The sequence below is a fragment of the Gossypium raimondii genome, chromosome 9, assembly GCF_025698545.1.
Source record: "Gossypium raimondii isolate GPD5lz chromosome 9, ASM2569854v1, whole genome shotgun sequence".
NCBI lineage: Eukaryota > Viridiplantae > Streptophyta > Magnoliopsida > Malvales > Malvaceae > Gossypium > Gossypium raimondii.
The window spans coordinates 28,980,366-29,052,454 of NC_068573.1; the positions used below are offsets into that span (position 1 = coordinate 28,980,366).

At 31.9% G+C, this 72,089-nt stretch overlaps 4 protein-coding genes across 9 annotated transcripts; 2 read left to right on the forward strand and 2 right to left on the reverse strand.

Annotated features, from left to right (window-relative positions):
* Positions 1 to 3,903: 3,903 nt before the first annotated feature.
* Positions 3,904 to 10,529, forward strand: LOC105798870 (uncharacterized). Its single transcript, XM_012629092.2, has 14 exons — positions 3,904 to 4,018; positions 4,467 to 4,559; positions 4,695 to 4,838; positions 4,944 to 5,059; positions 5,447 to 5,601; positions 5,945 to 6,033; positions 6,162 to 6,693; positions 7,123 to 7,293; positions 7,663 to 7,805; positions 7,923 to 8,002; positions 8,268 to 8,376; positions 8,867 to 8,941; positions 9,016 to 9,195; positions 10,148 to 10,529. Exons 2-13 carry the CDS (start codon positions 4,470 to 4,472, stop codon positions 9,175 to 9,177), a joined length of 1,866 nt encoding a protein of 621 aa, XP_012484546.1. The 5' UTR covers positions 3,904 to 4,018; positions 4,467 to 4,469; the 3' UTR covers positions 9,178 to 9,195; positions 10,148 to 10,529.
* Positions 10,530 to 11,140: 611 nt separating this feature from the next.
* Positions 11,141 to 13,023, reverse strand: LOC105798871 (tRNA (guanine-N(7)-)-methyltransferase). Its single transcript, XM_012629094.2, has 2 exons — positions 12,865 to 13,023; positions 11,141 to 12,093 (listed from the first exon to the last, which is right to left on the reverse strand). The coding sequence occupies exon 2, from the start codon at positions 12,073 to 12,075 to the stop codon at positions 11,305 to 11,307; it is 771 nt and encodes a 256-aa protein (XP_012484548.1). The 5' UTR covers positions 12,076 to 12,093; positions 12,865 to 13,023; the 3' UTR covers positions 11,141 to 11,304.
* A 5,276-nt stretch (positions 13,024 to 18,299) lies between these two features.
* Positions 18,300 to 21,009, reverse strand: LOC105798873 (uncharacterized). Of its 6 annotated transcripts, none has more exons than XM_052620513.1 (5): positions 20,870 to 21,008; positions 20,241 to 20,362; positions 18,903 to 19,020; positions 18,659 to 18,813; positions 18,300 to 18,562 (listed from the first exon to the last, which is right to left on the reverse strand). In XM_052620513.1, the coding sequence occupies exons 3-4, from the start codon at positions 18,983 to 18,985 to the stop codon at positions 18,690 to 18,692; spliced, it is 207 nt and encodes a 68-aa protein (XP_052476473.1). In that variant the 5' UTR covers positions 18,986 to 19,020; positions 20,241 to 20,362; positions 20,870 to 21,008; the 3' UTR covers positions 18,300 to 18,562; positions 18,659 to 18,689. The 6 variants fall into 6 exon arrangements, with proteins under 6 accessions (XP_052476473.1, XP_012484550.1, XP_012484554.1 ...); XM_012629096.2 differs by having other exon boundaries at positions 18,903 to 19,024; XM_012629100.2 differs by having other exon boundaries at positions 20,241 to 20,356; positions 20,870 to 21,007.
* A 33,343-nt stretch (positions 21,010 to 54,352) lies between these two features.
* On the forward strand, positions 54,353 to 57,623 carry LOC105798874 (uncharacterized). Its single transcript, XM_012629105.2, has 6 exons — positions 54,353 to 54,899; positions 55,589 to 55,806; positions 56,184 to 56,472; positions 56,547 to 56,632; positions 56,741 to 56,832; positions 56,925 to 57,623. Exons 1-6 carry the CDS (start codon positions 54,555 to 54,557, stop codon positions 57,182 to 57,184), a joined length of 1,290 nt encoding a protein of 429 aa, XP_012484559.1. The 5' UTR covers positions 54,353 to 54,554; the 3' UTR covers positions 57,185 to 57,623.
* Positions 57,624 to 72,089: the final 14,466 nt, after the last annotated feature.

The window sequence follows — 72,089 nt, forward strand, 5'->3', positions numbered from 1 at the left end:
GATGCTGAGTTTATGGTTAAACACTCAAGATAATTCCAGTTAAGTAATTTCTCATGAAGCTCTATTTAAGTTAGAATGATGGCCAAACGTGAAACAATTATTATTACATGTGAATAATTAAGGAATTAGGTTCACGTATTAATTGGATGAAAATCTATGTTCCTACGAACTGATTAAAATTGCCTCAAGGTGACTTAATTCAATGGGTGTAGAAATTATCGTTGCAACGACTTACAAATATTTTCAAGGTTTAATGTAAGACGCATGCATCATCTTAATACATACTGTTTGTTGTAAAAGTTTTTTTTTCAAATATTTGCTTAATACAAAGATATTAATGAATGAATATTTTATTTTTAGTTCGAAAAATGACACCTACTCCCTTAATAAACATGCTCACTAAGAAAAATTGAACGAAAATAACTATAAGGAATAGAAAAAGAACCTCATGATTGTCCTAAGTTGTGAGAAATTCAAGACAGCTCTTGATAATGATTTCCCTCAGACCAATCAAGCTGAGGCTGATGAGATAGCTTGTTGCTATAAGTTGACAAGCATGACCAATATCGTTTATAAGCAACTAGAGAGTCGTAACTCTACCAAAGCGATTTTAGACAAACTAGAGGACATGTTCAGGGGTCAAGTTGCCTTGGCTCGACACTTGGTTATAACTAGCTTGATGAATGCCCAATAGAAAATCGGTACTCTGGTCAAAGGCGATATGATTACTCTTATGGGTTACTTTGTCAACAGAAAATCTCCAAATAGAATGCTATCATCAGCAAAGAATAAATGCATCACCGTCAAGCCCCGCCTCTCCACTCTTTCTCCTCTAATTGTGCCTTCCTGTTTTGCCAAATGGAGAAAACTTGAGAGCCCTTTTGCGGAAATTAAAAATAAATATGGGCTCAAAGGATCCCCTTGTCTCAGACCCCTAGAAGGCCAAAATTGTTCCCTTCACCTACCATTTAGAATAACTGAATAAGAGATCGTAGTCATACATTTCATCACCAAATCAATCTAGCCTGTGTTAAAGCTCATACGCTCCATCACCTTTGCCAAGAACCCCCACTCCACCCTATCATAAGCTTTACTCATATCTAATTTCAACGCAAATGACCTAGTTGATGCGGATTGCCTCGTCTTAAATGCATGCAATAATTCATAAGTAATGAAGACATTGTCTGAAATTTGCCTCCCCCAAATAAACGCCCATTGAACTTCATCAATACAGACATCTAAAACATTTCTTAATCTGTTGGCTATTGTCTTAGCAATAATTTTGTAGATAACGTTGCAAAGACTAATAGGTTGAAATTGTGACATTGCTTTCGGATTGGAAACTTTAGGAATAAGGACTATATTCGTTCTATTTATAACCCCAATCTTTCTTGATCCATTCAGAACCTGAATACAAAATTGAGATATCTCATTTCCAGCAATATGCCAATATTTTTGAAAAAATAAAGCTGGGAAACCATCCATACTTGATGCTTTTAGTGGAGCCATACTTTTAACTACTTCCCACACTTCATTTTCTATTAAAGGAACTGACAATTCTTCATTCATACTCTCCAAGATGCTAAGCATGATCCCTGACAGTACAAGTTCACAATATATAATTGAAAAAGTCGTGAATAACTCCTTAAAATAATCAGATGCCACCTTGGTCATTTGCCTTTCCCCTGACACCCATGCTCCGTCTTTATCTCTCAATCCTCTTATGTTATTCTTCTTCCTACGATAGAAACAAAATTATGGAAAAAAGTCAGATTTCAATCACCAAATTTAAGCCAATTAACTCTCGCCATTATTCCCATAACTGTTCTTCTTTATCAGCCTTCATGTTCAAAGCGAGTTTAACTTCAATCAAATGCTTCAGATTATCCTCATCAGGGTCAGTTGAAACCAACACTTCCAATCTAGAATTCAACTCATCCACTTTCTATTTCTTGTTTCTTTTATCTTCCCTTGCCCATTTGCTTAACTCCATTCCTAATTCTTCTAACTTCATCGGTACACCCAACCTAGGTGACTCCCAAAATCCGTTAATGCACATTTCAAAAGATTCCTCAAAAACCCAATTCGCATTGAACTGAAACTATGAATTATCCCTTCCCCTCTGTCTACTTCCAGTATCCACAGTATCAACTAATACCGGACAATGACCTCGGAAAGCATGCGTCAAATTCTTAATAGAATACCCGAGATATAGATCCCACCAAGCTGAACTAGCCACCCCCTATCCAGACGTTCGCACACATTATTATCTAGCATCCACCCTCTTTTCCAAGTAAAACATTGACCGGGGAATCCCAAGTCACTCAGATCGCATTCTTCCAGTGCTTCCCGAAACCTCATCATTTTCCTTTCATCTCGCAACCGTCCCCCTAAAGTGAAGTTAATTCTAGTTGTATTTAAGTGTTAAGCAAAGTATTATAAACCTAAAATTATAACTATTTAAAATTTCATTAACATCAAATATCAAATATGATTTTTTTTATGCGTTGAGAATATAAAGAAATCAATTTCTTACCAATATCATTTGTACCGGTCATAACATCTCATTTCCATCATAAATGGAAACAATAAATTTTAGTTTCTGTTCTACTATAAATTCTGCTCCGTACTCATCGTACTAATTCATATTAGGACGTACCGATTGGTGCAAAATTTTAATATTTTATCATGATTTTTTTATTTTTATAACTATATTTAAAAATATGGATAAATCTCAGTTAAATTACTAATAATAAGATAATTGGTAGCTTTTAAAATTGATATAATAGCATCTCTAACCCTCAACATTTATACATTATGTCAATTTAGTCTTGATTCTTAAAAATCAACCCTTAACATTTACACATCATGTAATTTGGTCTATTTTTTGTGTTAATTATAAAAAATGCTAAAATATGAAAATTAGTATCTTAGATGTTTGGGTGTTACTATTTTTGTATATTTTTTATCAAATTTAATTAATAAAATTATTATTTTTAGCTTTTAGGTGAAAATGTTATAAAAAATTAAATTACAAAAAAAAATTAAATTATACAATATATAAATGTTGAGGGTTAAATTTTTAGAATTAAGGTTAAATTGACACAATGCATAAATGTTAAAAGTTAAAGTTACAATTATGACATATTTAAAAGTTAACACATCATCAATTTAATGATTGGTAATAAAAAAAGAAAATTAAATAGTTGAACGATTATTTTGTAACTTTTCATAATAATGTAATCGGAAAATAACTTACTAATAATTAGTTAACTACTAATATAATTTATATCCGACAAAAGAAAATGGTGAATTTTGGATTATTAGTAAAGCCAATTTTTCGTCGGCTGATAGGCTTGAATGATTTGAACCGAATTTCAACATAGTAAATTTCAATTTGAATCACTTGAATTAAAATTTTAATAATAAAATTAATACTTTTATTTAAATTTAAATGAAAATATAAATCTAAACTACTAAAATATATTATTGAAATTAATTAATAAACGATATTAAAATAAGAAAAATATTAAAATAAAATAAAATTTTAATTGAGTGACAAATTTAATATTTTACTAACATAATTAGCGTGAATTTAAATCCCATCATATCTAGATTTTTATTTTTTAAATTAAAAAATTAGAATATCTTCAAATAGTATAAGTTATTGTAAATATAAAAGATATTTTAATAATTTTATTAACCGAATTGATACTCGGTTAACTCATGACACTAATTTAATTAAAGAATTAAATAATAATATAGATAGATACATAAATATTTTTAATATTTCATTAATTTTTTTTAGAAAGTAAACTGTTACTCCAACTTGTTGCTTGGGCAAAGCTCAATTTGGGCTTAGTGATCCAAAGAGATTTCAAATTATTTAACACAGAAGCAAAAGCCCAATCTTAAATCAAAACTCAAAAATCGCCCTAAGCCGCCACCTTTTTCAGCTACCGGCGGTTGCTCCTTCTCTCTTTGCCTTTCTCCATTGTTTCTCCATAGCTGCTATCTTGTAAGTCTCATATCTGCTGTTTTTCTTTTTGTTTGAAAATTATGGTGTTTTAGGCTTAATAGAACAACAAATGAAGCTCTTTGCGAAAGAACTTAAACCTCCTTTTAAACAATCATTGTTTCTATCTTTCCTCTTAGTTTATCTTTGGTTCTTTTGTTTACCCTTTTTTAAGCTTATTTAGTTACGTTAACTATGAGAAACTCTTGTTGAAAATTTAGTTTGAAAAAGCACCATTGGGGGGGGGGGGGTTAAAAAATCTTAATTTTAATTCATGAATTGGCTTTTTCGGTTAAGCTCTTGTTTGGGCTTTCCTTATGTTTCTCTTTGGTTGTGTCTTCAGCTAAAGCTTTTTTATTCTGGGTTTTCTTTATTTTGAGCTTTGAATTTAGAAACTTGTGTTTTTGCTTAATTGCTTATGCTAACGTAGTTTACCTTCTGATTTTTTCAGGATATGGGATCCTTGAATATTAGAGATGTCTTGACAGCATTTAGTCCTTCTTTGGACTACTTTGCTATTAGTTCTGGAGATGGTCGTATTAAGGTAGCTAAAGTCATTTCAAGTTTGCAATTGATTGATGACGATTTTGAGAACTAGTAGTGGTTGCAGCAGTTTATGGTTCAATGTGTATAAGGATGCATGTTTTTCTAAAAGAAATATTTTTATATCTTCTGTTAGATTTGGGACACTTTGAAGGGTCAAATTCAAACTGAATTTGCGGACATTGTATCAAGTGAGGCAACAAACATATATGCTAAGGCAGAAAGAGGGCATCTTTCAATTGATTACAAATGTATGAAGTGGTTGTCTTTTGACAAAAAGGTTTGTCATTTTGTATGTTAATAAAATGATTTTGCGGAATTAAGATGATGGGCCTTTTCTTCAATGATGAACTAACTTTTGGACCACAAACTGTTAAATTTGCAGAAGAAAAGGAAACTTGGAAGTTCTTTGCTCATATTGGGAACAGGAAGTGGTGATGTCTTAGCACTCGATGTGTCTGCTGGTCAGCTGAAGTGGAAAGTTAGTGATTGCCATCCCGGGTACGCACTTCTTGTTGGATTCATTTTTAATCCCCTAATTTACCTTTGAAACCTAATGCATATATTTATGTTAATGCAATTATCAGAATGGAAGTGGAAACTCAGGACAAAGTAAAGTCATTACAAATAATAAATGAAATTCTATTACTACTGTACACAAATATAAATTATGTCTGAATTTTCACCTTCCTTGATGAGATCCCAGGAATTTATGCAATTTATATCTCAGTTCTTTAGATATTCATTTTGGGTTCTCGCAGAACGACAGAAAATTCTGATTGTATTATAATGAGCTCATGATGATTTTGGACGGATGCATTAGCCATTAAGTTCGGATATTGATTAGTATTGTTGTCTCTGCTCATTTTGTCTCCTAATGACTTACAGGGGTGTCAGTGCCATTGCATTTGCTACAAATGGCTCTTGCATTTATAGTTCTGGGGCTGATGGGATGATTTGCAAAATCGATTCATTGACTGGAAATCTATTAGGGAAGTTCAGAGCTTCTACGAAGTCAATATCCTGTATGGCTGTCTCATGCGGTAGGTGTTTCTGCTTTTGACTTCTACTCTATGAGATACTTATGCTGAATCCATCATCTCAAGATGGACTTTATCTTTGATGATGGTATTTGTTTTACCAGGCATTTATGGTTTAGTATACCAGACATATATCACCAATTTAGTGGTTGAAGAACAATAGTGGGACTCTGCCACATGAAATCAACTTTATCGCATATTCCTAAACATCAAATGTGATAAAACATATGAGATGGCATATAGGAGCTTCCCTTGCTTGTGTTAGATTGAAAGCATTCTTTTTCCAGGTTTTGCTGTTTGTTTCTTGTTGCTGATGTTATAACTTGGATTCGGACCCTTCTTTTAGATGGAAAGACGCTAGTCAGAGCAGCTGGGCAGTTGAAGTCTTTTGATTGTTCTAATCACAAAAAGATACAGAAGTTTACTGGACATCCTGTAAGTGTTTTCAAGTTATGCGCCTTTTGCAATCATAACATTGTCTAATTAAGTGGACATGTATTTTGAAACTTGTAATATTGTTCCCTTTGCCATTAGTTAATCAGTTGTTTTCAATAAATTCATAGGGATCTGTTCGGTGCATGATATTTACCGAAGATGGAAAATTTATCCTATCATCTGCTGCTGCTGAAAGATATATTGCTGTATGGAGAACAGATGGAGGCAAAAAGCAGTCCGCTAGTTGTGTTTTAGCAATGGAGCACCCTGCTGTCTTTGTAGATAGCAAATGTGTTAATGGTGATATCTATGTTCTTGCGATTTCGGAAACTGGTGTTTGTTATTTTTGGTATGGTCAGGATGTTGAGGCACTGTGCAATGCCAAGCCCACGAAGCTTTCAATATCTTTAGAAGATGGTTTGTCTAAACCTCACAAAGGTGCATTACCTAAGATATTCGCTGCAAAATTGCAAGGCGTTGCCAAGCAAGCATCTGTGCATGCATTTCTTGCCCATGGTTTGTTGGTAAAGCCATTGTTTCAGAAAATGGTCGTGCAGTATGGTGCAGACATGTTATTGAGTAGCTCTCAGGATGGAGTCCTTTTACCAAGGAGTCAATCCCTTAACAAATCAAAGAAAGGGCTCGATTCACAGAATAGAGGTACATGTGATCGTAATTTGTAATTATGCCGGAATAGTAACTTCAGTATCATTGGCAATAGCTACACGTGTTAGTTTCAATGCATTGTGAGCCCCACTTTCTTGGAGGTCCCCTCGATACAAAAATTTTGGACCTATATGTTTGTTCTTGATTTCTTGGATTCATCAAGTTGAACATTACAGTTATTCATATTATTATTTGTTGGGTGTGCAAAAAAAGTAATGCTCTTTTACCTGGTTGGCTATTTTAATGTAGTCTTCAATTCCCAAAATGACTGCTATTTATCTTTTATTGCTGTTCAGTTCTTAATTTGTTTTTAACTTTTTGCAGTCCTAGACTTCTAATTCTAGTTTCTTGTCAGTATTTAGGATTATATATGTTGTCTTTGTTCAATTTTGCATGATAGCTAATTTCTTATTATGTAAACAGTAATTGCATTGGATCGTGCAAATGCCGAGGATGCCGCACTTCCAATCCCGAAGATTTTTTATCTTCACGAGGAAAAAGAGGATAGACATAGAAGTTTGAGTGTTGGTACTGACGATGTGATGACTGATTCCATTGACCACGGGAGCCAACCAAAATTTGTGGATGGAAAAGGTAAATGTAGCTTTCAAATATTTAGGTGTTCAGAGCATAATCATTAACTTTATTAGCTTCCAATTTTGTCAGTCTGCCTTGGTTAATAGTTCTTCTAAAATGCTTGTGAATCCCATCAAAGTGGTTGCTATTGCAACTCGAGTATACCGGGCTTCCTTTAATCTTGTGTGCCATAAGCTGGAAAATAAATGCTCTCTCAACAGTTCAAGAATAGAACCATTGCTTCCACCGATGAATAACAAATTGAAACAAGGACTGGATGGAAGCAATATGAATCTTTCTTGTTAGATTTCTTGATGTTATTCGTATATTTTGTTTCCAATATTAGTGCCACTACTGATTTTTTATTGGTTATTTTGGCTTATGCAGATGCTTCAATAAAATTAGATGCCGATTCGAAAGCACTTTGCATGGAGGATCAGTTAAGATCACTAGGAATACTTGATACATGTAACTCTGATTCTATCGTATTTGATGGTATTAATCTTGAAGCTAATTTGCCACCAAAGAAGGTTCGTTTTTTGTTGATCGAGAACACAAAATCTAATATTTTAAGATTCCAAATATCTTGATTTTATTTGTAAGATTTAATTTCTTTTATTTAGCTAATTTTTGTATTACATTATCAGATGAGAGCAGCTATTTCTTCTATGGAGCCTGGTGACGCTCATAAGTTGCTTGAAGACTTGGTGAAATTGTGGCAATCAAGGTTTGCTTAAGTTTCCATTACTTGCATTCTCTGCCTTAACATTTTGTATACCAATAAATTATGCTACTTGGACTTGAGTGTGAATGTCAGCCACATACCCATTTTTGACATTTACCCGTGTCCAGGTAACATGGTGCTCGAGTGAGTTTTTGTTCTCAATTTAAAGCTCATTTCATTTTGTCTAACAATACTGCATTTCTTTTGGCATGAAAATAGCTACAAACATGATATGCTTGAAAATTCTTTCTTTTATTGTTTTCTACAGGTCTTGTAGTGGAAAGTATGTTCTTCCGTGGATATATAGTTTATTGCTGACTCACGGTCATCTTATGTCTCAAGAATCCATAACCCAGATGCTTAATTCCTTATTGAAGGTAAATGTTGTGGACGGAAAAATTAGTACCCTTTGTTTCTACTAGCAAGCATTCTGTCATGACTGGGTTCCAGGACATCCCTGCCCTGTCACCCTATGCATCCGGATATGACCGTCACCCACGTGCAATTTTACTTCAAAGGTAGTGCCCCCTTTGGGGACCCATCAGCCTCTCAAGGATTTTTCCTACACGTGTGCGCCTCCTTTGGTTCAGACAAAGGTACTTGTGTTGCAAAAAGAACCGTCTTATACAGATCCTTGAGGGGCCGGTAGGTGCTCAAAGAGGACAATGGTTTTTATTTAAGCACACTAAGGGGCGGAATTCATACCCCAGTGTGTAGTGCAACATGGAAGAGATATTTAGGAACCCAATCATTACACATTTGCCTTCCTGATTTCTCTCTTCCTGAACAAAATTACCCTTTTGTGATTAAAGAAATGATATCAATAATGTAATTGTACTTAATATTCATGATGTCCCTTTTTCCCAGAATACCAAATCAAGAGGGTTGGCCCTTCAGCCTTTGCTACAATTATCTGGGCGGTTACAGCTAGTAACAACACAGGTTGGTAACCTAATGTCACAACTTAAATTAAATATTTATTCTGTTTGATTGTATTTCTTATGTTCTTGAAACAGATTGACAAGGCGGCTCAGAGCAGAAGTCAATACTCCACAAGTGATCACAAAATGGATGAAAGTGAAGATGATGATGATGATGATGATGATGACGACGATGTAGATGATGTTCTTTATGGGGAAGAAGATGAATCCCAAATAAGTAGTGATGATGATAATTAACTGCCTTCAGTGCAAGAGGTAATACTAAAACCATGTTTTGTTATTAATCTACGGGAATGAATTTGATTGTTGATGATATTCTCATTTTGTGGTGGACAATTCTGTTAGTCTCGAGTCAGGTCGCTTTAGGTTGTCAAGATTGCCATAAAGCTGCTAGTAAAAATTGACTTATTCAGTGGTTGAAAATCTGTTGGACCTAATAGGTTAAACTCGTGATTCGGGTAGTTGATACTTTTTAGTTTTCTGGTCAGTGTTCTGCTAGTAAAAATTGACTTATTCAGTGGTTGAAAATCTGTTGGACCTAATAGGTAAAACTCGTGATTGAGGTAGTTGATACTTTTTAGTTTTCTGGTCAGTGTTGCAAATCTGATCAAACTGGTTTATTTTGTTGAAAATTTTGTCTAATAGGAAAACTTGTGATTTAGGCTGTTGATACTTTTAGGCTTGTGGTCATTGTGGTCCAGTTTGGTATATGTTAGAGTACTAGTGAAAACTGGTTGAACCAGTAAAAACCAGCTTTAAGCTTATTTAAAAAAATTTAAGAACCAACTAGTGGTTGGAAAACGTGGAATGACCTTTTTCCATAGGTATTTGGATCAAATTTGAATCCTTGAGTCGTCATTAACTCATTGTTGGGGGATTTAGTTGAATAACGAGGACTCTTGTGTTTATAGAAAAAGGTTTGAAAAATTGTATTTTTTGTAATGGGATCTCAACCTTTAATCCAATTAGCTAATTGTATACTGTTATCAAGTATTTACTATTTACTACCTCTAGTATCGAATTTTTAAATAAACCATCTGATTCAATCGGTCAACTGGCCGGACCGGTGAAACTAATGATTCGGAAGTCTAACCAGTTTATCCTTTAGTCCAGCCTTTTAAACCATTACAGTTCTTTGCCAGTGTATACCTTCTAGGGGTTTTCTTTTAATTAATAATTAATTGTTATTGTTGTGTATCCATTGCAGATCCAAAGTTGGAGAATTGTGTGTTTTCAACCAAAAGGGGGGCATTGTCCAAATTATTTTGTGCTGCTGCCTACTCTTAAGATGTTTACATGGTCTAGTTTTTCATAGTTGTCCACAATTTTGTCCCTCCCATTTGTTTACCATGTTACCCGCGCTTGGGGTGAGTTATGGATGCCGATGCAGGTTTTTTTTTTTTTTAAGCTTTTGAAAGATGTAACTTTAAACTTGGATACCCAATTTGAGTTCGAATCTATATGTTTAAATCCTGAATCTTGATTCCATAAAAAGTTAGATATATTATTGAAATATTTGTTGAATATGAGTATGACTTGAATTAAACTTCTAGCAATACGAAACGAAAGTTCTTAATTTAGGACATCAATATGAGGATTGAAATATCGAATTAAGTGCTGGCTAACTGTATTATTACTTTTCTTTTTTAAAATAAGGATATGAGAACATAATTATTACTTTGCTCCAAAGCAATGGCTAGAAACACATGGAACAGGTTACTGTCATGGACCGCATGACTTTCTCCACAAATTCGAGTGGCCTTGGTTATGAAGGTGAAAATAGAAAAACTATTTAAGTGACTATTCGAGGGCCAATACGTTAGATTAGTACCTATCAATGAATAGAAAAACATACTTTATATCCAAATTGGTAAGAACTGTTTAAATTTTAATTAATGAATTCGTGACATCTAAAACTGTTTCGTAAAAAGAAAATTTGAACCGTAAAAAAGAGAAAGTTCAGTGAACAGAGAGTCATATAACATTGATTTTAATAATTTACAATTTTGAATGAAAATTTTTGAATAATTTAATGATCAAATTGTAATTTTTTTAATTAAATAACTAAAACGAAAGCTTATGATTAAAGTTGATTGTAATGCAACTCTCAATTGCTTGTTAACACTTTATCCATCCGGTCCGATAAATTTGGTTTCAGCCGGACAAATATAATTAAATCCAAGCTGGCAAACAATCAATATAATAAGAACCTTTTTTTAAAATAACTTTCGAATAAATAGCATATCAACTAACAAGTAGTTCAAAAACCTGTTGATTCATGATGTTCTAGTGAAGTAACTTTAGAGAGAAAAAAACCCTATTCTCTGACCAGAAAAATTGTGCATTGGCTAATGCTTGAACAGGTTAACTGTTTTCTTGTGAAGCCGGTTTAATTCGTCGGTAAACTGCTTGAAAAGTCTGCCCGCCATTCCGAGCTACCTTTTGTCCTTCTTCAGTCGCAGTACTCAACAGTTTTACAACAGGATCAGCATCGAGCTCCGTCTCTGAGAGGGGTTCGAACATCAGATGATTTTGCAAACAAGATTTCATCCATTCTCCAAGTTCTTCCACATCTGTAATTGTGTATATAATCCCACCAACTTTAAGAACATAAGCATACTCATCTAACAAGTGAGGACTGATTACCCTACGTCGATGGTTTTTCTCTTTGAAGTGCGGATCTGGGAACAAGAAAAACATCTTCGACAGCTGCCATTTCTCGAAGTAATTCGGGATGTATTTCATTGAATTAGTTCGAACAACGGAAACATTCTGGTATTGACCGGGATTTGCCACCCTTAAACCTAAAATCCTTTCCTTCACATACTCTGTAACTTTATCCCTAAGCTCCATCCCAATCATTAGTGTTTCAGGGAAAAGAGTTGAAAGACTAATTAGAAGCCCACCAAAACCACAACCAATATCCGCAAACTCAATCTTTTTGGAACCATCAGAACGATCGGATGAGGGGAATAATTGAGGGTAATGAAGTGAGTAGTCAACATGGCTAGGGGAAAGCGGAACCGGGAAGTGCGAGTCACTTAGAGGATTGCTGTGTGCTCGTGCTCGATAGAATCTCTTCCGAGGCAAGCCAGTTGACTTGTTTATAGTCGGGTTTGCCTTGTTTTGCAACATAATTTCCCTTTGCAAGCTCTGCAACAAGTTAAAAATTCAGAAAAACATAAGCGAGAAACTAAAAACAAACATTCAAATAAAAAGAATGATAGCAAATCGATTCTTCCTGAAGCCATTCACCATCAAACAGAAAGTTAGAAATATATAAAGTAAAAGACTATGTTAATCCGACTCTTCATTTTTTTTTTCCTTGAAGTACTAACATCTGATATCCACGTCTAACTTATATCTAGTAACCCTTCAAATACATGAAAATCTTGATAAAAATTGAACATACTTGTGTTCGATATTCACACCCGAGTCCAAGTAACATAGGTAAAAACAACACAAATTTTATATCCTTAAATCCAAACAATAGGAACCTTAAACCCTATTTCAAAAAACCTACTTAAACATACAAAACCAAAATCCCTAACCCAGTAATGATAATTCATAATCAGATAAAAAAAACCTTTGCTAAGGTCAAAACCCAACTAGCATCATGTTGGCCTTAGGTAGTACATTGTTCCGACATAGTCATGTCAGACATGAAAATGAGTGAGAGTAAAGCAATCAAATGCTGGGTTTTTATGTTATTAATCCCAATAGAAGAAAAGCTTGAGCATAGGCATTTCATAGACTTTCAAGTTTTCTCAACAACCAAACAGGGAATAAATCAAAAACACTTATGAAAATGAGAACTGTCTCAGGAGATATGCAAATTACTAGTTAAACATCAAACAAACAAAAGAAACCCAAATCAATAAATCCAAAATTATATTGAAAACTAAATTATTTCAATGGAATTACCGGAATCAGAGAAGCAAGAAAACAAAAATCTTTGGCTTCTTCGTGTAGGGCGGCGCTGTGTTTCAATGGGGTTTGTTTCGCCTTGTTCTGTTTCAAACTCTTTTAAGTTTCATAGATGATCGAAACGCTGTCGTTTCAAGTAATGTTATGGCATGGGGGGCTTAACACCTCTTTTGCCCCCTGGACTATAGCTAAATTATCACTTTGATCCCTGTACTTTTTATAGGCGTATACTTTTTGGACAGAATCTATCAAATTTGGCTCAACCTCATTAGAAGCCTAGTCTTAGCCTTGTCAAGTGCTATGTCACATAAAGTGGGCATATGCAATTCCCAAAAGATTTATAGGGAAGAACACTCATCATCACCTTCTCAAGCTTAACGTCGCTCCACCTTATCTCCTCAGTTGGCTCCAATAACCATTTTACCATCTGAACATGTGGAGTAGAATACTTAATGATTGAGGTCCACATCAAGTCATCCTTCCTTTATAAAATACCTTTCTCCAACATCAAAGTAGGCGATTCTCCTAACTTCTCTATATCCTAAACTTCTATCATCAACGATTCTCTGCATCATATGTAACGTGACTATATAGCTTAACTATTATGGCAATATTAAATAACTTATGGAGCTTGATTAATTTGTTTAAATAAAATTTTAATTTTTATTACATTTAAACAAGCACTTAACTTTATCCAATTAAGCCATCCTGTCATTATGTAGAAGTAGACTATTGTTTGTTATTTTGTGTGAAACTGAAATTGTTGTCCTTTTTTTTCATAATTTCCTTTAGATTTTGTCTGTAAAACATTATTTTTCAATTGAAATTAAAATAACTAAAAATAATAATAAAGAACCATTTAAAATATAAAAGAAAAATAAGAGGAAAAGAAATTAAAAAGAGACTAAACGTAATAAATTGCAAATTAATGCGTTGTTTGTTTATTTAGTGCATTATTATTATACTTCCTTTGCTTATTCAGTGTATTACTATAACAAAAGTTAATTGGTATAACTTCAAAAATATGAGTAAGTCTTTTATCAAAATAACAAGTTATGTAAATAGTTAATAATTACTAAATTGTTAATTTATATATTAAAATGTTTTCAACAAATAATATTCCTACCCAACATGGTTAAGTAATATTAAAATATAAATTTTAACACAAACAATTGATCTTATATAATTGAATAAATTTGAAAAGCTACCAACGATTAAATTTGGAGTGTAATTGCTTGCAATTATACATAAGTAACATGTTTGGATAACCGTTATAATCGGTGAGTCTCATGAATTGAATGTAATTGAAGCACCCAATTACACCTCTAACTCTTAAGGAGAGATTGAAAATTATGATAACTACACATATATTTACAAGCAATTGTTGATTATATTATGCCTTTTAAACACACATACATTATTTAAGTTTAAGAAATTATTTTTACACAAATTTATCAAAAAATTTATATAATAATAAAATTTTAATTTTAATGCATATATTTTACTTTTTAAAATGTAATTTTATATTTATTATTGGATCAAAATGTGTTACTATTGGACACATCATGTCCGATATTTCACCATATATTCTATATTATTCTTGCAACCACACATATCTGAACACCCTATTATAAATGCTATAAAAACTTTTTATTAAAGATATATTGTAATACTCGAAAATTACTATAGTAAGAAAGTAAGATAATATTCCCGATACAAGTAAAATAAGGAAATAAAGTGATAAAAGGGTAATTTTGAGTTATGTCAACATTAAGAAGTAAATTATGACATATTAATTCAAGAAAGGATTAAATTGTAAAAGTGAGAAAAGCTTTGTTGCCCAAGGGTAAATACTCAAAATTTGAGGGGTTAAAGTGCAAATAAGAAAAAAGTTGAAGGACCAATAGTGAAAATATTTTAAGGTTGGAATAATCTAGAAACTAAGAAAAATGGATGAATTAGGACCAAATTGAATAGGTGAAGAATTATGAGGGACTAAATCGTAATTTTATCAAACTAAGTAATGACTCAAGGATGAAATTTTAAAAGATCATGAAAGGTAAAATGATCATTTAGAAGAGAGAGAAATCTAGAAGATAATGATGATGTTGGAGATATTTTAGATTAATTAAATAAATATTAGTTTATTAATATTTTAATTTGATTTTAAATGATATTATATTATTTTATTATTTTATTATTTAGTATATATAAGTGGAAAGAAAGATGAAAAGGAACCAACCCACCATCTTTTCCATGCAATTCACGTTAGAAGAGAAGAGAAGAAAGAAAGTTTTGCTTTCTTTACAATTTGGTCCTTCCACTAAAAAAATTCACCATTTTCAATTAGAAATCAAAAGAATTTCCATAGCCATCAAGAGAGAAAGATAACAAGGAGACTATGGGGAGCTAGAATATCAAGTTGGATTCAAGAAATTGAAGCTAGAGGAGAGAGAAAATCAAGTTAAAGGTTGAAATCAATAGGACAAGGTAAGAACATTGAGATTTCAATAGATTTTTAAGTTTGATATTATTGAAATAGCATGAAAAAGATGTTATAGTAGAGTTTTCTTATATAAATTCTTATGTTCTTGATATATTAGTGAAGAGAAATAAGTGAAAGTGATGGGAAATATTATAGAGAAAGGGAATAAGGAAGTTATAAACTTAGTAATTAACATTTTGCACTAAAACAGTTTTGGACAGCAGCAGTAGGTTAACTTTGAAAAATCACCATAAATTGTAGAAATAAATTTAGAGGATGGAAAAATATGTAATTAAATCTTACTGAGTCTAGTTTCTCATAGTAGAAATGGTGTAAGTAATGGAATTGTAAATCATGAGATATAATAGATTTTGTGAGACAAGATCAGAATGATTTCGGGTTCCCTGTTCTGACTTTTGAAAATAATAAAAATTGTAAAAAAATAATTATGGGTTATAATTTATATTTTTAAAATCATTAAAGAGTCTATTTTCAATAGAAACAAAAGGGGATATCATACGAATTATGTACAAGGAGATAATTAAGTTTTAGTGAAGAAGGGTCGGAACTGTCAGACAGTAGAACAGAGGTGACTTTAAAGAATAAACTGTACTTATTGGCTAAACCAAAAATTCTAAAACTTTTATGGTAAGAAGATATGTGAGTCTAGTTTCAGGGAAAATTAGCGGATCCTAATTTGGAGTTCTGTAGCTCAAGATAAAAATGATTTAGTGGCTATGACTCAAATGGACAGTTTTGAATAAATTTACAAGTAAATAGTAAAATCATAGATAATATTACTTATAAGCATATTATATAAATTAAGGATGTGGAATGGAGAGGAGGAGGAGGAAAATATATATATATATATATATATATATATATATATATATATGAATATTCAGCTAGCATGGATAATTTGCACGTTTTAGGCTCGGGGATTAAATTGAATAAAAGTAAAACTTTAAGGGTAAATTTGTAAAATGTCAAAAGTGACCAAATTGCATGAAATGAATTGTTTTATTATTTAAATTAGTAAATTGAATAAAATATTAATTTAGATCAAGATTGGGTGGAAATTTGAGAAAATAGAAAATTTCTAAAATGCCCTCAATTTTGGTATTTCTGCAATTTAGCCTGGTAAGTTCGTATGAACTATATTCTGTATAATTTTAATTGAAGTGAATGCTATTTGGTAATGAATATTATATATGTGTGTGTGTGTTTTATTATTGGAATTGAATTATTATTGGTAATATGTATAATTATTTGATGCATTGAAATGATTATCGGAAGCTTGATTGAGTTGAAAGCTTGTTGGAGATATATCACATTATCCATTGATTCTATCGATAATTTTGGATGATTTGATTCTGGTTATAATGGCATGTACAAGTGAAATTGGTAATGTTTTGATTTTGATTGGTTAAAAATATGAATGCTTGATGAAAAGAAAAGTCGAAAATTAATTAATAAACTCGTAATGTTCTATAACTCTATTTTAGCGATAGATACAGGTTAGGGTGTTACATATATTATAAATTTTATATCATTTTTGACCAATTTGCTTGGAATAATAATCAAAATATTATAAAAATAAGTTATATAGTTGGGACTCTAGTATAAATCAACTCGAAATTAGGTAAATAAAAGCTATTATAATTGAAAACTACAAAGTCGATTTTTGCCTTAAGAAACGGTGTTTGGGAAAATTTCTAAAATAAGTTAAAATTGCATTTGGTAGTTTTCAAATTTGATTAAGTATATACAAAAGTACAATTTAATTTGAGAGAATAAAATTAAACACAATTACTAAAAATGATTTGTGAGCTTTTTAATCTAAGACATAAGCTTCGAACATTTATTATTCTTAAAAAAAAACCACCAACTCAATATAGTCAAATAATTTCAATAATACAAATTTAAATTTGATTAGTGAATTGGTTAAATACCAACATATTAATAATTACATGTTAAATGTTAGAAAAGAATAACTCAACAATATAAAATGTTTGAACAATTAGATAAAATTGCATAAGACATTTATTTTTCTTGTCATTTTTTTGTAATCACATTGTTGACTACTTTCTTGAACTAATATATTACATAAAATGATTTAACTTTAATTTTAATTCTATTACTTATTTATGGTAATTAATATTTTTACAAAATTTTAGATTATGTAGCTATATAATTATAATTTGTACTATCAAAGACATAATGAATTACAATGTTATTACACTATGTCAACCAAACAAATTTAAGAAATTTCAATTCTTGGTAATTACAAGTGGGTATAATTACTACCTTAATAATTACATTTTCATCCAATTATTCCACTATCCAAACAAACCCTAAAATTTATTTTATTTGAATATCAATTAAAGTTTAAATGCTTATTTGAAGCCAATTAAAGTATAAATGTATAATTGGTAGTAATAAAAGTATAAGGATTTGTTTGGATAAAGTAACCAAGTTCAAGATTTATTCAATATATTAGGCAAAATTTTATTAGATGTCAGTTGATGTCCAAAAGTTTCCCTCAAACAGCTGGTTCATGACTCTACTTCTATACTCAGTAGAAGAATGACATCAGTGTTTCAACACCCACAAAATTTTCTCTTCAAGAAAATGGGTAAAGATGCAAGAAAAGCAGGCAGCCGACCCACAAAGCAATTAATTGATAAATGAGCAAGCTTTATATGTTTGTGTGTGTGTATAAATATAAGGAGAGGGATACATGCATTGCTGAAACATCTACAATGGACATCAGCACAAAGTATTATACACCCCTATAGGGCTTGCAACGAAATCTTAAGATTTATAAAGAAATTCAAAAGAAAGCTTTTATGGCCACAGATTTGAAAAGAATACCACAACAACTAGCTAAGCACATACTACCCTTGAACACAACTATAGCATCTACCAAACAGGCAACTATAGCATCTACCAAACGGCCATAATATATTGAACACAACTATAGCATCTACCAAACGGGCAAACTACCCTTGATTACTATTTCCAACCCAATATTTAGACAGTTGCATGGCAGCTGTCAACTATCAGCATAGGAAATCTTACCAAGTGTATTGGAACAAAGATGATGATAGTGTATGTCATATTTTTCTTATCAAAGTTCTTACAAAAGAATATTTACGTATTCACTTGTCCTTTTCCATGAGAGTACCAAACAGTGTGTCACTCATCATGCTGCACGAAGCATAGTGAATTTCTAGGTCAGCCTCCACAAACACACTGAATAGTTGCCAATTCATGTAGTGCAGAAAGGAGTATATGTTAACTTACAGCTAACAGGAGTTAAATCAACAAAAAAGGATCATTTCTTCGAGTAAGTCTGGTGATCAGGTCCGACATCACGTGAACCAGTATTTATGTAAGGCCCTCGAAAAGTTGCCTGTGGAGGAAGTGGCTTAGATGAATCCACAGGTCTCCTAGATGTCCTGGATGATACAAATCATTATTCAACTTTTTCAAGTCGATAAACATAGCTCTTGACAACACATTGCTGTGGAAAAAGAATTATACTTACGCCATATAAAATGGAAACGCTAAGCCTGCAGCTGCAAAAACTAGTAAGCCGGAAGCAACCATGACATTCCGTGCTCGTGTCATTGTGATTCTAAACCAACCTCAACAATGAAAGATCTCTACCTAACAAATCAAAGAAATTGTTATTATTTCCATTATCAATATTCTACATGTTAATCCATGCATTTTTACAACAAATAAAATAAATAGTATTCTAGAATAGCAGAATGCAGCTCAAACAAATATAAATCAGAGAATGAGGGTCAAAAAGAGAACTAGAATTGCCCAAGTTCGTTCTTAATAGCAGCTTTCACATCCACCTACCACAACAGGCATGTAAAGCACAAAACTTTCCACTGTCAACATGGGAATTTTTGTTTTTTTTTCTTGCTCGGCCAAAATAAAATTTTTATTAAAAACCCAATAACGCGAGACTAGCCAAAAGGTTAGTACACTATGAGTAGCAGAGAACAAACACCTCTGAAAACATCAACAACAGTGCTACTACAAGAATACAATCACGCATCTTGATCAAAACAGCTAACAACTTGCAGCAAAGACAAACACCTAAACTTACAATAAGAATAATAAAAGAAACACCAACCAAGCACTCATGACACACTAGCCATCAATTCAAAATTGCAGCAAAGAACTTTCTAAGTCACCAAAATTCATTTGCAAAGAGAATTCCCTTAAAAGAGCATCAGCAACAGTTTCCAAATCACTCCTTGAATCGCAATTCATCAGCTTCATGTAACTCCATAACCACCACCAATACCAGCACTCCAAAATAAGTGCTTCTGAATAATAGAAAATGAAAATTAACACGAGGCATAAACCTCAAAACAGGCACCTAAAACACCCACAAATCTCCACAATCAACTGAGAAAAGGAACTCCCTAATGAATGCATATATCAAAATAATCACCAAAACCCCTCTATTGGCCACATAAACCTGTTACTTGATGCGACTAGAGTTCCAAATAGCAAGAACTCCACTTGAATTACCATCAGCAGCAAAGAAACAAAATCAAAATCATCATTGTACCGGATACCTCTTACGTTTCTCACAAGGACAACCTAAAACTTTGTCTCCCGGATGAGAAGCATATCAACACGGTACTTCTGAACAATCATTCAAACCGCCCTCACTTTTAAACCAAACCTAATCCTCTAACAATCTAAGTATAAAATCCTCTTCACTCAAAGAGCCCAACAACAAGCCAAGCACACCACACAAACTGAATCTAGAAATCACTTCAAAGAGACTCAACACCAACGCCAAAAATATAACTCAAGGGGATTCAACACAATCAGAAAATAATGAGAAATTACTTACAATTTTCTTGCTCAATACGCATGAGCTCAGCGATGATTATTTTGTTGCTTCAAGAAGCCTTTAACCCGAGAACTTTACCCATTCGCCAAGCATCTTCAGCTTCTCTACTAAGGACTCTGTTTCTATTCAAAAGGTCCGAATCTATCAAACTCTCATTCGCAATTTTAAACGAATCCAACTCAGCGATAGAAATCTTCTGATTTTTACGATTTTTTACCACCCTTTTTACGATTATTTACAGAAGAAGCATCAGAAATTTTCCGAAACTCGTCTTCAACACATATTCGCAAGGGAATATGACTCATCTTTGTAAACATATAGAAAAACTAAAAAAATTGAGCATAGTCATGTCAGACATGAAAATGAGTGAGAGTAAAGCAATCAAATGCTGGGTTTTCATTTATTAATCCCAATAGAAGAAAAGCATGAATACAGGCATTTCAAAGACTTCCAAGTTTTCTCAACAACCACACAGAGAATAAATCAAAAACACTTAAGAAAATGAGAACTGCCTCAGGAGATATGCAAATTTCTAGTTAAACATCAAATAAACAAAAGAAATCCAAATCAATAAATCCCATAGAAAATTATTTAAAACATTGAAAAGTGAATGATTTCAATGGAATTACCGGAATCAAGAAGCGAGAAAACAAAAATCTTTGGTTTCTTCGTGTGGGGCGGCGCTGTGCGTTTCAATGGGGTTTGCTTGGCCTTGTTCTGTTAGTTTCATAGATGATTGAAACGATATCGTTTTAGATAATGTTGTGGTTCTTTTTTAGGCTTAATACCTCTTTTGACCCCTATAGCTTAATTATCACTTTGGTATCATACTATTTTTTTATTGATTTGACCCTTGTATTTTCATTCTACTAAAAAGAAGTTAAGCCAACCAAACATGTTGCCACATGTCGAAGAAAGAAAAACATTGGTATCACAAAAAATTATTAAAATTCAAAAAAACTTAAAACTTAGAAAATTATTATAAAAACTAAAAGAATTTATAATCTATTTTTGAAAAATTTTAAAATATATTTTTAAAAATTATAAGCATGCAAAACTTCAAAAGAATTAAAAAATTAAAATTCGTTTATTAGACTTTTGGGATTTTATAAAATTTTAGAATTTTGTGAGTTTTTTTTTAACAACTTCATGAAATTTTTGAAAACTTTAAGATTTTTTTATTTTCAATAAATTTTCATTTTTACATGTGGCATATATTTAACTAAAAATATAAATAAGGTAACAGGATTATACAGAATGATAGTACAAGGGCTAAACTAATAAAAAAATTAATACAAATATCAAAGTGATAATTTATAGCATAAGGGCAAAAGAGTTATTAAGTTTTTTGCAAAAATATATTCTATCTTTAGCAACTTAAAAGGCTTTATATTTGACATCTAATTTATACATATATATTTTTTCATTTTAGTACTATTTTTTTGATTTTGGTAACTAAATTATTAATATGTTATAATTTTTAATTAAAAATTTAACTGTGTTAAAAAAATGGCACATTCAAACTACGAAAACGCGACACGGGCTTTTTTCCATGCCATCTACGACATGACCACTAATTAATGATATGACTATTGGCTAACTATTGTTTGATCATTGACCATTTAAATATATATTTTTAAAAAATTTAATTTTAATTTTTTTCGTTTTACATGTTTTTTATTGGGTTTTTTACCCAAATAATATTTTTTTAAAAATACCTAAATGGGTTGTTGCAAGAATTATGTACCAAAATGGTACATTTAAATGGGTGGAGGGTGGTGCATAGGCGGCACCACCTTAATTTTCTGACACAAATCAGCATGAAATAAAATAAATAAAATAATGGTGGAGGCATGTAGATAGGCGGCACCCAAGGTAAAATATGGGCCAAATACGGGTCGTATACGGTAAAAATCAGACTCGAAAATTGACCGCTGCCACGATGGGACAGCGCACACGCCTAGGGAAGAGGCGACACCCAGTGATGGAGGACAAGGCACAAGCGGCACTAGTGACTCCTCTGGCAGAGGCGGCACCACGGTGGCAGGCGTAGGCGATGGGACAACTCATGCGGGTTATTTGTTGTTATTGTGTGTTTGGGGACCTTATAATGGTCCCCAAGGTTAATTTTTGGCCGGTGAGTGAAGGAGAATAAAAGAAGAGAAGAAGACGGAGAAGGAGAAGGAGAGGGCGGGAAGGGAAGGGAAAAAGAAAGAAAAAAAGAGAATGAAAATAGAGAGAGGGAAGGAGAAAGAGAAGGAAAAAATAAATAGAAAAGGAAAGGAGAATTTGTTTTGTTGTTTAGGGAAGATTAGGTGTTTAAGAAAAGGGAATTTCTTTTTGTTATAAATTAATGGATTAATGTTAATTTAATTTGTTATTGTTGTTATTATTGTTGATTTAATTCGGATTTAATTTTTTATTTTATTTTTATAATGTATTATTTGGTTAAAAAGAGCTATTAAGGTATGTTTGTATTTATTTTATATTTTCATTCATTCATAATTTATTTTTAATGTTTATTGAAGTAAAAAGCCTATTTATGTTATGTACAAAAATGTTTTATTTTTTATGTAATTTATTTGTTATGTATGTTTTAGGTTGATTAGATTTATTTTTATGAAATTTATTTGGCATGTTATTTTGATTATTTTAATTTTAATTTTTTTATTTTTATGTAGGTAAAAGATGAGACCATTGATATGGAATTTGGAATTTATGAAATAAATTAGGAATTAATTTATATGTTCTAATTTTTAAGATTTTATAATTGAGAATAAGAGTTTATGTTTTTAAATTTTATTTTTGTTATATATAAATATTATAAATGAAATTTCTTTTGAAGTTTTATGCAAAAAATTATATTTTTTGACAATAATTAAATTGGCATGTTATTATATATATATATATATATATATATATATATATATATATATATTATATTTTAAACCAATACATTTTACTTATTATCATCTTAAAATAATAATAAAAATATTCGCATTTATTATGTACCGTTTATGTTATGTTTTTGTTATATTTTTTATTAGCATGTTATTTTTATTATTTTAATATAATTTTTTGTTTTTATGTAGGTAAAAGATTAAACCATTGAGTGGAGTTTGAGTTGAAATTTATAAGATATATTTATTTTGTTAATGTAGTATAGCAAAAAATATGATGTGGACAAAACTATTTGGTATTTTTTTGTAATTAAAAACAATATATAAAATTTAGGTATTTTGATAAATATTTAAAATCCATCAAACTTTGAAATTAATAGCCGAAATTTGTTTTGAAATTGCAGGTATTGCAATAGGTTTATTGATTAAGAATGATGGTCACATATCAAACACAGTTAATAATATGGTAATATATTGTTATTTGTTAATCATGGGTTCCCTTAAAAAAAATCTACGTAATTTATGGAAATAAATTATGTTATTATAACTATTTTCTGTAATTTAATACTGTCAGGGCCTGTACTGAGCATTAAGGGGTCGGGTGAATAGTTTAAGATATTCCCCGAATGAACGACTGGTGCCATACTTGGAGTTAGCTGGATTCGGGTCAGCAGCATTAATCCGAACGTTTGATTTGCGGTACGATTTAATATCCGCATTAGTCGAGTGTTGGCGCCCGGAGACTCACACTTTTCATTTGCCGTGTGGGGAGTGCACTGCCACTCTAGAGGATGTTGCATTGCAACTTGGGCTTCCAATCGACGGGAGTGCCATAACGGGCGTAAGTGCGATAGCTGAGCCGGTTGCCCTTTATTATAGCCTACTAGAAGTCTCGCCCGCCAATGCTGAGTCCAATTTTACGAGTTTGAAATTTTCATGGCTGAAAGTCAATTTTGAACATTTATCAATTAATGCCACTGAGCATGAGGTGATGCGCGTAGCTCGAGAATATATTATGCATATTATAGGGAGTGTACTAATGTCGGATGCGAATAACAACAGGGTTCATTTGATGTATTTACCCTATTAGCTGATTTGCAGAATGTTCGCTCCTATAGTTGGGGTTTCGCAGTTTTAGCTATATTGTATCGTGAGCTTTGTCAGGGGACAAAGCCTGATGCCGTAAGCATAGGCGGATGCCTTCTATTACTGCAGTCATGGGCTCTTTATCAGATACCATTCTTGGCATCGGTTAGGCACCAACCATACGTATTTCCACTAGTGAACAGGTGATAAAATTTAAATTGTTATTAATTGACATTTTATTTTTTCTAATGATACTATTCTAACGATACTATTCTAACATGTAATTTGTTTTCGTAGATAGAGTTTTTATCCGGGTATCGGGAGGTCGTACACTGTCTCGATATATCGTCTAATGATTGAACAACATGCTAGGGAAAGAGTAAGTTATTCCAATATTCGTGACATGTAATTACTTTGTATATCTTACTCGAACCGTGTTAAATTTTAACCATGTTATTAATTGTGCAGTTTATCTGGATGCTGTATCGGAGACTAAAAATTACGGCTGTTATACCCTCGTCTGTCCACATTCATTCTCACTTGTGGTGCATTAGCACACCAATTATCAATTTCCAGATAGTCGAGTGATATAACGGGGATCGAGTACTCCGCCAGTTTGGTTGCATCCAGTATATCCCGGATCCGCCAATGCAGTTGGGGAAGATTCACTTGATCAACAAGAGAGGAAAACATGGAAATAATTGAGGGGTTGTGCACAGAACATTTATTACAGTGTGGGATAATCGGATGGCGCGGAGACCTCAGATGGATATTTCTTCCAATTTGCAACCATCGTTAGAGTACATACAATGGTATTCTACTACGGGAAAACTATATTTACTTGGTGGGCAGTCGACTGTAGTCCCCCTGCACATGCATCGACTTGGGGCATACGAGCCAGTGCCTGATACAGAGGCCAAGCTAGAGCTAGAGCCCGAGCTCGAGCCATAGCCGGAGCCCGAGTGATCGCATGCACATTCGGCTGATAGTTATTATCATCTGGACTTGCGGGTCAATGACTATTTCCCGGGCTCGTTAAGACATGGATATCATTCCGGGTTTGATATCTTTGGGTCATATCCACCGTAGTATGGCGCTCCTCCTGGCCCGTATCCACCGCATTACTCCACTTCTCTTGGGTCGTATCCACCGCAGTATGGCACTCCTCTCGACTCAAGTTCATCGATGATGTTCGAGGCATATGATTTTTCTTCCATGTTTTGCATACCTCCACCTGCGACTGAAGAGGATGTTGATGGCCGCGATCACCCACAACATGAACGTCGACCCCCGCAGAAATATACCCCTAGGACCACACCATCAAACCATCAATTTTAGGGGTTTCTTGCAATTTAAATATTACAAAGTTTGTACTTTTTTATTCTAAAAAAATATAAATCAAGAAAAAGACAATCTTTGCATTTATTTAATTAGATTAATTGCAACATTAAAACTTGGAACAAAATTTGTGGTCATAAATTAGATTAATTGCAACATTACAACATTAAAACACTAAAACTTGTAACAAAGTTTGTAATATAAATTTTGTTATATAAATTAAATACATTACAACATTAAAAATTAGAACAAACTTTGTAATATAAATTTTGTTATATAAATTAAATACATTACAATATTAAAAATTGGAACAAACTTTGTAATATAAATTAGGTACATTGGATTACATAAGCTCAACTCCTACCTGATCGTGACAATTGTCCAACATGGTAGTTTCGTTGCGGGCATTTACTCCGATTATGACCAGCTATCTGCATAATCCACAACGCTTACCGTCGGGTTTCTCCATAATGTCCATTTCATTACGGATTCTAGATGGTTGCGGATGACCTTTCGAATTCCTACGCAACCTTTTGTTTGGGACAAGCTCGAAAGTCGTCAGAGTCACCTCCCACGTAGACAGGTTAGGCAGGACGAGGAACTATTCTCCCAGACACGCAACGTGCGCTCGAGTGTGTACACATCATCGACAAATGATTTAAAATTGAGTGAGACTTTAGCACACGCTGCCACGACATGCGCACATGGATAATGAAGTGTTTGGAACCTCTTGCAATCACACCGTCTGTTTCAAAGATCAACTCCATAGGACCTAGGTCGTATACCAGGTCGACGATCAATGGTTTCGGTAACTCGAAACATTTCAAGATGTCGTGAATATACTTCTACATTCATCGACCTCGCCATCCGATGATTTGCAACCATTGCATCCTTAACATCTTCGACAAACACGTGTCCCGCCTCCATCTGGTTGACTTGTTGCTGACCCATTCTTGGCATCAAGGTATCCAACCTATAGAATGTAGCCGAGAAGACTAATAAAATCAGAAGATGTCATGTTTCCAACAACACAGCATTGATCCCCTCCATCAAGTTTGTGGTTATTTGACCATAACGAAAGCCCTCGTCAAAACTTTGAGCCTATTTCCACGGCTCTATGGTACCCAACCACTATCGAAAAGAGGTATTCGTTTGACCCTCCATGTTACTCTCAAGTTGAGTCATTCTATGACGAAAAATACGTGGCTCTAACTCGTGCACTGTATATGTATTAAGAAAAGATAACTTACAGTATTGCCCTAAAACATTAAAACTTATATTGAAAAGATAAGGTTATCCTTTACCCATTCTCGCAACTTTTCTCCGCTAGTCTGCATTCTTATAATCTCGATGGAAGTTAGTCGCGATGTACCGGATGTAGTAAACGGATCTCTATGGCACACTGGAACGCCTAATGACTGCAATTAATCCTTTCCCTCTATCGGAGATGATGCAAATATTATCGTTGTTAATAACATACCTCTGCAGGTAGGTAAGGATGAATTCCCACGATTCCATGTTCACCTTATCTACTATGGCAAATGCTATCGGGAGCACGTTCTTGTTGCCGTCTTGAGCAACCGCAAGAAGTAGGATCTGTATATATTTTCCGTATAGCCAAGTCACATCTACTTACACAAACAGCTTGCGGTGGGGAAATACGCGCACACATGAATCAAACGTCTAGAACATCCAATGGAAAATTCTTTTTCCCGGTTGTAGTTGGTCATCCAGGCCGTAATAAGGTCATGTCTGTAACTCAATGACAGTTCCTGGTACGTACTCCCACATAACGGCTATCTATCCATGTAGCTCATTATACGATGCATCGAAATCTCTGTACAATTACTCCATTGCCATATGTTTAGCAAACTACACCTTTCGGTATGATACTCGATACTGGAATCATGCCTGCATTTCGGCAATCAATACTGAAACTTTAATAGTAGGCATGTCCTTCACCATTGACATGATACATGTACAGATAGTTTTGGAATCAAGTTTTCGATGATATTCTATTATATGTGTTGATGTACATGTGTGAAGCCCAACAAATTTTCGTATCTCCCACATCTACGAATTTTGAATAAATGCAGCTCGTACCCACCAGTTGCAGCCTTCCGCCGACTTCCAACACTCCCTAATATATAATGTCGGTTTAGGCATTGCGACTTTATAGTCCACTGATATATTCATGCTATACCACTTAATAGCAAATATGCACTCTTTCTTACTTTTAAATCTCTGGCCTACGAACAACTCCTTAGAATCAAAATTTACAGCCAGCCGGTGAGCATGTAGTATTCTAGAGTACTCCGAGAACTCGGCTATGTGCGCTGCGTCGGGGTCTATGAGCGATATGTGTGGCCCAGGATTATTGTGTATCACAATACGTCGAATCTGGTTCCCGACTGAAGACGAGTTAATGTTTCCATCGTCATTCACGTCTTCATCGTCAATATCATCGGGGACCTTGTCCACATCGGGATCACTATCACTATCGACCTCTTGATCACAAGGATCGCTACTATCTTATCCATTATCACACCACATCAATATTGGGTGCAACACTAAGATCGATATCGATCCCGCGTATAGTCGATTCACTATCAACGTACGATATTAGAGCCACCATGCACGATTCTTAAGCTCCATGTTCTTCACCATATGCAGTGAGATCTTCATTTGGCTCCACGCCGGCTAACTCAGGAAATAAGTGAATCGGTTCATTTTGGTTACTCTGATTCCCACAATAAAGAACGATCATTGTCTCCATATCTTCATCGTCTACAAGTTCCATTTCGGTGAATTTGATGGGATCTATTGAAATTGGAAACTTGTAGAAAAGTTTCGAGATCCTTCTCCCATAACGTCTAACAATTTTTGTGCTAATCATTTCCTTCATATCATCGAACGAGACATTTCTATTAAATCTCATTGCTATTTGTTGCCGACATTCAAATATACATCCAACGGTTGTTGTCAAGATGATTCCATCGAAATAAACGCATACGAAAAACTGATTATCCATCTTCAATACTCAATCTGTTAAAAAATAAACAAAAATTCTCAAAACAATTTTGAACAACATAAAAATACTTACATAAAAAATTTAATGAATGAAAAGAGACCATTTCTAATAATATCAAATTTATTGTTATTTCTAACAATATCTATGACAAAAATATTTTCAGTATTTATCTATTTTTTCCTGTTGTTATCACTAACTAACAATTATTTTATAATAGCTACTAGCATAAAAACTTTAAAATATATTAAAAATTTAAAACATAACATTCTCAATAATCTAAACACAAAACTTACTAACAAATCACAATAAACAAAATAACTTTAAAACAAAACATAAAAATAACACTAAACAAACTATATAATACTAACAAAATAATTTTTTCTTATCATAATCTATTATATTTGAAAATAACAATAAAAATAATAATACATTTTCTTTCTTCTCTTCTCCCTTTCTTGTTCTGCTAATTTTTTTTTAGACTGATACGAGCCGGATGGGGGAGTGGGGGGAAATATACTAGGTGTGCCGCCTATCAGATAGGCACCACCAGTGCCGCCTATCATATAGGGGTCACTAGTGCCGCCTATCGGATAGGCACCACACCCGCTTCGTATTTTTGTACCCGTATATACCAGAATGGAAAAGTGGTGCCACCTATCCCTTTGGCACCACTACTAAAATATTGTTATTATTATTATTATTATTATTATTTTTTAACTATATTGTGTCAAAATGAGGGTGGTGCCGCCTATGCACCACCCTCCACCCATTTGAACAACCCATTTTGGTACATAATTCTTGCAACAACCCATTTTGGTTTTTTTATTTATTTATGTAAAAACCCCTTTTTATTTTATATAAAATTTTTTGTTTTTTATTTTATATAATTGGTATATCATAAAATGTTTTTTAAATTTTGTTAATTTTAGATTTTTATATATTTTTTGAATTTTCTATATTTTATAAATTGTTTTATATGTTTTTTTATTTTATATGATTTATATATTTATAAAAAATTAAATTTAATAAAATTTTTATATTTGTTTGATATTATATATATTTGAATTTTGAACCAATTTTAATGGATGTAATGAATTGTCATGTATAAAAGAAGGATTTTTTATAAAACAAATTTAAATTTTTTAATTAATTACGTAAATGATCTATTTTTGGTAAAATATGTAAATAGCCTAAAATTTACTATGAAAATTGGTGGTGTCAAAGTGTTTAGCATCACCAACATGCCACGGCAACAACCGAGATAAAAAATCAATTTTTTGGTGGAGCCATGTAGAATGGCGCTACTTGTATAAATATCAGGGAAATACTGTGATTTCTAAAAAAATGGAGGGCTTTAAACAAATTTTCCTTTTTCTGGTGTAGCCAAATAATTTGGCGCCACCAGTTTCCAATGTCTCTCCCAGTTTTTTGTCCTTTTTTGTTTTATTTATTTATTATTATTTGTTTATAATGTTTTAAATGTATATTTTTGGTGGAGCCATTTTAAATGGCGCCACTAGTTCATTTAAACTGCAACAAAAATGACTTTCTCAGTGCTATTAAATTGTAGCTTGAATGTTGTAGATATTGACGATCTCATTCGTGCGGTTCGATTTGAGATTCCTTATAACCTTCAAACATTCCATTGACTTAGAGAATCTCAAATAATCCACTCGTTGGTTGCATAACTAATTTGAACCCGTTACCAAATAAATAATTGGCATTTGAAAATAACCATTAAATTTACCGGTGTCAGAGCTCCACTGGATTATCGTTAAACAAAACATACCTTCTAATTAAAAAAAAACACAAATACATAAAAATAACGCTTCTCATATCTCTCACATTCATCATCTAACAAAGTATAAGTATTTTTTTTCCTTCAACTCAAATTGATGTGTCATCGAGGCTTATATATACCAATTTGGTCACGCCAAAGAGAATGACTTCACCAAATAAAATATTTTAAAAATAAATTAAATATAAAAAATAAATTAAAAAAGGGATTTAAATGAACAAATAGTCATTTAGAATGGTTCCACCAAAAAATATACATTTAAAATATGATAAATAAAAAATAAACAAATAATAATAAAAACAGAAAAAAAGACAAAAAGTTGGAGTGACATTCGAAATTGGTGGAGCCAAATTATTTGGCTCCACTAGGAAAAAGGAAAATTAGTTTAAAACCCCTTATTTTTTCAGAAATCGCAATATTTCTTGGTATTTATATAAGTGGCATCATTCTACATAGTTCCACCAAAAAATTAATTTTTTTATCTCAGTTGTTGACGTGGCATGTTGGTGGCACCAAAAACTTTGGCTCCACCAACTTCCACTGTAGATTTTAGGTTATTTACATATTTTATCAAAAAAATGAATCATTTACGTAATTAATTAAATTTTTTGAGTTAATTTTATAAAAAGCCATAAAAGAATGATATGTGACATGTTTTTATTAGTAAGGTGCATCACTTTTTTTTAACACATTTAACTTTTAAACCAAAAACTATAATAAAATGATAGTTTAGGTACCAATTTAAGATAGTAAATTAAATATCAAAGTGAGAAAATAATACAATTTTGAAAGTCAAATCGTGATATAAGCTTAACTTAAAGTGCTTAAATGATGGTGTCACAAGTCAATTACAGATCATAGTACTATATTTTCATTGTCACTAAATGATTGGATAATAAATTATGCACATACTATTAAATTTTATAAGAAAACTTGACATACACGAATATTGAAATACCTTAAAACATATTCTAGAAAATAAATTATAGATAGGAAACAATAGAAAAATAACTATATAAATGTAAAAAATACACATTTTGGTGCAAACTAAATAGTGTTGCACCAAAATTTAGGCTCATTTATTTCACTGAAAATGACTTCGAAAATGATTTATGGAATATAACTTACTTTTCGGAAAAGATAATATTTTCTAGTGTTTGGATGAATCATGTAAAATATTTTTTTTGTTATTTGACAAATTTCTTGAAAATATTTCATAAAAACTATTTTCAATAAAACAAACATACATTTGATATTTTCTTATCTTTTCATTGTTTAATTGAGTTTATTTTATATCTATAAATTTATAATTTACATTTTTTTGCATATATTGCAATGATTTATTTATAAATAAATACATCAAATTAAATATATAATATTACTAAATTATTAAGCTAGAATATTAATAGTCATAAATTAAAAATAACCAAAGCGAATAGATTATTCTGATTGTGTTATAAAAAACAAAAACAAAGATTGAATAATAATAAATTAACTTCCAAACCACAATTAGTACTACATAACATTAAATTAACAATATTATCTAAGTGCATAATTAGTAGCATGCCACATGATGATTACAATATTGTCCAAGTGCATATTTAGGGTTCGTTTATTTCACGTAAAAGCAATTACAAAAAACATTTACCGTGTTTTCCCATGTTTGTTTGGCGTAAAATATCTTTAGTCAAAGCAAGTGATTTTCCTAGTCAAACTAAAATGACCCCTTTTCTTTGTAAAATGTTGTACTATTTTTTATCTCGTAAGACATTTTCCAAACCCTTACTCAAGACTTTTGACAACCAAAGCCTCTCACCAAAGCTTTCGACCAAGCACCAAGAACCCATTCTCAACGCCAACGCTCTCCCTCTTCGACGGTGAGAATCAGATGAGTGGTGTCTTTTCCATTTTTTATTCTTTTAACAAATTTGTTGTAAAAATTTTGGGATTTTTTCTTATAAAAACCTAAAAAAAAACTTATAATTTTTCACTCTCCAAAACTAAGCTTGTTTGGTTTGCAACGTGAAAAGTTATTCTAAATTTGTGTTTGTCATCTTTCATTTCTGAAATTAGATATGTTTTACATAAATCTGATCCTTTTTTTTTATAATATGTTTTTTGTTGTGCCGTCCTGGTCTGAAACTGTCAAATGTTTCTCTTATTTCACTGTGGTTTTCTTTTTGTTGTTTGTTTCATCTTGATTTTTCTTTGGGCATGGGTTTTTCATAGGTTAATTTGTAGAGAGCTTTTTCATAGGTTAATTTGTTTTTAGTTTAGTGAGAAAAAATCTTTTGTATGTTTTGATATAATGAGGGTTTGAAGGATATAGATGCAATGTCTTTCCTTCTTCTTTTTTTCGTTTCATGTTGTTGAGTATGTCACGTATTTCAGTTAAATTTGAAAGATAATATCCCAGTTAAACCATGTTTATTTGTTTTAATCGAACTCTAATTAGTTTATATTATATTAATATTATATGACCTACAAATTTAGCCTATAAATATGCTCTTTTACAACTTTAGAAAAGACACCCTTTAAAAGATTAGAACTCATAACACTTTTGAGGAATTTTCTATTTACGTTTTGAGGGTTCTTTATTTTCAGGTTTCAGGGTTAGTTTTTATCTCCATCGTTTGTACTCTTCATTCTTTTTCCATTATAGTAAAATTATCTTTTCCCGTGGTTTTTTATCCTCTTTGGAGGGGTTTTTCCACATTAAATTTGTGTGTTCAATTTCTCAATTTCTTCCACTATTTTTACTTATTCATTGCTTAATCGGGTTGATCCCCGACAAGTGGTATCAAAGCTAGTTCAATTTTCGTATATCAGCCTGTTCAGAGATGGTAGCAACAAGGTTTGACATTGAAAAGTTCGACGGTGTCACAAATTTCAATCTGTGGCAAGTTCGGATGATGGCAATTCTAGTTCAGACCAACTTGAAAAAGGTTGTTATCGGGAAAAAGTCTGAAAATCTAGATCAAATAGAATGGAAAGATCTTGATGAAAAGACCATGTTTGCAATTCAATTGTGCCTCGTGAATAGGGTATTGCAGGAGGTATTGATAGAGAAAACCTCATTTGCCTTATGGAAAAGGTTAGAAACTCTTTATGCAACTAACTCTCTAGCTAACCGTTTAGTGTTGAAACAACGTCTATTTACGTTTCGCATGAACGAAAGTGAGCTTCTTAGAGATCACATTATTCAATTTATTACTCTTTTGAATGATTTAAAGAATGTTGAGGTTAAGATTGATGATGAAGGTCAGGTTATGCTATTATTGTGCTCTTTACCCTTTTCATGTAAGTTTTTCAAAGAGACCCTGATTTATCGTAGAGACAAACTCTTGTTCAAGGATGTGAAGGATTATTTTTTGAGTAAAGATAAACTCGACAATGATTTTGGTCTGGATAGCAAGTGTAACAGTCTGTTTTTAAGTGGTGTCAGAAGCAGTGGTTTCGGGGCCACCAAATTCGACGAGTAAGTTCGTAAATATTAAATATAATATTTACGAGTAAAATATGGTTTTTAAAATGTTTTGATATGATAATATATGTTATATAAACGATTTATTAAGTTTAAGTGATTTGACCCTAAAGTCAAGTGGTTTTAGAAAATGAGGTATCGAGACCTCGTTTCTATAAACCAAGCCATAAATATTTTTATAAATATTTACGGAGTGTCATTAAGGTGGTATTAAAGTTTCGTTGAAAAATTTTAACGTTTCGATAGTTAATTAATTAAAAGGACTAAATTATAAAGATGTAAAATTTAATCACTATTTGATTTGAGTGATTAAATGGTTAATTGAATAAATGAAAAGGGACTTAAATGGTAATTAAACCATGGTCAAAGTTTCCAAGCGGTGGTGTTATGATTGAATCCACTAGCTTTTGAATTAATTATTCTTTTAGTCCTAATTAGTTTGGGATTAAATTGTAAATAAGTTTATTTAGTTAGAATTTAATTAAATTGAAGGACCAATTGTGAAATTAAACCTTCCTTTGATGGTAATTGTGCCATATATTTATGTGATGTACAAATATAGGCATAGATTTGGTGTTTTAAATTAATTATTAACCAAGGCTAATATGGTAATTTGATGAATTAAATTAAATTAAAAACATAAGTAAAATATGAGTGGTTGTCATCTTCTTCCCTATTTTACAACCTAACTCTTCCATAGATGTAAGCTAGGTTTCGGCCAATTTCAAAGTTTTGCATGGTAAGTAATTCTTACCCTTTTTAATAATTTTTATATTTTTGAGATCGTTGCAACTAGGTCCAGCTAGCCCATACCTTCGATTTTGAAACTGTTAAAGATTTTGAATGTTGTCATTGATGAATCTTGTGATTTTTGATGTTAAATGATGAATCTGAGATATTAATGTTGCCAGCGAACTCTCATGTTTTACTTTCTGTTTGGGGTGATTTGGGTGGATCAGTTCTTACGAGCTTCTGTTCAGCTCTCACGAGCTTATGTTGGCGTGTTCTGGTGGACCAGCTCTATGAGCTTCTGTTGATGATATACTCTTATCTGTAAGTCGTTCTTCGAATGGAAAAATCTCGATAAGGTAATATATTTAATGAATTTGAAAAGATTTGTTATTTATTGAATATTGATTTGAACATAAATGAATTCAATAGTTGAGATTGTGGATGATGCTTAGGTTTATGCTAAGCTTATGGTTACATTATATCATGTTTAATATTAATGATATAGAATGAAATGGTAAATGACAAAAATGGGAATATGCTTATGTTCATTAAAAGCTGGTATAATTCAAAAAGTGAATTTTCTTATAAAATGGCTTATCATGTGATTGAATCCAAATGAGTTGTATACTTAAATGTACTAACTTGTGTATTGACGATGGTAATTAGGCTTATGTCAAGCTTGAGATCATGATTGATGTTTATGCTTATGTCTGGTATTATACAAATGAAATGGGTAAGAAAAGGTAATGAAACGGTAAGTTCGTTATTGAAATGTGATATGACGAAAAAAGGATTGATGAATTGAATGATGTACTTATATATGAGAAATTACATATGTTATGGATAAACTTACCTATGATGTGAATAAATATACTAATCAGTAAGTTGATGTTGTTATTTAAGTTTATGCTTACTAAATGGAATATAAAGTAAGCAAATGAAGTAATTCATAGTTCTATGAAAAGGTTAATGATGGTGTATAATGTTTATAAAATCCTATTAAGTTAGGAATGAAAAACATATATATGGTGTTGATAGACTTACGCATTTATGAGTTGATGGTTATGTATTTGACAAATCTTGAGGAATTGGTATAGATTTACATTTAATCTATAAAGTTCATTAATGAAATGGAATGTTATGTTTAAAGTTTATACGAGCTTACTAAGCATTCATTGTTTACGTAGTTATTTATCCATTACTTTACAAATTATTGGAAGCTCGATCGGGTTAGAAGCTCATCAGAGATCTATCACACTATCCAGCAATTGTATCTGTAGATTTTGATATCTTGGTTAAAGTTATAATGGAATGTATAGGTGGATTATGTCTAATGTTTAATTGATGAGTTTGGTATATATATGTCATTTTGGTTGATAACTATGGCATGAAATGTTGCTTTGAATTTAAGGTACTTAAGGTATTATTGATATCTTGTTGGTTATGGTTAATATGGTCAATTTAAAGCATGTTTTAATGGCCAAAGTGATATATGATGAATTGACCTCAACATGGTCAAGATATGGTATGCTTTGGAAAGGTTTTGAATTAGATATGTCATGAATCTAATATGGTGTGGTGATTTGGTACATTTGTTATAAATGACCTATATGGCTATTGGTGCTAGTTGTTGAATGGCATATTTGGTACCATTTGGTGTGTTATTGATAGATAAATCAAATGGTATGTTTTGATGTAAACTTAGTTTGAAATTAGTGAACATTTTTTTGCAAATTTGAGTATATGGTTATACATGTTTAGGTATTGAGATTGAGGTGCTCATTGGGCATATTGGTTGTATGCAAATGAACCATATTTGGCTAGTTTGATTATTTATGGTCTTGATGCATTTTGATGGCTTGCTTAATTGTGCAAAAGTGATTGTAGGTGCATGCATGAATGGGTGAGAAAAATGGCCTGGAAATGGCCTATTTTTCGTCCACACAGGCAGAGACATAGGCATGTGTCTCAGCCGTGTGTGACAAATGTCCTGGAGACACGGCCATGTGTCCCCTATAGCTTTCAAAGGGTTACAAGTCAGGTTGTTACACCGCCTAGCACACAGCCTGGCACACGGCTGTGTGACCCTTGCATTTTGAAAATTTTCATCTTTTCTCTAAAATTTCTATATGATTCTAATTTAGTTTTGATTTGTTTCTAATGTGTTTTTAGGGCCTCAAGGGCTTGTATAAGTAACAATATGTATGTTATTGATTGACTTTGCTATGATTGATGTTGAGTTATTAAATGATTAAAATTTTTGATAGTTCTGAAACGTAAACTCCGATAATGCTCCGTAACCTTATTCCGGCGAAGGATACAGATTAGGGGTGTTACAACAAGGCAGATAGACAAGTTTCTATTTTAGTAGCATCAAATAAGTGAGACAAAAAGTATCGTTATTATAAGAATTTAAGTTACGTCAAAGTAGATTGTTATAAACTACGAAATAAAAGGGTTGCTGAGAGTAACGAGGAAGATGTAGCTAGTGCTAATTTGGCCAGCGAAAGTAGTAATGATTTCTTGTTAGTGTCAACAAGCGATAGCTCCAAGCTTACATCCGAGTGGATCCTAGATTCAGGATGTTCTTTCACATGTGTCCCAACAGAGAATGATTCTCCACATACAATTCGGTTGAATGTGGAGTTGTGCGCATGGGAAACGACTCATCTAGTAAGGTAATCAGTATTGGTACTATTAAAATTAGGATGCACGATGTGATGATTAGGACACTCTCAGATGTCAAGTATGTACCTAATTTACAAAAAAAATCTCATCTCCTTAAGTATTTTAGATTCGAAAGGTTGTAGAATTAACATCGAGTCGAGTAGCATTAAGGTGTCTCGTGGGGCTCTTATTTAGTTAAAAGGTAAAAGGACAAGAAATATTTATATTTTGGAAGCTTCAACAGTGATCGGTGAAACCAGACGTCTCTCGTCCATTACTGAGTCGAATTTAACTTATTTGGGGCGGAGACAACTTGGTCATAAGAGGGAAAAATGTATGACCCTTTTGTTAAAGAGATGTTCTCCTTTGGATGCAGATTTTGAAAATTTAGGGCACTGTGTTCGTGAAAATCAAACCCAGGTTAGTTTTGATTTGGCAGTACACAAATCGAAGGCTAGAACTCTTCCAGCTTCTAAGCACATATTCGACTCAGTTAATTCCCTGCATAGTTCAAGATAAGCTTGTAGAGGGCTTTGGTAAAGATGGCGTTGTGGAGATACGAGTCAAGGTGGAGATTTGTTGAATATGCCACGTATTTCAATCAAATTTAAGAGATGATCTCCTAGTTAAACTCTGTTTATTTGTTTCAGTCGAATTCTGATTAGTTTAGATTATTTTATTATTACTTGACCTACAAATTTAACCTATAAATATGCTCTTTTACAACCTTATAAAATACACCCATTAAAATATTAGAACTCATAACACTTTTGGAGAATTTTGTGTTTACGTTTTGAGGTTCTTTGTTTTTAGGTTTCGGGTTTAATTTTTATCTCCATCTTTTGTACTTTTTGTTCTTTTGCTATTATAGTAAAATTATCTTTGCTCGTGATTTTTTATCCTCTTTGGAGGGATTTTTCCACATTAAATTTGTATGTTCAATTTCTCAATTTCTTCCACTATTTTTTACTTGTTTGTTGCTTAATTGAGTCGATCCCTAACACATGTTTTTATTAATCACTCTTGGTCTTTTCATAAAAGATAATCTTTACCATATTAGAAAAAAAACCTCTGTTATAATTGGCTTTCTTCGGTTTTGTTTATTGCTTTATATACGTTTCATCAACTTGTTTAAAGAGTCTTTAATGATGTTCCTATTACCATTATTATTATTATTATTTCTAATTGATTATAAGGATTAGTAAAATTTTCTAGAAATGGATTTGATTATGTGTAAAATGATCTAAATTAGCAAGAAATAACAATAAAATCTAAGTTTTGAGAAGGTATATTAGCTCAAATACCAAATCATTTCAATGATAAAACTCCTACCATTTCATTAAAAAGCTCTTGTAAAATAACATTAAAAATAAGCTTTGCAAAAGAATGATGTAATAGAAACAAAAAAAGGACGTTGCGTACCTAGTAAATGTTTGTAATTATTGTATAACTTCCTCTTTATTGTTTAATGATCTTCACAAAGCTTGCCTTATCTCATAAATTAGTTGATCTTTTTCATTTACTAACAATAACTTCATTAACATGACCAGGCTTTAAACCAATAACAAAGACATGAGAAAATAGTTTTGTCACAGATTCAAAATGTTTGGCTTCGATCAAGACATCGAGTAAGATATTATAGTGAACAATATAAGGTTTTAATTCACTATTTTTCTTTGCATGAAATAGTTCTAATGCCACATCAATTTCATTAGTTCAATTAAGTTATCGAATAAAATAATTTGTTTGCAAATGAATAACCAACAATTATTACTTTTTATTACCATAATATTGTCTTAAAAGATGCCCATTCAAACACCCCTAATAATACAATTATCACAATTATTACCGCTCAACCAGTAAGTCACGTCTTCCATGTTTTGTAAAATAGGACAATTAGACAGATTTTTATTTATTACAAAATGCCAAAATACAATTATTTTTTGTAATAATAAAATATTTGTGTGACATTATTTTTTGTAGATAGATCGTAATAAATATCATAATGCAATTATTGGGGCTGTGGCTTCAGTTTTAGCTTTTTCTGATATTTGGATTAAACAATTTAAAACTGGAAAGCAAATTGTTTGTCACCCTCGTTTGAATCGAGATTATGAAAGAGAAAATGATATTGATAGTATTTTATATAAAGGTGACAAGTATTGTATTGATGTGATAAGAATGAGACCGATTGCTTTTTTTAATTTGTATGACATTCTTAGTAGGAACAATTTGTTACAATCAACTAGATTGGTGAATGTTAAGGAGCAAGCAATTATATATTTACGTATAATTGGTCATAATGTAAGGTTTCGAGTGATTGGATCAAGATATTATAGATCAATTGAGACAATTTACCATTACTTTAGGGTTGTATTGAAAGCTATTGTGAAATTGTATAAACTAGTCATTAGATTACATGATAAGTCAACTCTTATTGAGCAATGTGTGCATTTGAAAAATGTTGTTGAAGTCATGATCTAAAAGGTAAACATTAAGCAATTCTTAGCCCAAGAACCCCACCAGTCAAATAGGGCCCGAGACAGAGAAGCAAGACCATCCGAATTATAGGGCGGTGACAGAAGAAAACAACCATTCAGAATCATTGCAAAATGGGTTTCATCGGGACTCGAAGCAAAAAAGTCATATGAGGTGTCTTATTGGTTTTAGCCACAATCAATAAGCCCAAACCTTCCTCATAGAGCCTCCAATTTTCAGAACGAAACGAGAAAGATGTTTTGGACACAAAAGGTGAAGATCCTTTAATGGTCTTAGCCTATTGGAAATTGTAAATTGCAAATTAATTATTCATGAGCACTATTCAAATTAAAAAAGTGATGATTTATCATCCAATAGATACATTTCCATGAAACATGTTTCTTCTAAGAAGTATGTCCAACATGAAGGGTTATGGCTCTTTAAAATACCATTGAGTGCATATAAATAGAGGGACTATAATGCTCACAAAGTACATTAAAATCAATCAAATTTCAGAAATTAGAGTAAGAGTTAGGGAATTCCTCGATTTTTCTAATCAAAGGTAATTCAAAAGCTTCGTTGTATCTCGGGAAGACCTTCGTCTTAACCCTCTAGTAACCTTGTGTGAGGATAAATAGTTCTTTTTAAAAAGCGTCACCTGAGCCTTGATGTCTACTGTTTAATTCCATATAGCCTTTGGATCTATAGTCTCTACTCAATATTTCCAACAATCAAAGAGAACTAATTTGGAGATGGCAACGGAGGCTACCACCGCATTCAAAGTGATGAACCAAGAGTTTGTGAAACTTGAAAATTTTGATGACTCAAACTTCAATCGCTAAAAGGACAATATGTTGTTCCTTCTTATCTTCTTAAATGTGGTGTAAGTTCTGGATCCAAATCTACAACCCGTGGAGGATCCTGCCCCCAATACAAACCCTGAAGAAATTGCGAAAATGGCCGAACTCAATAAGAAGCGCAAAGAAGACAATTTCACATGTCGAGGACACATCCTCAACACCTTGTTTGATTGATTGTATAATCTCTACATGTTGATGCAATCCCCAGTAAAAAATATGGAAAGATCTTGAAGAGAAATACAACACCAAACAACAAGGTACTGATAAATTTTTAATGATGAAGTATTTTAAATTCAAAATGCTCGATAGTATCCCGATCATGGATCAATCCCATGAACTATAAGTCTTTGTAAGTAGACTTCATGACTTGAAAGTTGTTATTCCAGAATTGTTACAAGTCGGGGCTATCATCTCGAAGTTGCTCTCGTCTTGGAATAATAATCTAAAGAAACTTTTGCATATGGCAGAGGACTTCATTGCGGAGAAAACATTTAGGCATTTGTGTATTGGAGAGGAAACTCAGAAGTGTGATGCGGTGTATTTTCCCCTAAAGTTCTAAAGTGAATCGTGTAAGCGAGTCCAAGAACTCTCGAGATGGTAAGCGAAAGGCTACATCTAAGACCAAGGACGTGCAGGACAAGAAGAAAAATCTCGTAATTGTTATAATTACAATAAGAAAGGACACTACATTAAGGATTGTAAACTTCTCAAAAAGAAACAAAATGCCACAACTTCCAAATCCAATATGGTGTAGGACATGGACTTAGTGGTCATGGTTACGGAAGGGATTTAGAGTTTAAAGATTGGTATGATTATCGAACTCAACATAGTCATGATCGATAAGTCCTATAATTGGTGACTTGACTCCGAAGCTACTGTCCATGTGTGTAATGACTAAAAACAATTCAAGAGTTATGAATTAGTGACAAAACGTGAAGTGCTTATCGACAACTAGCAATTGGTTAAGGTGTTCGGTCAAGGGACGGTGGAACTCAACTTCACATTTGGGAAGAAATTGACTTTGACCAATATGTTGTATGTTCCCGATGTGAGAAAGAATTTAGTGTCTGCGAGTCTTCTATATAACAAGGGGTTCAAGGTTATCTTGGAATCTGACAAATTAGTCTTGCTTAAGGGTGATATATATATGTAGGAAAAGGATATTGTAACGAGGTCATGTTCAAGTTGAGCATTGATATGAATAAAATTAATTCTTTTGCTTATATTGTTGAATCTTATCCTTTGCGGCATACGCATTTAGCATATTTTAGTTTTAAAACTTAACAGTATATGAAAAAGAATGGTTATATCAGTCTAAGTGATGATAAGTTTATGGATAAATGTAAATTTTGTATTCAATCAAAAATTACCAAGAAGTCGTTTCCTAATAAGTGTGAAAGGAATTCGCAAGTGTTAAATTTAATCCATTCGGATGTTTATGAATTAAATGGAACTCAAACAAGAGGTGAAAACCAATATTTTATCACTTTTATAGACGACTTCTCTAGATTTACTTATGTGTATCTCATGAGAAGTAAAGACAAGGCTTTTGATATGTTTAAACGTTTCAAAAATGAGGTTGAGAATTTATTTAGTAAGAAAATCAAAGTGTTTCATAGTGATAGAGGTGGTACATGAGTGTTCCGCGCCTTATACTCCGGAACAAAATGGTTTGGCGGAAAGAAAGAATCGTACTTTAATGGATATGGTTAACTCGATGTTGTTAAATGCTAAACTTCCATATAATCTATGGGGTGAAACATTATTGACACGTGTTATATCCTTAACAGAATACCATCAATAAAATGCAAAGTATCTCTATATGAGTTATGGAAGGGTCGAATGCCAAACTTAGATTATTTTGAAGTGCGGGGGTGTTTGGCTTACTATAGAGTTCCCGACCAATGGAGAACAAAGTTAAGACCAAGATCCATTAACGGTGCATTCGTTGGATATGCCTGACACTCTAAGGCTTATCGTGTTCTTCACTTAGTGTCAAATATGATAATTGAAACAAGAGATGTTGTATTAATTGAAAATAAAGTTTAAATGATTCAACAAATTTGGAAAAGGAATATCAACCAATGATCTCAAGTGATCAAACCAAGAGAAGTCTTTGTGACAATAAAGATACGGAGCCGGGGAAAAGTCAAAGAGTGAGAAAAGTAAAGAACTTTGGTCTCGATTTCATTTCCTCGCAATCTCTAGCATTCTTTGTTGAGGGAAATTGAGAATTTGTTATTAAGAAGATCACCATAATGTTTAATGTGGATGGTGATCCACAATTCTATTGTGAAGCCATGACTGTTAGGGATGAGGCATTTTGGAAAGAGGCGATCAATGATGAAATGGATTCTATATTGTCCAACAATAATAGGATTCTAATTGATCTCCTCATAGATCAAAGCCTATCAGGTGTAAATAAGTGTTTAAGAGGAAGAATACTCCAACAAAGGGTTCTCTAACCTTTAAGGCTAGGTTGGTGGCTAAAGGGTTTAGGCAAAAAGAAGACTTAGATTATTCTGACACTTATGCACCAGTGGCTAGGATGACATCCATTCAAATTCTTATAGCACTTGCATCTATCCATAAATTACATGTACATCAAATGGATGTTAAGACGACTTTTTTAAATGGTGATATCGAAGAAGAAGTCTACATAGAGCAACTAGAAGGTTTTGTGCTTCCTGGGAATGAACATAAGGTGTGTAAGTTGATCAATTCATTATATGGTTTAAAACAAGCGCCTAAATAGTGGCATGAGAATTTTGACTCGATTATCTTATCATATGGTTTTTTACATAATGGTGCGGATAAATGTATTTACACTAAATTTATCGGTAGGTATGATGTAATTATTTGTCTCTATGTAGACGATTTGTTGATTTTTGGAACGAACTTGAAATGTGTTCACGAGACCAAAGAGTATCTAGCCTCGAATTTTAAGATGAAGAATCTCAATGAGGTATATACAATTCTAGGTATAAAGGTGCCAAAGCATGAAAGGGGCTTTGCACTAAACCAATCTCATTACATCGAGAAAGTATTAGAAAAGTTCAAACACTTGAATATTAAGGATTTGAACACTCCATACGATTTGAACTTTAAGTTAAGTGAGAATAATGGCAGGGCTATAGTGCAACTTGAGTTTGCCAGTGCAATTGGAAGTCTAATGTATGCAATGTATTGTATTAGACCTGATATCGCATTTGCTGTGTGCAAATTGGTGATTTACAAATTGTCCTAAGACCAATCATTGGAAATGAATTTGTAGGATTTTTGGCTATCTTAAGAAAATAAAAAATTTAGGATTATTTTATAGTGATTATCCCGCAGTACTAGAATGTTACTTGGATTCAAGTTGGATTACAAGTTTAAGTGACAATAAGTTCACATTAGGATGGATTTTTACGATTGGAGGTGGAGCCATTAGTTGGGCCTCCAAGAAACAAACTTGCATCTCACATTCAACTATAGAGGCTGAATTTATAGCCTTGGCCGCTACTGGTAAGAAAGCGGAAAGGATAAGAGATCTATTGCTAGATATAAAGTTGTGGTTACAATGTAGGCTCGCCATTTCTGTATATTGTGATAGTGAACCACCATGTCTCGAGCGTAAAATAAGGTGTATAATGGAAAGTCTAGACATATAAGTTTGAGACATGAGTATGTAAGACAATTGATTAGAGACGATGTGATAACTATTACCTTTGTTAAGTCAATTGACAATTTAGCAAATCTAATAACAAAAGGTTTGTCAAGGGATTTGGTTAAGAGTACCACCACTAAGATAGGATTAAAACCATTCTAATTGTGTCATTGATAATGGAAACCCTACCTTATTCTAGCCAAAAGTTAGCTTTAAGGTTCAAAAGGCAATAAAAAGTTATTGAATGACAACGTGCACTAGGAATCAGGATTTAGTGTTTATTTTTTAGGAGGATGGGTTTACTCTTAATGGATGAACATTAATTGTCAGAAATCCATCAATAAGGAGATGAAATGGTGCCGCTTCAATGATATTTTTATGGTTTTCTCTCGTACATGTTCATGAAACAGGATGAGCACATGACCATAAAAGTGCTAAAGCAAATAAACTTTTACTCTAATAATTTACGATTATGTGTGAAATTTTTTCACTATTCACTTTAAGAGTGATGGTTCAAGCGACTAGCCACCATTCACTTTGTTGATAGTTTGAGATTTACATTAAAGGAAGGTTCAATCTACGGACACCCTTCTTTATGCATAATTGTTGTGTACGTATTTTCTGGATTTAGCAATCTAGTAGGGGCTTGTTGGAAATTGTAGATGAAAATTAATTATTCATGAACACTATTCAAATTAAAAAGTGATGATTTATTGTCCAATTGATACATTTCCGTAAGACATGTTTCTTCTAAGAAGTATGTCCAACATGAAGGATTGTAGCTCTTCAAAATAGTATCCATTGAGTGCATATAAATAGAGGAACTATGGTGTTCACAAAGCACATTACAATTAATCCAATTTTATAAATTAGAGTAAGAGTTAGGGAATTTCTTGATTTTTCTAATCAAAGGAAATTCAAAAGTTTTGTTGTATCCTGGGAGGACCTTTGTCTTAACCCTCTAGCAACTTTGTGTGGGGGTAAATAATTCTCTTTATAAAGCGTCACCCGTGCCTCGAAGTCTACTATTTAATTTCATATAGTCTTTGGATCTATCATTTCCACTCAATATCTCCAACATAGTCAATTTCTCTTCCTTCCAAGTAAGAAGGATCTTGGTTAATATAGACAGCTTCGTGGATATTCTAACGACCAAGGCCTTTTACCAGATGAGGCTCAAGGATGTGTAGGTCAAACTTGTAAGCCCAATGTATGGCTTTGCCAACCAGTTCATCACGGTTAAGGGATCTATTGTCCTTTCGATGGTATTGGCAAATGGTAAGCACATCACCACAAATATGGTGGATTTTCTAGTGGTTGATCATCTGACAGCATACAACATCATCTTCGGGAGGCTAATCATGTGACACCCCTAACTCGTATCTGTCGCCGAATTAGGGTTATGAAGCATTACCGGACCTAACAGGATAAAACATAATCATGGAACACTCTTAATCACTTAATCATGAAGTTACTTTTATGACTTTGACAGACATAACTAATCACAAATAGATTCAATTACAAATCAGCACTAATAAAATTTATCATTTATTCCATACTTAATAGTCAACTTCACTGACATATACTAAACCATCAAACAATTAACGATGCAAGTATTACCATCACAATTGAATTCTAATACTCAAGGCATATTCGACTTATATACCTTTCATATCAATTTACAATTTAACTTATTACCAAATTCATATATAGATGTGCAATTCATTTGAGTCAAATAAATAAATAAAAGTGAAACATCCACATATAATACGTTATGTCAAATAAATATATTTATTCACAAAATCCAATAACTTATCAATTAACAACCACACCATCACATATTCATTCTATTATATCAAATAATTTGCCATGACATTTAAATTTCTCAAATATATGAGTCATAATCGAATGCATGTAGTATTAAACGATAGATATGTCATGCTTAAATAGCCAACAAATTTCATGTAATTTATACACATTTAATCATAATCATTTAACATATTCAAACCTAATATTCATCCAATTCACGTATATATATTTATAACATTATTTAACCATTAAATACATATCATGTTCAAAAATATAATTTCTTTACACTTAGACTTATAACAACCTATAAGGCCGAACATGGATAGGTGATTACTCATCCATTAACTTATCTATTAACTAGCCACTTTACTCATATTTTCTTTTAAGCCCTAGCTTAATACAAACATTCCTTAGTAGAGCATATTAACCATATCACATCCGTGATACAGCTTAATCGGAATCTTACACAAACATGTCCATAGCAACTATAATTCACAAATTAGTTCCTCAAAGCCAAAATGATATAATCCGAACCTAAACCTAATAACCTAATCCATAAACAAACCTATACACTTTCAAATGTATGATAAATCTCATAACTACATACAACAAATCTCAACCATAAATATCACTCACATATATGAACCATACAAGTTGCATCATCAACTATGAAATTATATTCAATTCATGAACCTATTTCTAAGCCAAATAAGCTTAACCAAAGCATCATCTAAATCCAATATGTCAAAAGCAAGAGTACTAAACTTTACCCATCAAACATATTTTCCTTAGCCGAATATATACATCACCTAAATCTAATTAACCATGCACATGATAACATAAGCATGTACTCCATATTGTCCATTAAACTATATGCATCAAATTCAAATTCAAACAAAAAGAGATAAGCTATTTTCGCATGGTTTTAAAATACACATACACATTGGTTCCAAAATCAACATTTTAACTATGCTATACATGCCATATTTTGAAAAAAATTTAGCAAAGTACCAAAAGAAAATGTCGATAGTGTAATGGGCTTAGCTGACAATCCCCGAACACGTAGCGATCACCAAAATCTATACATCAAAACAATTATCCAACACATTGTAAGCTAATTTAGCTTAGTAAGTTACAAGCAAATAAACTCTACAATTTAACTTGATATCTCTAATAATATTTAACCAATCCATACTACTAAATCATCTTACCTTTAGCTTACCATATCATGAGATAATTATTAACTTAATACTATGATTTAACTAAAATCAATATAATTACACAACCATAAGCATTTCTTCAAATTTAAATACAAGGCCAAATACATTATGCATTTCATCATCATGTAATATAAAGAATCATCTTATATATATATGATTCCAAATATAATCACCACATAGGTTTAATACTTACAAAGCTCAACCTTGAATACAACCATAATGGTTATTACTCAAGAACTCCAAGTATTTACTCATTTTACTATCATGATTTCTCAATAAGTCAAATACTCAATGCTAATAGTTATTCAAAAATATTTAATAAGTTCACACACTTAGTGCTTAATAATCAAACTCGCACACTTAGTGCTTTACCATTAAACTCGCACACTTAGTGCTTTACAATTAAACTCACACACTTAGTGCTAATCTCATTACTATAAATTTTTATACCCGCACACTTAGTGTCGAAAGTCAACAACTCAATACATCTTATTTCAATAATTTTATCACTACATGTATATATATATATACCATTCACTTCAGCATAATTACATAGATACTAAGATGATTTAAAACGATACAAATATATATGCTTAATAACTTACCTCGGATGTCGTCGACTAATAGATCGGCTACTCAACTACTTTCGATTTCCCCCGATCTAAATCCGATATCTTGGTTTCTTGATCTAAACATATTCAAATAAATCTTATTTAAACATATTTTCATTCAATTTAGTCTAAGAACACATAAATGGGCAAATTACATATTGACCCCTAATATTTCACATTTTTACAAGTTAGCCATTTTTGCTCAAACACAAAATACACAAAATTTGACTACACTCCTTAAGGGCCGAATATTCCTAGTGTCCATACAAGCCCACACATTTCATTTATTTCACATTTTAGTCCCTCAAAAATTTATTTTTACAATTTAACCCTAATTACTCAAATTCATCAAAAATTCAAAGACAAAGCATCTTAATCTTTCACATATCTTTCAAATTTCATCATCAACTATCACAAATCTCAAGCATTCATTAACGGTATTTCTCAAAATCATCAACAATTCACAAAATTAAGACATGGGTTTTGAAGTATTCAAAGCAACGATCTCAAAAACATAAAATTATCAAAAACCGAACAAAAACTAACCTTGAATTAAGCTTCAAAATGGCTGAATATTGCTTGGCTAATTTTATTTTTCTTTTGCATGCATTCAGCTAAGAAAGATGATAATAACCTTAATTTTTTTATGTTTTTATCTAACATATATTATAATGTATTTTTAATTTACAAATTTAACCTTATATAAATAAATATAACATATATATATTAAGGTTAACATTGTCCTTAGCCGTCCACTAATATTAGCTATGGCATAATTTCAACATAAGTGCATCATATTATAAAGACAAGTCCAATTAGGCAATCACACATTTATCTATCAAATTTTCATTTTACGTGATTAAACCCTTTTCTCAAATTAAGCACTCAGACAATAAAATTAATTTGCGAAACTTTCACACATGTCAATTCACACATAATAAACACAAAATAAAAATATTAAAATATTTTTTGAATTCGGATGTGTGGTCCCGAAACTACTGTTCCGATTAGGGTCAAAATTGGGCTGTTACAAATCATGAGGATGACAAAGATGGTGGGTCCACCTTTTGCATGATGATAAAGTTTCCTACTCCCACAAGCGAAGGGTAGATGAAGGCTAACTAGATGATAACCTGAGAATGTCACATTGTCTCCTTATAGCTTGCTAGGAAAGATCAGAACCTCTTGCCTCCCCTTCTAGCTTGCTACATGCCAAACTCTTATCCTGCTGTTGGGGTTAACTTGATTGGATAAGTGGGAATCAATTTGGAGGATCTCTAAGCTAGGCCAGAGACACAATTCCCCAAAGTACATCCAAGAAGATACCTAAACAATAAGCCTACCAACAGTAAGCCAGGAGGTCGCCTGCGAACTCACCCTTCCGAGATGACTACCCGAGCAACTAATAGTCAAATCTTTCTTGGGAACACGAAGTTGTTGGTTACCAAACATCATGTGGGTTCAACTGTTTTATCCCATTAGAGTTCAAATGAATGACAAGATCTATCCTATCACAGATATCCTTGTCCCATCACAGACATCACTCCTACGCGCTCCGTAATAATGGATAATGGGCAAGCCCAACACTTTTAACACCATCTTACACGAGACCACTGCCTAAAAATACTTTCATAAACAATGAAGAAGTGATCGATTCTCTAGAGAATACTAAGCCTACATTTTGTCAACACTTTTTTAGCCCTCAACCTTCAAATTCTCTTCATCGTCATTCTCCATAACCTCCGGCTCTCCGCCGTGACTGGATGAACCAGCCTCTACACCAATCACTCTCCTCTCCTTTGTACTTTTCCCTTGTTGTATCACTTTATCAACATGTACTTTTGTCTTTTTACACTTTTAATAAAACCAATATAAAATTTGCATATGCTAATATCTGTATCTATGCTACCAAAATTTATAAAATCTTTTCTTTGTTGCTTCAATTAAATTTTTATTTCAATGTTTTTATAGATTTCAACATTATTACACAAATTGTTTCACTTGCACTATTTGTATATATTTATACTATTATTTAAGTGTGAGATTGAGTTGGTATCCTGAGTATCTTATTGAATTTAATGAGTTGAGTATAGCTTATAGAAAGGGCTACAATCTTTCATAAAGTAAACAAACTTGAGAAAATTAAATCAACTTTATAAGAGTTGTTTCGCTTGATGCAAATTTATATTTATTTCTTTCTTATAAAAATTGATGCAGCCTTTGGTAATAAGGTGTTGAGAGTAAGAAGGTCATTTGTGAATTCACTTGGAAGTGTATGTCAACTCAACACCAACTTAGTCATGGAAATTATGAAAATATATTTTTATGTATAAAATAAACTATGTTGTTGTGAGTGTATTTTATCTTTTTATATTTTTACTAAAACTAGTAAAATTTTTGCATATGGTGAAATTTAAATCCATGCCACCAACATTATAATTTTTTTACCACTTCAATCAAAACTTTATTTTAATATATATTTTTATAAATTTTCATATTATTACACAATTTGTTTCACCCATATTATATATATACTGCTATTTAAATAAGTAACTAAGTTGGTGTCACAAGTCAATTTGACACCAACTCATCAAAGATACTACTAAAAATCATATTTTAGACAACTAATTATACTATTATATGGTATTTTATATTTCCATACCTTTGTATAAAAATTAATAAAAACAACATTAACTAAAAATTTGCAAGTAAAGATTTGAACTCAAAAGTCAAAACATCAAAAGTATTAAATTTTACCATCCAACCAAACCTAATTATCATCTCATATGACAATTCTTTTTACATGAAATTTATTTTCCACACACTTTGTGTTCTTTGTATATAGATAACCTATACTATTATTTAAGTTCTTGATTGGGTTAGTGTCACCTCAATCGTTTAATCAACTTGGTTAGGAAGTTATGAGAATGTCATTCCATAATTAAAATAAATAATATTATTCGATGATCTTTTAGTCTTTTCACTTTAAAAAATCAATAAAATATGCGTTTGATGAGATTTAAGCTTTTATTTATTTTTATATTTTATACATGTTAATTTTATTATGTACACTTTATTACCTCAATCAATTGTATATTTATATTATTATTTAAGCTCCTCACTAAGTTAGTGTTATCCTCAATCGAGTCACCAACTCGGTTAGGAAGTTATAGGAATGTCATTCCTTAATTAAATAAGTAATATTATTCGAGGGTATTCTAATTTTTCACTTTAAAAACCAATAAAAATATGCATATGGTGGGATTTGAAGCCACATAAATTGCATTAGTAAAAAAATAATTTACCATTCAACTAAAGTTTTATTTTATTTTATTTTATATATTTTATTTTTATTGGCACACTTTATTACCTTCAGTTGTATATCTATACTATTCCTTAAGTTCCTGACTAAGTTGGTGACTAGTTGAGGTGCCATCAATGGGTCACCAACTCAGTGAGAAAGTTATGAGAATGTCATTCTCTAATTAAAATAAGTAATATTATTTTAGAGTACTTTAGCCTTTTTATTAAAAAACCAAAAAAAATATGAGTATGATGAGATTTAAACCTAAACCAATCACATTAATAAAATTTTTAATTTACCACTCAACTAAAGCTTTATTTTAATATTTTTATAAATTTTAATACTTTATTATTTTCATCAATTATATATCTATACTATTATTTAAACTCCAGATTGAGTTGGTGTCACCTCAACCAAGTCATCAACTCGATTAGAGAATTACAAAAACACTCTTTCGTAATTAAAATAAGTTATATTATTCAATGATACTTTAGTCATTTTATTTAAAAACCAATAAAAATATGCATATAGTAGGATTTAAACCCCAACCAATTGCATTATCAAAACCTTTAATTTGCCCTTCAACTAAAGTTTTACATTTCATTACTTATTGTATGATATTTTTAAACATACATTTGTGTTTGATATTCATGGTGTCTACACGCATATGTGTGTGATAAGATTCTCAATATAGATAATGTCATTGATTTAATTTTTAATTATAATTAATTTTTTAATATTGAATTTCCTTTCACTAACGTAACTTTTGACGTGCGATAGAAAATGACAATATTATAATAAAACAATTGGGATGTATTTATTATTAGTTTCAAACTATTTTTTATTTTATTTTCGTACATTTTATGTATGTATGTGTTATTAGTTTCAAATATTACAAATTAATTATTTATTGTAGGTTGTTTTAAACATATATATATTCTAAATATGTTATTTTTATATTTATATAAGTGTGATAGAATTTCTAGTAAATTTTAAGATTTCGAGTTTGAAATTTGAAGATTTGAGGATAAGTAAATTCTATCATTAGGAGTGATACTAGTTTTTGTTCGGTTGAGTTTTAGGATTTTTGAACCGTCTATCATAATTTGGTTTGACTTAGCTCGATTATTAATTTTTCATATAATTTTTTAGTTTTGAGTTTTTAGACTTATTTTGATGAACAAGTTTTTTATTTATTTATGAGTTTTGAATATTATTTGACAAAATTTTAATGTGTTTTTCATTAATATTTTTAAAAATAATAAATTTTCAATAAATTTTAAATTATTTTAACTATTTTAAATATAAAACAATAAATTTTATATAATAAAAATAAAATTAATTTTTAAGCATTCATTCTATAAATATTTCAAACACATGAATTGAAGTGGGTTTTTCTTTCTGGCTCAGATTATGATGTGGCAGGTCCAGCTGTTGTCCTATATGGTTGGCCCAATGATGGAGAAACGTGAGGAAAATGAAAGTCAAAATTCAAAAGAATATTCCAAACTACTCTAACATATCCCTTTCATATTATTAATCATTGACCTTACTACTTCCAATATTTTAATTTAAAACCAAAAATATTGGTATAACTTTTTTTAAAAGTACTTCTAATTTAAAAAAATATTTTAATCATTAATTTAATTTTTTAATTTATATTTTTGTCAAATCAATTTAAAATGGATGAAAAATTAATAGTTTTTTAACTTTGTTGACATAACATACACATGGATCGTCATGTAAATGGCACATTAATATTTAATTAAATTTTTAAATTTTAAAAATTAAAAAATATAAAAATTATTTTAAAATTAAAAATATATATTAAAAAGTATAAAAATATTTTTAAAATTTAAAAAATTAATTAAATGTTAACATGTCATGTGGCAATCAACATGTATGCCAAGTCAAGAAAATTAACAAATATTAATTTTTCATCTATTTTAGAGGTGATTTGATAAAATACAAGTCCAAGAATTAAAAATGTGAAAATTAAATTAATAACTAAAATAATTTTTATAAAATTGAAAAGTCAAAAAGTTATTATGCATTTAAAACACTTTTTACGTATTAAAATTTATTTATTTTTATTATAAAAGGAAATTAGAGATGAATCCCATCAATTTAATAAAAATCACATTTATGATTTTATTTTCTTCAATAAATACACACCAATATCATATACATATATCCAAATCAAATTATTATAATCCTTTATGAGAGTAATGTAAAAAAAAAAGCCTCACTGAATCTTAACTCGATTAATATTAGTATAATTGTTAGAATCTTAACTTGATTGGTATTAACATAATTGTCAATACAAGAGAAATTAAGTTCAAGTGCGTGGAGTTAAATAGGAACTATGAGTAGTTTTAGATTTTATATAAAAGAAAAGTTAAAAATAAAAATCTAATTTCACCTTCATGCTCTTTGGTTTTTAGAATTCAGTCCTCTTCTTTGAAGTTAAGAAATTCACTCCATTTACTTGGTCTAAATATTAAAGTCTATGATTTCACTAAAAATAAAGTCTATTTGATAGTATTGCTAATTGACTTTTTTAGAAAAAAATTGAACATTTATTATGAATTGAATTTGAAATTTTAAATAAGATGTTTGAATATTTAGATTTAATAAAAATTAATTGCATTTTAAAATTTTTGAATGTTTATAAGTACAATCAAAGTACAAATATAAATATACGTATGAGTACCCATAAAATTTAGAATCAAACTATAACAGTAATATACTAAGAACTAGAACACAATGTAAAATCAAACAACTACAACTCAAAAAGACTAAGAACTAAGACCTACACATGGCAAGACTCGAAGATCCACAGATAAAATTACGCATGATGAGTTTTCAAGTCATACAAATAGAGGACTAAATTCTAGGAAATAAAAGAAAAGGACTAAATTGAAAATTTTGAAGAATGCAAAGACTGAAGGAAAAATTAAACAAAAAGGAAAACACAAAATACTTTCTAGACTTTTCTGGTAAATTTTTCCTCCAGAAAAAAATTATTCTACTTTTTATGACTAGTCGCCACATCTCCCATACATAATAAATACCAAATATATTTTAAAAATTAAATAAAAAGATCTAAAATATTACTATTTAATAACCATTTTGATATCAGAACATTGATTTTTCTAAAAAAGAAATTTAAAAAAAGAAAAGAAACAATTTAAAATCCCCCACTCTCTCTTCAGATTATCTCTTTCTTCCCCTGATTTTCACTAAAACCCTAGATTTATACTCACATCACTCCAGCCCCTGATTTAAAAACACAGCCTTTGTTTTAGTCAGTGTCGTTTTTTTGTTTCCCCAAAAGGTACCGTACAATGTCGGGTTCTGGTGGCGTTTCGATCGCGAGAAGCCGTGGCGGCGAGAGCCGGTTTTACAATCCGCCGCCGATGAGGAAGCAGCAACAACTGCAGCAACAGCAGCAGCAGCAGCAGATGACGACGACGACGATGCAGCGACGGGAACAAAGGCCGCCGTTGATTTCGAAGGGTTCGACGGAGAAGAGAACGGATCACGAGGATTGCGCCACTTTATTGCCGTCTTCTTCGTCTTCGTCGTCGTCGGCGAATAATAGCAGTAAAACAAATGATGATAATTCGACGAATTTGGATCGGTTCTTGGAGTTTACGACTCCTGTGGTTTCGGCTCAGTATTTACCCAAGGTAAAAAAGGGATCCCCAAATTTCGCTAATCACGAGATTTGAACATTGTTTCTTGTTGGTTATTTTTTAAAATATTTTGGTTCAATTATATATATTTGGGGTTCTCTGATTGGTTAAAATAATGGTCCACTGCTGTTTATATGATGAAATATGTGGAAATCTGGTTTTTAAAATGGTTAATAAATGTTACTGATTAGCTCAAATTAGTGCTAATACTGGAATTTACTTAATTTCTTTGTGAGAATTAAAATCCGGTGGTGAGTTGAAGAAATGGGTTTTATTTTATTAGTCAGAAAATGTAGGAAAATTGAAGAAGCTTTGCTAAACAACAGAAGATCAGATGACCCAAATCATTGAAAAATATGGAAATTTTGTTTCCTGAAGTGTTAAGCAGAATATGAAGTGTTTGATTTTTGTTCTTTTGGTGAATATTATTATTGATGAAATTTTAATGCTGGTTGATATTCTTTGCAAGAATCCAAACTAATAGAAATTGAAGAAATGAGTTTTGTTTTATTAGTCAGAAAACGTAGATAAACAACAGAAGATCAGACAATCGGTATCAGCGCAAAAATGTGGGATTATTTTTATCTGAATTCTGAAGTATTAAGCAAAATATGAAGTGTTTATTTTTATTTTTTTTAATGCTGGTGAATGTTATTATTGATGGAATTTTGGTTACCTTACAGACAAGCATAAGAGGATGCAGAGGGCAGGAGCGTGGACTGGAGTGTCCTCCATATTTTGCGCTTAAGGATTTGTGGGAGTCTTTTAAAGAATGGAGTGCATATGGAGCTGGTGTTCCGCTTTTGTTGAACGGGAGCGACTCTGTAATGCAATACTATGTCCCTTATTTGTCTGGCATTCAGCTGTATGTTGACCCATCAAGACCCTCCCCAAGGCAGAGGTAAAGCCATTTACACCTTATCGGGCGTCGTGTTGATATCCTATCTTTCTAGTTCCTTTCTTGACTGAGAATTTCCGATGTCCCTTTGGATTTTTAGGTGGTGACAGTTGGTGCGTATATCCTTTTTCAAAATTAAGAAACTGTAATTGGGTGATCAGGGTCACAGTTATCAGAAATAGTTTTCTATTAATTTGGAGAGTTGTGTTGCTCGAGTCTCACTTGATGGTTGAATGTTGTGTTGAGGTGGTTTACAATAGAGGTTGAAGTGTCAGTCGACGAGTTATCTTGAGTTGTGAATCATTAATCATAATTTTCAAAATGCGAGACTAATAGCATGCTGGTTATGTTGTTTCATTTTCCAATCCATCTTTGAACAGGATGCCTGGTGAGGAGAGTGATACTGAGTCATCGAGGGAAACAAGTAGTGATGGTAGTGATAGTGATTATGGAGTAGCAAGAAGAGCTAACAACATTGTCCCAGGTTCTTGGAATCAGCTGGATATTGCAGATGCAAATATTCAGAGATTGAATACACTGTCACTTAGAAATAGACCCTTTGGGGGTTCATCAAGTGATGAAAGTGATACTTGTAACCCTTTGGGTCAGCTTACTTTTGAATACTTGGAACATGATCAACCATTTAGTCGTGAGCCCTTGGCTGACAAGGTAATTCCTGTGTCCTTTGTTATACTAGCTTTTGTAGCTTGTTGTTCTGTTTCTAATAACTTTGCACCTTGCAGATCTCGGTTCTGGCATCTCAGTTTCCAGCACTGAGGACATATAGGAGCTGCGATCTGTCTCCTTCGAGTTGGATTTCAGTTGCATGGTATATTTCTCTTTCTAAATGATTGCATCAATGCTTATTATTTGTTGCAATGTGATTTTGAACCCGATTATGTCTGACAAATTTTCATTTTTTTTATTATTAATGAAGGTATCCAATATATAGGATACCGATGGGTCCAACTCTGCAAAATCTTGATGCCTGCTTTTTAACCTACCACTCTCTTTCTACACCCTTACCATGTAAGCATCTTTCTTTGTAATATGGTTGCATATCTGTATTATTTCTGCTTGATATTTTGTTTATGATGTGATTTCGATATTTTTTGGAGCAGGTAATGGCACGGATGGGTTACCTTTCCGTGGCTTTAATGTTAGGGAGTTTCATGATGCTGACATGTCCTTAAAGCTACCATTGCCTACCTTCGGACTTGCTTTCTACAAGTTCAAAGTTTCTGTTTGGAATCCTGATGGGGTTAATGAATCCCAGAAAGCTAATTCCCTTTTGCAAGCTGCTGATAACTGGCTTCGGCTTTTGCAAGTGAATCATCCAGATTTCAGGTTCTTTGTTTCCCACAATACATACTGGCGGTGAGCAGAGGTCAACCACTTAACTTGGAACAAAATCCCAGTATCTCAGCAGATTGAGCTCCAAACTGTCCCATCAGTGTTACGTCATACATGATATTGCACACCGGACTCGTAGTTCTTCCTCACAGCTGTTAGTGAAGATGCTTTATTTTGTACGGTTTGTTGTGGACACCGAATATGGATAGACATGAGATTCCGGTGATACTTCGGGCTCTTTATCAGCGTCATGGCCCTGAAGAGGTAGGATTCGATCCCTGTGAGTTGGTAATAAGTTTGTTCGGTGATGGTGATGATAATAATTTGTTTGATATTTGTATATAGACATAGTTGTGTCTTTCTAAGTTGGGACTGTGTAACATACTACTTGTACTAACACTTAGCTTTGAACCTGGATCTAAACTATTAGTTTTTCCTAGTGAAATGAAATCACACATTAGCTCCTACAGGCATGTGTCTCACTGGGGTATGGTTACTTTTTTTCTTTTTAAAATATTTCCGGAGATAATATTTTCATATATCTATTGGTTCAACACGATATGGGTGGGCATTTCTCTCAATCAAAATGAAGACGATCACCGTGCTTGTTGCAATACCATGAACGTGATGTTGGGGTGAACAACTGTTCTTGCTCCCGGAAATGTCTTGGTTGGAATGTGATTTTGATGTTCCGTCCTGTCTCATTGTTTCGAAAACAAATACTCCTGCAAGTTGCTTTGGCTCTCTAAATGAGCAACGCTTGATTGAAACCGAACAAAATAAAGTCGAATAACGGTTGTAATTCAACTTTTTCCTTCATCGAATTTGATGGTGTTCTGAGTTCACTGGAGAACGAGTTTGTAGGATAAATTGCCTACTCACTTGAAAAACCTAACATAATGAAAATAAAACACAATTATTTTAGTAAATTTCAATAAACTAACTCAATATTTGCTTTTCCATATTTCAATTTAACCAACCACTACCCATTCCCATGGCAGTTAATCACGTCCAAGTTTCTATTAGGGAAAATTAACGAGTTAAATAGATATTTGAGGTCTGGATTTGACAACTTTCTTTTACCTTTTTTTTGTCTAAGTTAGGCACTTTGGGGTTTGGAGTAGGCAATTGTTTTAATATTAGAGTTTGAACTTATTTTTTGTCCAAACGCTTACTGAATTTGTCAATTGTTTTTAAATTGGAGCTTGAACTTGGTAATTCTCATATTGAGGCTTGAACTTTAAGGTTTTCAAGGATTAACATGAACAGAAGAAAAGTTCAAACCCTAATGTGAGAAACATTACCAAATTCAAAGTCTAACTTGGATAAAAAAAATTCAAACCCTAATATAAAAAAAATTACCAAGTTGAAAAGTGATATAACCAAAAATAAGTTGCCTGCAAATATCCCTTATTTGCATTCAATTTAAATCTTTTCATTGGATTTTGACAATTAATAAATAATCGTTTACATTAGAGAGATTGGAACAGCCATGGGAATATAAAAGTAAATCGATGATGTATATAGTAAAATTAATTAGTATATGTAATTTATACTTTAAAATATCAATTCTCGAATTCAACAATAAATTTATAATTTTCATGTGTTTAATTTTAGAATTATCTCATTTTTAAATTTAATTGAGCTTAAATGGGAGTTATCCACTCTCTACTCTTTTTGTTAGAATAAAAAATTACTTTGCAGCATTTTCATTTTTAAGATCCATGTATTTGTTTCCCACCTCATTTTGTTAAAACGCATTTTCTAAATTTAGCTATAAATTAAGATTGTCTTTTTTAATTTTTACAATCATTACTTTTCAAAGATAAATGATTGACTACAAAATGTGCTTTATTTTTATGAGTAAGGATCAAATCTCTTACCGCATGGTTAAGAGACAAGATGAGCAAATCACCATGCCACAATCTATAATTTATAACTGTTAGAGTGAAGTGGCAAAATAGGAGAATCTGTGGGGGCGAAGGCCAAGGGCCGAATAAGGCGTACGGTACAGGAATCCATGTAAGTACATTTCTTCTAGTTGATATTGTTTTATCCTTACTACGCTGCTTCTATTTGACATTGATTAGAATATGGGTTTTCAACCTATAAATAGATGTAATCTAAACTCCTCTTGCATCATTTGAATTCGACATTAGTGAATTTTGATGTATACTCTTATTTTTCTTCTTCTTTACGGTCGTTCTATATTATTACAATAACAATAAAAAATATTGTCAATACAATGAATTATATTGTTGAAGGTCATATATAGATACATAAACATATAGATTGATATGTATACTTATATCTAAGATCTAAACCTTTGATTTGATTTAACTAGGGTTATCAAACAGTGAGACACAAATTCAACTATAGTAATGAAGAATCCGACCAAAAAACAAAGAAGAAATTGAATGACAAATGAAGGCTAGCAAGGAGATTAGCATTTTATCGAACAAGACGTTTTGTCAAACCATAATACGTAGAACGGACCATCCTTCTTGTAGCGAAGGCTGCAGCAGTCTCAATATGATTTACTTACCTTACACCCATAGCTCACTATCACCAGACTTGCCATCCATTCAATCACCTTCATGGTATTTACAATAATCATTTAAGTACACCTGTGTTCTAAATATTTAGTTTTCACATATATACGTAGGTGAAATAATTATTATTATAGATGATAATAGTATGCTAAATTTGATTCAACTCGTAAGTATGTTTATTCATAATACATCTTTGACATTTTCAAGAGATTAATTTGTTGTTTGATAAATAGAAAAACTAAATGTTGAAAATTTAAAGTTAAAATTTATTTAATATATTAATTAAAATTAAGAATAGAATATAATTAGATTGCTTGATAAATATTAATTTTAAATTATGAAAACTTTTATTGTATAATTTATCCTTAATTTTAAATATTTCACCCTATTCTAATAAAATTAAGTTTTTAAAGGTAAAGTTTTTATAAATAATACAATTTAAAATAAATTAAAAATTTTATAAATTAAGTGATAAGTATCTCTTAAGCTAAATATGTCCCAAAAAAATATTAATTGGCAAAATAGGCGATTTTTTTTTTTGAAATTTAAGGAAATATATTGTTTTTGAAGAGAGAGTGTACCAAATCATAATTTAACCAAAATATGTAAAAACAATCGAAATTATTGGATTAAAGTACAAGGACTAGATATATATAAGACTTGTATTGGGATTTGGGAGAAAACCAAAATGTATAAAAATTTAGTCAAATTACTTTTTGGGATAGAAAAATTGATTGAGTTTTAAAATTTTAATGGCACTATTATAGCATTTCGCGTGATAGTTCATCAATACTTCATAAAAGTTCAAAATATTATTAAAATTCAAAAGTGCTCATAAGAATATTAGAAAATTATCTATATCAACAATGAAACATATGTAGATTGTCATGCATGCTTCCACATCAGTACCGTTGAAGTTTTAACAATTAGGTAAACTTTCCATCCAAATTTGACAAAAATTTTAAAGTTAATAGTTAAAGTGATAAAAAATAGGGCTAAATCGATAAAAAAATAAACTTTAAGGCTTAATTGTCATTTTACGTTTAATTTTCAACTTAGTTATTTAGTATCAAATTTTTTATAAAGCTTGGCTGAAGTTAGAACCCTTGTTTTCCCCGCTACTACGGTTCCTTATAAGTGGGGTCGGACTTAAGCATAATATTAACATATTTATATTTGTCTAAACTCAAAATATGAGTTTTAAATTTTGTCAAAACTCATCTATATTTGTAAATGGTTAATCCAAGTGCACTTTAAACCTGCTTATATTATTTTTTTTAAAAATTTATAGCAATACATTTTATATTATTTTTAATTTAATATTTAATAGTTTTATATATCTTTTCATTTATTAAAATTATGTAATAGACATCTTAATATTTTTTAATGTTTACATTATAGTATTATATAATATTACTATAAATTTAAATTTTGTGTTATACTAGATCTGATTATGGGCCAGGTCATCCGACTTAAAGGTTCGCCCAAAAAGTGAGAGATTTTGGGCAAAAATATAGGTTTGAAACATGAGCTTGGGCAAAAAAATAAGACCTGTTTAAAAAATAGATTGGGCCACGGGTAAGCTTTTTTTGCCCGAGTCCAACCCGATTTGCAAAAAGAAAAAACCTAATGCTGGTTTTTTATTATTTTGTTGTCATTTCACTATTATATTACTACTATTTTGTTGTTATTGTTTGGATATTGTATAACTCTTATTTTATTATTAATTTTATTACTATTTTAGAGGCATTCGCTTGTTAAGTTACACATATCTTAGTATTTATTTAAGTATAAATACTTTTTAAAAAATCATTTTCAATTTGTTGGGAAATATTATTTTAATGTTTTTAGTGTATTTGATGTATAATATTTTTAAATTTATTTTTATATAAAAAATAAAATAAAAAATTAATATGGGTGGACTGGGCTCAGGTTTTAGATTTTTTATCCGGACCAAGCTTAAGTAAAATTTTAAGTTTATTTTTTGGGCCGGGTCAAGCAAACGGGCCCGAAATCTTGTTATGGCCCAAACCAACTCCGACCCATGATCACCTCTATGTTATACATTACATAGTATAATATATTAAAAATAAGCCTAATTACTTTTTTAAACTTATTTTTCGAGCCCATATTTTTATAATTCTTTCTTTTGTTTGTTTTAAGTTTATATACGCTGTTTTTGTGATTGGTGTAATCCATTGAATTTCTTTCTTGGGTTATGTCTAATTCTTTGTTTTGAGTTTATTATTTTATCCAGGCTCAACTTGTTTATTTCCTAGAATAAAATCTTTAAAAGATAATATAATATTAAATTAAAATAAAATATTTAAAGGATAATATTATTTTAAAATAAAATAAAATTTGAAAAAATCTGCATATAACTCCTTATCTATTTATTATTATTTTACACGTTTTCATAAAAAATCTACCTTTTCTTTTCTTTTTCTTCAAATAAATTTTAAAAATTAAATCATTCAAAATTTTAAATTTCAGATTTTTTAATGCCTTATCAAACAACACCTAAGTTAAAAAATTAAACTTTTTCTTATTATGTATCATATATATTACAATTTTTATATATTTCTTAATAAATTTTAATTAATTTTACAAATTTTATATTTTTTACCAGGTTGTATTTTCTTATCCAATATCTAGATATGTGATGAAAAAATGCCCAACACAAATATTTTGATTAAAAAAAGTTAAAGCAACCTTGCTAAGTTTTTTTCCTTTCTAGAATTGAGAATCTTGCAAATATACCATTTTATTTTGTTAAATCCAATTTTACTTTTTAAGTTTAAGTTGAATTTAAGATAAAAAAAAACCACTTGAGCTTGCCCAATTTATTAAAATATGAGTTTGATTTCCTATATGTTAATGATTGTGTCAAATTTAGAATTTAGAATTTTACTTTAGTATAAATGTAACATTTTCGCCCTACCATGGTCCATCATCAAAGATTCAACTCTTTCCTTCTCCTTCGGAGGATCTTAAGATAAAAAAAATAATAATAATAAAATAAAAAAAAATTGAATATTGAACTTAGAATGTTTGTGGCATTGGGTTGGGTTAATACAATTTATGTTTGTCTAAATTTGATAGGGTTTAAAGTATAAACCTTAATTTTTGTCAAAATCTATCCGTGTGCGACATTGTCTTAAGTAATCATAATGTCCTTGAGTGTTCTTCTAACCAAGATCCTTTTGTATCCTCTTCCTTTTTCCTCAATACCGTGAGGATTTTCTTGCTAGCTGTCTCAACTTATCCATTAGTTGAGGCGTTTTAATAAAGTTGTGAATGATGTCTATGTGGAGGTTGGAGCAAAAGGATTCACATTTCTCTTGAAATTGATAAGTTTTGGGATCCCAAACCTACAAGTTATCTTCTTCCATAATAAGTTATTCGCTTGCCAGTAATGGTGACGATGGCTTTAACATCAATTCACATAGTGAAGTATTCGGTAGCCACAAGTATGAATTTGTTTTAAGCCATGACAATGGGAAATGGTCACAATATGTCAATTTCCCATGTTGCGAAGGGGCTCCGTTGGCATATTAGGAGTTGGGCGAATTTTTTACAAGAGTCACACTTTCAGACTAGCTCGCTTGTATCTCTGAAAAAGGTTGACCAATAGTATCATTTCCTTGAGGTTTTCTTAGCTAGTGTCCATCACCCCGTTTCATGGAGCACATACGAGGCCTTCTCATGTTCTAAGCAATGTAGCAAGGGTTGAGAAAAAAACTTTTCTTGTACAAAACATCATAAAGTAAGATGCATTGCCTAGCCTTTGCCTCTATTTAGGCTTCTTGTTGGTTTTAATAGGGAGGAGTCCATATTCAAGATAAATTCTTTGCAAGCATAGTCCATCTAGACTCGTTTAAGATGTGAAAGTATGTATTTGAGTCTCGTAACTAGAAAACTTCTTATACTCTAGCTATGTTTTTGTAAGAGGGAAATAGGTGTCTCATATCATAGTTCCTTTCTCAATAAAATTTAATTTAGGGTCGGAACTAAAAAAATAAAACATGAATGACAGTTATTCATCACATCATGACAATATCACCCCTTTAAGCATGGTGTGGTAAAAAATAAATAGAAAAAAGAAGTGGACAAAAGAGGATGTATTATTCAGTTGACAATATAATTATAAAAACAAAACACAAGCATTGGAGCATGCCTTAGCTTTATATGACATGAATAAGCAAATTATGGGCCCACATTCTCAGCTTTGGTAGTAAGTGATAAGTGATTACCATTTTCTTTTGGGGTTTGGTTAGGCTAAAGGTGAAGTTGGAACGCTTGTGATACAACACTTAGATAAAATTAAGATTTTCTTTGAGGATAAAAGTTAAAATAATTGTATTAGAATGGTTTAAGTTGATTTTTTAATTTATGGGTCAAAAAACAAAGAGAGATTAAAGTTATAAATATACCATTCAAGGTCATTCTTTGCTTCCGTCGTTGAACCCTTGTTAAGTTTATTTTCACTATTAATAAGATTTAATATCGAAATTTTATTACTTAACCCACTAAATTTTTATTTTTGGTATTAATATCCCATGGTAACCAACTAGATTTGTTTACGTTATTAATAAAATGTATTTTCTTATTTGATTTTAATCTTATAACTCCAACTTGAGGAACTAGATAGAAGTTTATGAAAAGATCAATAAATTTAACAAAGCTCATTAAAATTAAATTTGTTTATGGATTACATGAATCTGTTTCCATCGTTCATATAATAAAAGATTTTTTTAATTTGTTTTATATCACATAATATTAAATTTAGCTTTCAATATTTATATTTTTTGTCAATTTGATTCTTATTTTTTTGAGTTAAATTTGGCCTCAACCTTTTAAAAAAAAATCAAATTTGACTATTAACCTTTTAAAAAGATTTAAATACTAACTAAAACATTAAATTTTTAACATTTCAACCTGCATAGTAACTAGACCTGATAATGGGTCAGGCTACCTGGCCCGGCCCGAAGGCCCGCTTCAAATATGGGAGGGTTTGGGCAAAAATATAGGCCCAAAAATGGATTTGGACAAAAAAATAAGGCCAATTTAAAAGCGGGTCAAGCCTCGGGTAAGACATTTTTGGCTGGGCCTGACCCGAATTCACTAAATGACAAAAAAAATCTACTTTTTTTTATTATTTTCTCCCTATTTTGCTACCATTTTACTATTATGTTGCTACTATTTTATTGTTATTGTTTGGATATTATATAAAACTTATTTTATTGTTAATTTTGTTATTATTTTAAAGGCATTTTGATACGAGCCAAGGAGGTGACACTCAAGGGATTGTTTTTCCTAGTGGTCCAATTACTCGAAGCAAGGCACGGCAATTAAAATCAAAGATGAATGCTTTTGTCCAAGACTTTGTTGCTACAAATTTAATTCATCATGTTCGTGACGTTGACAAATACAGGAATGCAATTCACTAGAACAATCTTGGAATAGTGAAAGCCCATAAATTGGTGGATTAATCTTTTATGTATCTTATTATTATTATTATTTACTTAATTCTCATTGGTTGGGACACATCACTTATGAGTTAAGTAATTTTATTTAGGTTATTATTTATTTATTTTCTTAGATAATTTTAAAGAGTTTTATTAGGATTCAATTACTCTTGAAAGAGTTTTATTAGGATTCAATTACTCTTGTAATTTTTCTATAAATAGGCTTGCTTTCTACACATTGGGGGGGGGGGGAAGAGAGTATTTGTTTTCTTCCAAATTTGTGTGAGGCAAATTTTTGAGAGTAGAGTGATTCTTCTCTTGCTATTTAGTTTGGAGTTTGTTACTTTTGAGGGTATTTCGGAGTTACAAATATTCAAATTTCTTTCCCGTTCATCGGTGTTTCTAGAGGTTCTTCTCTAAAGGGTTTCGTAGGGAGCCGCTCAATCATTGGCGTTTTTGGTTACAAGTTAACCGAGGGTTCCATAGGGCAAATCTATCCTTTCTTTTATTTATTATTATTTAACTAATTTTATTTATTCTCGTTTTATTTCTAATTTGTGTTTCTCTTGTGTCTAGATCCGGGTTTCCGCATCAGTTGGTATCAGTTTCAGGCCATTCGGTGTTATTTTTGAAGCTAAAATTATATCCGAAACGAGTCAAAATACCAAAAACACTTCTCATCGGTTTCGTCGATTCTTTTTTTTTTCTCTTCTTATTCTTTAAAAAAAAAGTAAAAACCGCAAAAAAAAAGTTGCCTACCTTTCATACGTAGGTTTCTTCTTTTCCTATTATTGTTATTATTTTTATTTTATTTTTCCCAAAATTGAATTTCTTTTCCTTCTTCTTTTCTTGACTCAAGTATAATTAAAGCTTCAATTTTTGAAAATCTTAAGACACTAAACGTTTCCGATTTTTGTTTTTTTTTAAAAATTGGGTAGAGTTTTCTTAAGTGTTCTTCTTATTAAAGCTTTTCTTTGACTCTAGAGTTAGGGATCGTTGCAGGTCTACGTTTTTTGGTTTCTCTTACGCTTTCTAACACTTTGTTTCTTCTTGTGTTAGCAGATATTAAAGGCACGCACAGTTCCTTCATCCATGTAGTCTCCATTACAAATTGCCTCGTCAAGTTTATTGGCCTCTTAGAGCAATTAGGGTCTTTACTGTTTCTTTGAAGTTTGCACCTCTGTTATTTGATCTTGATTAGTAACCTTCTCCAAACATATTTACAAGGTTTGAATCATTCAGAGAGTTATTCTTTTGAGAGCTAACGAGTGACGTTATTATTTTTTCTTTCTTGTTCCTGTTTGTTTGATCTTTCACAGATACCATGCCGCTCACTAGATCCCAAACTAGTAAAAATGAAGAGGATGAGCAAAAAAGAGAGAACGATCCTTTGGTCGAGTTGTTACAAAAAGAGATGAAAAAGTTGCAAACTCAATTCGAACATCGCATGACCTAGATGTTACAAGAGCAAATGGAGTATCTTGATACAAAACTTACAACTCAAGAGAGATACATTGCCGATAATTACAAGAAGTTGAACGAAGCCTTTATAAGCCGATCAAGTTCGCGAGATCGAACTTTTAAACGAAGGGAGGACCATGTTTTTGATGATGACTTTGAGTCCGAGTATGTACCTAGAGAAAGGTTGGAACGAAGCAATGACACCTCCAAACCAAAATTTCCTTCTTTCTCAGGGAAGAATGATCCTGATGCTTACCTTAATTGGGAGGAAAAGATGGAAGCAGTCTTTGCTTGTTACAATTACTCTGATGAGAAAAAGGTAACATACTGTCATCATCGAGTCCATTGATTATGCACTAACATGGTGGAATCAATTATGTAAAAGCAGGATTCTTTATAGAGAGCAACCTGTTACTACTTGGGTTGAAATGAAGCGCATCTTGCGAAAACGGTTTGTTCCACCACACTATTATCGAGAACTCCATCAAAGACTCCAACTTCTTGTTCAAGGAGATAGATTTGTGGATGACTACTACAAAGAGATGGAGACTATTCAGATTAGAGCCAATCTTGTTAAAGAGGCTGAGGTGACTATGGCTAGATTCCTTGTCGGCCTAAAGCCTGAGATTGCAAATCGAGTTGAGTTACAACACTACATGGATGTTGAAGAGATGCTTCAAACCGCACTCACCATTGAAAAGTAATTACGAAAGAAAGGGACACTGAGGGGTGCTAGTTCAATTTCTAATCCTGCTTGGAGAGGAAATTGGCAAAAACAAGATGATAGATTGTGGAATGGGAGAGATGCACGGTTCAAGCCAAATGAGCCTAGAACTTACTCCAAAGATAGAGGTATGCCTAATTCATTTAAAGGTTCTACTTCTACTAATCGAGTTCCATCTTCTTCTTCTACTTCTCCTAGTGCTATTAAGCATCCAAAAGATATTACCTGCTTCAAATGCCAAGGAAGGGGTCACTATGCTCGAGAATGCCCTAATAAAAAGTCATTGGTGATTCGAGAAGATGGCAAGGTTGATTTTGAGTCTGATAACGAAGATGAGATGCCTCCTTTGGAAGATGCTGATGATGTGCATACTCATGATGAGTATGAAGAATACTTAGAGTATGGTGAAAAAGCACTTGTTACTCGAAGGGCTTTAAATGTCCAGTTTAAAGAGGAAGGGCGCGAACAAAGAGATAACATTTTCCACACGAGATGTTTAATTGGTGGACAACCTAGTTCATTGATCATCGATAGTGGAAGTTGCACCAATGTGGTGAGTTCTTCCCTTGTTGAGAAACTTGGCCTACCTTGTGTGAAGCATCCAAGGCCATACCGCTTGCAATGGTGAATGATAGTGGGAGGTAAAAGTATCTAAACAATGCTTAGTTTCATTTTCCATTGGTAGATACTCTGATAAAGTTTTGTGTGATGTTGTTCCAATGCAAGCTGGGCACATATTACTTGGACGGCCATGGCAGTTTGATCGACGAGTAAATCATGATGGTTTCCTTAACCAATATACCTTTGTGTTCCTTGGAAAGAAGTTTACTTTGGCTCCACTTCCTCCTCAAGAAGTCTACAATGATCAACTCAAACTTGCTAGTGACATGGGTAAGGGAAGTGAGGTAAAATCATTGAAAAAGGCTGAGAGTAAAGAGGCCCTTAGTGTTAAAAGCCAACTTAAAGGCCCAACATTGGTAAGTGATTGCACATACAAGTCACGAGATGAGAGAGTGAGTTTATTCGCTAGGTTTCGAGATATCAAATTTGCTCTTTGTACAAAATAAATATTTGTAATTATTAGGTTTAGGGAAAACTTTGTTTTGACTAACCCTAATACACATTTGTCTAGTTGTTTTGTTGATCTTTTGCAGGATTTTGAGGATGTATTTCCTTCTGAAATGCCTAAGGGATTACCTTCTTTACGAGGGATTGAACATTAAATTGACTTTGTGCCTGGTTCGAGTATTCCGAATAGACCAGTCTATCGAAGCATTCTTGAAGAAACTAAGGAGTTACAAAGGCAAGTTGAAGATCTCTTAGAGAAAGGGTTGATTCGTGAGAGTCTAAGCCCTTGTGCGGTCCCTGTACTTCTCGTCCCAAAAAAAGATGGTTCTTGGAGAATGTGTGTTGATTGTCGTGCTGTCAACGAGATTACGGTAAAGTATCGATATCCAATTCCTCGATTAGATGATATATTGGATGAGCTTAATGGTGCATGTATTTTCTCTAAAATTGACTTAAAAAGTGGTTACCATCAAATAAGAATGAAACAAGGTGATGAATGGAAAACTGCTTTTAAGACTAAGTATGGCCTGTATGAGTGGTTAGTCATGCCATTTGGCTTAACTAATGCTCCTAGCACATTCATGAGATTAATGAACCACATACTTTGACATTTTTTAGGAAAATTTGTCGTTGTGTATTTTGATGACATACCGATTTATAGCAAAACTTTGAATGATCATGTTGGGCATGTTACATTAGTATTGGATGTGTTAAGGCATGAACGACTCTTCGCTAATCTTGAAAAATGCACCTTTTGTATGGATAAGCTTGTTTTTTTGGGTTTTGTGATAAGTTCTACAGGAATCCATGTGGATGAGGAGAAGGTAAATGCAATTAATGAATGGCCTATCCCTAAAACTATTTCTGAGGTAAGGTCTTTCCTTGGTTTAGCCGGTTTCTACCGCAGGTTTATTCGTAACTTTTCTACAATTGCTTCGCCTTTGACTGCACTTATTAAAAAGGATGTCTCTTTTCATTGGACAGATAAGCAAGAATTAGCATTTAATGAACTTAAAGATAAATTATGTAATGCTCCTATTCTTGTTTTACCTAATTTTGAAAAGACCTTTGAGATTGAATGTGATGCTTCTGGTGTAGGTATAGGTGCCGTCCTCATGCAAGATAGTAAACCACTAGCCTACTTTAGTGAGAAACTTGGTGGAGCACATTTGAACTATTTGACCTATGATAAAGAGTTGTATGCCTTGGTAAGGGCATTAGAATTTTGGCAACATTACCTTTTACCAAAAGAGTTTGTGATTCACACTGACCATGAATCACTTAAGCACTTAAAGGGACAAGGTAAGTTGAACAAGCGACATGCGAGGTGGGTTGAATTCATTGAATCTTTTCCTTATGTTATAAGGTATAAGAAAGGTAAAGATAATATTGTGGCTGATGCTCTATCAAGGAGGTACACTTTACTTAGTACTTTGCATATTAAGTTATTAGGTTTTGAGTATCTCAAATATTTATATGCCACTGATTCTGATTTTGCAAGCATTTATGACGCATGTGAACATGGTGCATTTCATAAATTTTATAAGCAGGATGGCTATCTTTTTCGAAATAATAGACTATGCTTACCAAAGTGTTCAATGCGAGAATTTTTGGTTCGAGAGGCTCATAGTGGTGGTCTTATGGGTCATTTTGGAGTCACTAAGACTTATGATGTTTTACATGAGCATTTTTATTGGCCTAACATGCGAAAACTTGTTGAGAAAATTTTCTCTCCTTGCATTACTTGTAAACAAGCTAAATCCACTGTGATGCCTCATGGTCTATATACTCCTCTTCCTGTTCCTAGTTCACATTGGACTGACATTTCAATGGATTTTGTAATAGGTTTACCAAGGACAAAGCGTGGACGAGATAGCATCTTTGTGGTTGTGGATCGATTTTCTAAAATGGCTCATTTCATTCCATGCCATAAGACTGATGATGCAACCCATGTTGCTGATCTATTTGTCCGTGAAGTTGTGAGATTACATGGAATCCCAATGACTATCGTTTTCGATAGAGATGCAAAATTTCTTAGTCACTTTTGGAAGGTGTTATGGGGTAAGTTAGGTACTAAACTACTTTACTCTACTACATGCCACCCTCAAACTGATGGTTAAACCGATGTGGTAAATCAAGTTTTGGGATCTTTTCTTAGAGCCATAATAGGTAAGAATGTTAAATATTGGGAAGAATGGATACCCTATGTTGAGTTTGCTTATAATCGTTCTGTTCATTCTTCCACAGGTTTTACTCCTTTTGATATTGTATATGGCTTTAATCCACTTACTGTTTTAGATTTGCTTCCTTTACCTTTGAATGAGATTGCTAATTTAGATGGTGAAAGGAAAGCTGATTTAGTGAAAGAGATCCATGAGAAGACTCGTAAAGCCATTGAGAAAAAGAATGAGTCCAATGCACATCGAGCTAATAAAGGGCGAAAGCAAGTCTTGTTTGAACCTGGAGATTGGGTATGGGTGCATATGAGGAAGGAACGATTTCCTTCTAAAAGAAAGAATAAACTTGATGCACGAGGAGATGGACCATTCCAAGTACTCGAGAAAATAAATGACAATGCTTATCGCATTGATCTTCCTGGTGAGTATAGTGTTAGTGCTACTTTCAATGTTTCTGATCTTTCTCCTTTTCAATTTGATGTAGGTTCAGATTCGAGGACGAATCTTCTTGAAGAGGGGGAGAATGATACGAGCCAAGGATGTGACACTCAAGGGGTTGTTTTTCCTAGTGGTCCAATCACTCGAAGCAAGGCACGACAATTAAAATCAAAGATGAATGCTTTTGTCCAAGACTTTGTTGCTACAAATTTAATTCATCATATTCGTGACGTTGACAAATACGAGAATGCAATTCACTGGACCAATCTTGGAATAGTGAAAGCCCATAAATTGGTGGATTAATCTTTTATGTATCTTATTATTATTATTATTATTATTTACTTAATTCTCATTGGTTAGGACACATCACTTATGAGTTAAGTAATTTTATTTAGGTTATTATTTATTTATTTTCTTAGATAATTTTAAAGAGTTTTATTAGGATTCAATTACTCTTGAAAGAGTTTTATTAGGATTCAATTACTCTTGTAATTTTTCTATAAATAGGCTTGCTTTCTACACATTGGGGGGGGAAGAGAGTATTTGTTTTCTTCCAAATTTGTGTGAGGCAAATTTTTGAGAGTAGAGTGATTCTTCTCTTGCTATTTAGTTTAGAGTTTGTTACTTTCGAGGGTATTTCGGAGTTACAAATATTCAAATTTCTTTCCCGTTCATTGGTGTTTCTAGAGGTTCTTCTCTAGGGATTTCGTAGGGAGCCGCTCAATCATTGGCGTTTTTGGTTACAAGTTAACCGAGGGTTCCATAGGGCAAATCTATCCTTTCTTTTATTTATTATTATTTAACTAATTTTATTTATTCTCGTTTTATTTCTAATTTGTATTTCACTTGTGTCTAGATCCGGGTTTCCGCATCACATTTGTTAATTTTATTATTATTTTAGAGGCATTTGCTTGTTAAGTTACATTTATCTTAGTGTTATTTAAGTCTACATATTTTTTAAAAAATTTATTTTTAATTTGTTGGGAAATATTTATTTTGATGTTTTTAGTATTTTTGATGTATTATATATATTTAAAAATTATAT

What these genes read in the sequence shown, in the direction of transcription:
- LOC105798870 (XM_012629092.2), top strand. Translation starts at nt 4,470, where the DNA reads ATGGGATCCTTGAATATTAGAGATGTCTTGACAGCATTTAGTCCTTCT. An exon ending in CTGGAGATGGTCGTATTAAG is followed by an intron (nt 4,560 to 4,694) that starts GTAGCTAAAGTC and finishes ATCTTCTGTTAG; the next exon opens with ATTTGGGACACTTTGAAGGG. An exon ending in TACAGCTAGTAACAACACAG is followed by an intron (nt 8,942 to 9,015) that starts GTTGGTAACCTA and finishes TTCTTGAAACAG; the next exon opens with ATTGACAAGGCGGCTCAGAG.
- LOC105798871 (XM_012629094.2), bottom strand. Translation starts at nt 12,075, where the DNA reads ATGTTGCAAAACAAGGCAAACCCGACTATAAACAAGTCAACTGGCTTG.
- LOC105798873 (XM_012629099.2), bottom strand. Translation starts at nt 18,985, where the DNA reads ATGACACGAGCACGGAATGTCATGGTTGCTTCCGGCTTACTAGTTTTT. An exon ending in GCGTTTCCATTTTATATGGC is followed by an intron (nt 18,814 to 18,902) that starts GTAAGTATAATT and finishes TGTATCATCCAG; the next exon opens with GACATCTAGGAGACCTGTGG.
- LOC105798874 (XM_012629105.2), top strand. Translation starts at nt 54,555, where the DNA reads ATGTCGGGTTCTGGTGGCGTTTCGATCGCGAGAAGCCGTGGCGGCGAG. An exon ending in CGGCTCAGTATTTACCCAAG is followed by an intron (nt 54,900 to 55,588) that starts GTAAAAAAGGGA and finishes GTTACCTTACAG; the next exon opens with ACAAGCATAAGAGGATGCAG. An exon ending in AGACCCTCCCCAAGGCAGAG is followed by an intron (nt 55,807 to 56,183) that starts GTAAAGCCATTT and finishes ATCTTTGAACAG; the next exon opens with GATGCCTGGTGAGGAGAGTG.